This window comes from Hyla sarda, chromosome 9 (assembly GCF_029499605.1).
Source record: "Hyla sarda isolate aHylSar1 chromosome 9, aHylSar1.hap1, whole genome shotgun sequence".
In the NCBI taxonomy this organism is placed as follows: domain Eukaryota; kingdom Metazoa; phylum Chordata; class Amphibia; order Anura; family Hylidae; genus Hyla; species Hyla sarda.
The window spans coordinates 15,000,159-15,072,046 of NC_079197.1; the positions used below are offsets into that span (position 1 = coordinate 15,000,159).

Genomic DNA, 71,888 nt, shown 5'->3' on the forward strand with positions numbered 1-71,888 from the left:
ACTTCCTCTGTATGATACCAGAAGTGTAGGTAGGCAGAATGTATAGCAAGGCAGCAGAGGGGATGCACACAGCTGTACATAGATGGAATAGGAGACAGCTGTTGTAGCCCGTCCAGTTTCACAGGTCTCCTTCCAAGTAAAGATTGGTTGACTCAGTGTAACAAGAAGGTAAATCTGTCCCTTCCCCTACACAAGGGACCTGGAGCTCAAGAAGTGAAGATGAATAATATATCCCAATGACTGAGAAGTGTGCTGAATAACCGCCACGTACCTGATTTTTAGTCTCTTGCCAATGAAAAACATGGCAGTCGCCCCCACGTATTTGGCGAAGAAGCCTTCCACAGAGCCAAAGTTCCCTTCACGAACAATGTAGTCGAATGATGCCAGTGCCTCCCCGGGTGTGCGGTAAACATTAGGAGAGATGAGGTGGACCAGCCAGTCATCTGCCCACCGACGCCACTTCATTTCCTCCCTTTGGAGAAATTTAACAAAATATATAATTATTACTATTATCATTAATAATGCTATTATTTTTTATAAATTAAAAGGAGTAGTCTAGTGCGGACCACTACTGTTCCATCGTGCCCAGGCTGAAAAATAAACTAATAGTCACCTTCCTGCGGAGCCCCACTACAGCTGATCGGTCCTCCGTTCTATCTTCTTCCTTCTACGGTGCTTCAGCCTATCAGCGGCTGAGGCGGGACATCGCGCAGTGTGAAGATATATGTGCACGCGGAAGAAGACAGACCAGAGGACCGATCAGCTCTAGCGGCGCTCCGCAGGAAAGTGAGTCAGTTTATTTTTAATTTTTTTTCAGCCCAGGCGCAATGGAACAGGAGTAGTCTGCACTAGATTACTCCTTTACTAATAAAATGTTATTAATAGAGTTGAGCGAACTTACAGTAAATTGGTTCGAAAAGAACCTTGCGGCTTGGCTGTTGATTACTTTTTTTTTTTTTAAATTCGTTTTATTGAAAAGTAAATAACTGTAGACCACAGGCCCATTAAAGTGAACATGAAACATATCCACAGTACATAGAAAAGGGTCATGAGACCATACATCAATTTACAGAATGTAAGCGACAGGATACTCCAGGTTACATCACATGGTAAACGTCGAAGTCATAAAACACTACCCAACTGGGGTAGGGAGACTGAAAACAATATAAAACATGAAGGCGAACATTCGCCAAAATTAGCAATCGTATACCATCCCGCGAGGAGCACCAATACTATCACTAGTTAGCGGTACCATCAAATAACCCATGATAAATAATCCCGAAAGGCACCCACGCATCCAAAGAGGTAGAGAGAGAATCGACAAACGTACACAAAAAGAGAACCGAAGGTTAGTAGATACCACAGAGAGCAAGCATAGCATCAATGTATCTTACACTGTCCCAGAGGGAGTCACAGAATACGAGCATTGAGTCAAGGGAGAGGAACACCAACCACCCCACACTGAATAAAATTTACCCGGGCACTTCCTATTTTTGTACACTATGTGTGAGAAAGGCAATGTAGCATTTACCATAGCCTTCCATTGAGTCAGGGTAGGAGAGCCGGGGTCCATCCATTTAAGAGCAATAGCCTTCCTGGCCAAGAACAGAGTTTCCCGCAAAAACGTACGTACGTGATGTGTCCATATCTCTTCATCTAAGATACCAAAAAGGCAGATCAAAGGATCAAGAGATAGGGAAGGTTGGGCTAGAGTAGCTAAAAAAGTGAGCACTGCATGCCAGAAAGCTGCGATATATGGGCAGGCCCAAATCAAATGCCAAAAGTCTGCCCTGGCAGCGCTACAACGATGACAAGCATCGGAGTCTGAACGACCCATTCTATTGAGCCTTAAAGGAGTGATATAACTATAGTGTATAATGTTCAATTGGATCAATTTATTATTCGCCGCCGGGGACACTAACATGTGGGAGGAAAAAATGTCCTCCCATACATCCTTAGTCAAATTAGGGATATGGGATTCCCAATGCCGGACCGCCGGTACTGGAGTGCGGGAGTTCTTGGCCTGAATAAGGTGCGTGTACAGGATGGACACCAGCCCCCTGGGACCCTGTGACTTCAGAACCCCGATAAGGGGAAACGCCGATATCAATGGGCTCCCAATGGGGAACTGGGCATTCAGGGCGTGTCGGAGCTGGAGGTATTTAAAAAAACTGTTTCTGGGAAGAGCATGACTGGATTGCAACTGATCAAATGAACAGAGCACATTGTCACGATAAACATGCCCCAAGGTGAGCACCCCCGCGCTCTGCCAGAAGACTGGGTCCAGAGCATCGCTCACTTGAGGAAGTTGAGGATTATGCCATAGAGGGGTATCCTCAGCGATGTCAGTATATCCATATATCCCCTTAACAGCCCGCCACACCTTTATAGCCAGCTTATGAAGTTGGAGATAAGCTCTACCACCCAGGACAGGACTATCTAGCAGCATCCTAAGGGACATCGTCGGGACAGACCTAGCTAGGGACTGTTCGGAGTCCGGCACCACAACCCCAGAGATCCAGTGCCTGATATACCGAAGTTGACCGGCCAAATAATATAAATAAAAATCAGGGAGTGACATTCCCGCCGCCAACTTGGGGCGTTGTAACGTGGTTAGCCGAATTTTAGGTCTATTGGGGCCCCAAATAAATGGTGAAAGAAGGGAGTGAAGAGAATCAAAGAAGTGTCTAGGTACAGGCACTGAGGCATGCTCCAGCGCATAAAGGCACTTAGGTAAGATAATGAGTTTAATAAGATTGATTCGGCCAGCGACCGACAATGGGAGCGTGGTCCACACCCGGAACTTCGCTTTAACATAAGGAAGTAGAGTGAGTATGTTGGCGGACAGGTCAAGCAAAGGATCTCTGTGAATGTGCACCCCCAAATACTTAAATGAGGAAACCACCGGGAGGCCATTCATTACCGGGGGCCAATCCCTAGACAGAAGCGGCATCACTGCAGACTTAGTCCAGTTGATGAGTAGACCAGAGAAATACCCAAATCGGTCCATGAGTGTCATGACATAAGGTAGCATCAATGTAGGGTCAGAGAGGAATAACACCATATCATCGGCATAGAGGCCTATGCGCTCCTCCCGGCCCCCCGTAGACATACCTCGGAAGCCAGGATCCTGCCGAATGCGGAGGGCGAGGGGCTCCACTGCCACCGCAAACAGAAGCGGGGACAAGGGACACCCCTGACGTGTGCCCCGGCCGAGAGCAAATGGGGAGGAACACACACCATTCACCAGGATCTGGGCCTGCGGGCATCTGTACAGGAGGGACACCCATTTTCTAAAATTAGGACCAAAACCAAATTTAACAAGGGTAGCCTGCAAATAACCCCATTCCACGGAATCAAAGGCCTTGGCGGCGTCCAGCGACGCCAAAGCCCAATCTCCCCCCAGAGCGTTACCCACCTGGACAGCCGCCTGTACCCTACGGATGTTATCGGATGTGGATTTGCCAGGCATAAAGCCGGATTGATCTGGGTGAATTATGGATAGGATTACCTTGTTCAATCGGTTAGCTAAAACTTTCGTAAGCACCTTATAATCCAGATTCAGCAGTGAAATGGGTCTGTAAGAACCGCACTCCACAGGATTTTTATCAGGTTTTAGGAGGACAACTATGGTTGCCTCATACATAGAGGCTGGTAGAATACCATCCTCAAATGCCCGTTCAAACATTGCAAGCAGGGAAGGAAGGAGCATGTCGGAATACCGCAGGTAAATCTCCAGTGGAAGGCCATCAGGGCCCGGAGATTTACCCTTAGTCATGTCCCCCATAGCATCCTGTATCTCCAGTAAGGAGAGGGGGGCCTCCAACATCATCCGATCACTATCCGATAGTACCGGAAAGTCAATACCGTCCAGGTAGGTGTCCAGCTCCTCAGCACCATATTGCACCTGTGAAGAATAAAGATTAGAGTAATATGTGGCAAAGCAACGCGCAATGTCCGCAACCCCCAACAGCTCGGACCCATCCGAGGCCACTATCTTAAGAATCGCAGGGGCAGAAGAGTTCTGCCTGACTATATGTGCTAACAGCTTACTAGATTGATTGCCATGTTCAAAGAAGAATTGTTTTGTGAAAAACAGCTTTCTATTGGCCTTCTCTGAGAGGTGCAACATATATTGCCGCCCCGCACACAGCCATTCAACCTTATTAGCCTCGGATGAGTCCGCAACGTATCGGGCCTCCAACTCCGCACATCGTCCAGCCAGCTCCTCCTCCCGCCTAGACGCTGACTTTTTGAGAAAGGAGATAGTGGAGCGCAAACACCCCCTCAAATACGCTTTCAGTGTCTCCCATACCAGGGTGGGGGAACTCCCAGGGGAATTAGCCTCAAGAAAGACTCGAAGCTGGTCCGGAATACGGTCGCAGGGGCCTATCTGTTCCAGCCAGAAAGGGTGGATTTTCCACCTCCGCGGTGAACCAGGATCTACCATGGAGACATCAAGCATTAGGGGGGAATGGTCTGATATAGCCCGCGGTTCATAGGAAACCGCAGAAACTTGGGGAAGAAGGAGCGGGTTGCCACATGCAAGGTCAATCCTGGACAGCGCATTTCTGCCCAGAGTGTGACAAGAGTATTGCCTAGCCTGAGGGTACCTGGCCCTAAAAATGTCCACCCATCCAACCTCCTCCAGAAACAGCGATAAAGGGCCACCCCCAACTCCCGCCGGGATCCCCCTGGGGCTATGACGATCTAGGGACGGATTCGGCACCATGTTGAAGTCCCCCATACAGAGGACACGGGCAGAGGGATAACTAGCTGCGAATGTAACCGCCTTATGGAGTATATCCATAGAGGCGGGAGGGGGGTTGTATATGAATAAGAAGACAAAAGGCACATTATTTAAAAATGCGTATACAAAGATAAAACGACCCTGTGAATCCTTATGTACTGTAACCGGGTCCCACCTCACTCTCCGACTAACCAGTAGGGAAACCCCCCTTGAGAAGGACGTGTGATAGGAGTGTAAGGACCATTGGACCCAGGGTTTAGAAAACTGACCAGCTCTATCTGGAGTAAGATGTGTCTCCTGCAGTGCCACAATATGAGGCTGATACTTCCTAATATGGGAGAATATCATAGTGCGCTTGCGCGGGGTGCGTGCTCCTCTAACATTCCATGACATTATCTTAATATCAGCCATAAGAAGAGACAACACATAAAACAGCAGGGGGAGAGGTAAAGACATAGAAGACATACATGCCCCAGCCGGGGTGAGAAATACTGACAGGGATGCGCGGGACCATATATAGACCATAGTACTGAAGTGGCTAGACACAAAACCCTACTAATAGGCGACCTCGCGGGTAGGTATCTTAGAGGCAAAATGAAACCCCAAACTAAGTAGGGGAACAGTAAATAAATCAAACAGTAAACATATGTATACCAGTGTTGCATAAGCATCAGTGGAGCGACAGCTCCATCTAGTGGGGAGAACCTGCTCAAACATGCTAACAGTGGAGAACCCTGAGTATGTTCAACAATCAGTAGGAGAATAGTAGTCCAGCTGGGACCCGAGAGAAGAAGTGGAGGAGAATACAGGAAGAAAGAAAAGAAAAGAAAAAGAAAAAAACGAGGGGGGGGGGGGGGGAAAGGGGAAAAGGAGGAAGAGAAAGGGAAGGAGAGAGGAAGGAGAGAGGAAGGAGAGAGAGGGGGGGACGGGAGGGGGAAGAACAGGGGGTGGAGGGAGGGTCCTACGAAGGAGAGAGGGATAGGGGAAGCAGGAGAGAGAGAGAGGAAATAGAACAGGAAAAACTCATATAATCAACAGTAAATCCCATCCCCTCCTCAAGAGATTGTCCACCCGCCACCCCCACCCCCCCACAAATGGAAATATTAAAAATTAAAAAAAAACAAAAAAAAAATTTTAAATAACCCCAGTAAACAGGAGTCACACAGCAAGGGACAGTCCAGGTAGGCGAGGAACAAAAGGCCTAAGGCACAAAAATGGGGGGGGGGGGGGGGGGGCCGCCGGTTAGGAAGGGAGAATGGGAAGGGGGAGGGAAAAGATGGCACATCAGGGAGGGGGGAAGGAGACCTGATAAAGATCGCATACAGGTAGTCCTGCGGCCGACGTCCTCCAAGTCCGTGACTCAAAAAGTAAAAATAATAAAAAAAAAAAAAAATAAAAAAAAATAAAAAAAAAGGGGGGGGGGGGGGGGAAAAAAAATGAAAAAAAAATGGACCAACCCAGGAAAAAGGGACAGGGTGACGTGGAAGGTAGACTGGAGAGGGACAGAGTGAACCCCTTCAGGGGGTCAGGGCAGGGCCCTCATGCAGTCCCGGAGGATCAGTCCTGAATCAGGGCACACAGCAGTCCAAAGTAAGCAACAGGATGGGGGCGAGGGAAGGGAGAGGTAAGGCCTGGGATCTTCAGGGAGGCACTAGGTGCATGGGGAGAGTGGAGGGTCCGGGGAGACTAGGCTCCCGGGGAGGGGGGAAGAGGAAGCACAGTACCTTGAGCTCCGCAGAGGGGTCCAGGAGACCGGGGCCATACAGGGGGGTAGAGGTAAGGAGAGGGAGACGGCAGGAGGTCTTGTACCAGCATCTCCATCTCCCCACGTAATTCGGGGTCACCTACAGGATCCGGATCAACGTTGGCGCCGTAGCCAGTCATCCGCATCCTGCGGGGAAGTGAAGAAAATCGCCCGGTCACCATCCACGATTCTCAACCGGGCAGGGTATGCCATGGAATATGGTACCCCTCTCTCTCTCAGCCGCGCCTTGATAGAAGTAAACGAGGCCCTCTTGCGTTGAAGATCAGAGGAGAAGTCCGGGAAAATGGACACCTTTGCGTTCTGCACTATGATCTCCGGCAGCCGCCGGGCAGAGCGGAGGATTAAGTCCCGATCATTGCAGTTGAGAAACCTCGCCAATAGAGGACGAGGAGGAGCACCGGGGATCGGAGGCTTAGATGGTACTCGGTGTGCTCTCTCCACGGCGTAAGCAGCTGAGAATGGGGCATCCGGAAAAAGCTCTTTGATCCAGGACTCCACATAGGCCCCCGGGTTCTGACCCTCCGCCCGCTCAGGAAGACCGATCACTCTAATGTTATTCCGGCGCAGCCGGTTCTCGAGGTCATCATTCTTCTGACGGGCCAGATCCAGCTGCTCCCGGACCTCGCGGAGTGAAGAGGGTAGAGGCTGTACCGTGTCCTCCAAGGTGGAGATGCGCGTCTCAGTCTCCGTCACCCGCTCCCTCAGGGTCTGAAAGTCCTGCCGTAGGAGGCCCACGTCCACCCTGACCTCTTCAAGCTTTCCGGTGAGAGAAGTGCGGCATGTCTGGATCGCCATCAGGAGGGTATCGCTCACCTCTCGAAGGGTAAGGTCAGTAGAATCCGCTCCCTCTTCACGATGTGGAGCCTCTCCTTCCTCCTCAGCCGCTGGTAGAACACGCGCCCCGGCCTGAGCGGCGCCATCTTGCCTGACAGCGCGGGCATAGTCCCGGAGCTTTTCCACGGCCGGTCGATCCCTGTTTCTCGTCGGGTCTTGTTTAGAGGCCATAATGCGGGTCCTCAGCCGAGTCTGTGGGGTCAGGGACTCCAGGATTCACCTCAGGATAAGTTAAATGCAGGTTCTAAGCGGGAGCACTCACAGCGTGCGACCGCTCATCTCAACCGCCAAGCCACGCCCCTCGGCTGTTGATTACTTTAGTCTGCATAAGTTAAAAGGGGTACTCTGCTGGGAAACATTTTTTCTCAACCAACCGGGGCCAGAAAGTTCAAACAGATTTGTAAATTACTTCTATTTAAAAATCTTAATCCTTCCAGTACTTATCAGCTGCTATTTGCTCCACAGGAAGTTCTCTTCTTTTTGGATTTCCTTTCTGTCTGACCACAGTGCTCTCTGCTGACACCTCTGTCCATGTCAGGAACTGTCCAGAGCAGCATAGGTTTGCTATGGGGATTTGTTCCTGCTCTGGACAGTTCCTGACATGGACAGAGGTGTCAGCAGAGAGCACTGTGGTAGAGACAGAAAGGAAATCCAGAAAGAAAAGAGCTTTCTCGATAAGTACTGGAAGGATTAAGATTTTTAAATAGAAGTAATTTACAAATCTGTTTAACTTTCTGGCACCAGTTGATTTAAAAAAAAATATAACATGCTATTGTTATGTAGAAAATCTGTAATCTTGGCGAGATTTAAAAAGAGAAGGACACCTGTCTGGCGCTTGCTGCATCTGGAAACGAAGTTGTAAGGATGCCCGAATTCCAGGTAGTTTAGAAGAGGAGTGCAGATCCCCTCGAAACGCGTTGACAACGCATTTCGAGGGGATCTGCACCCCTCTTCCTCAGGTCTTCTTCTTCTAAACTACCTGGAATTCGGGCATCCTTACAACTTCGTTTCCAGATCCAGCAAGCGCCAGACAAGTGTCCTTTTCTTCCAAATCTCACCAAGATTACGGATTTTCAACACTCCTACACTGCCCCAGATCGCTGAGCATGGACAGACACAGGCTGCTGCTGATTCCTCCATGCTTAAATCGGATGACGGTGTTGCGCTCGAAGAGTAACACATCAAGGTGAGCAGTTATATTATAAGAAATGTATATATCTTCCACCACGATTTAAAGGCAGAGGGTGCACTAGTGCATGTCCCTATATTTTTCCTTTTGTATAAAGATGCTATTGTTATGGCCACTCAGACTACAAGGTGTGGCCAATATGGGAAGGGCTTGTATATCACTTAGGGAACATTTCCACAACACTCGTCCCCGACAGATCTAAAAGGTTTAGCATTGCCCACCACTCACTTCTGTGACTCTTTAGACTCGTAGAGCCGCTTCGTCTCCTGTTCGTCCAGCATCAGCCAGTATTTGTTCTGGTACTCCACCGACTCCTTCCCTTTGTCGTTCGTCACCGTTATAGCCGGATAGTACGATACAACCTCCTCCAGGTTTTTCTTTCTTTAATGATAAAAATTACTAACAAAGTAAAAAAACACCTTATGAGGAAATACAATATAAAAAGGGACACGATAAAGGCGGGAAATGTCCGTCTGCTCTCACCTGGACACGAGGAAAGTTTTCACGGCGCTGATGATCACAGAGGAGTCGTTCATTTGCTGATGGAAATACAGATATAAAAGCGTCATTTTTAGGGCTGTCAAAATTAACCTGTTCACTAAAATAAATTTTAAACAGGACAAATTTTTTTAAATACACAATAAATGAAGTACTGCAGGGAAAAGTAACGTATTTCCTTTTCCACAGGATAGGGGATAAGTGTCAGGTCACGAGGGGGTAAAACCGCTGGGACACTGGGGGCTCTCAAAAGGAGCGAATGCTCCATTCCTTCTCTATGCGAGTGCTGTACGGGCATCTCCAGCGCTCCCATAGAAATGAATGGAGCGCCTGCCGACCCCAGCATGGGCTACTCTCAGGGAGCAGGGCCTGTTCAGGAGATCGCAGGGGGTCCCAGGGGTTGGAGCCACCCGCGCGCTGTCTCTTATCTGTCACTTATTTTCGCTGCAGTACCCATTGTGTAATTTAGGCCTCCTCAGCAGTCTGAAATTGGGCGTCACAGTCCTGTGCCTCTGCCATGCCATGCCGTTTGTGAGCGCTGGGACCGCTGTGTGAGTGACATACAGGTCCTCGGCGGATGTCCCTCTCATATGCTTGATGTGTGCCCCGGCTTTACATCACCGGCGTGAATCCCCAGAGCAAGCCGGTGACTGGCTGGGTGGTATTTTCGTCAGAGTTAGAGAGCTCCATGCCCCTAGTACTGCACAGGTGCACTGGGATGCGGAAGTGAGCTCTTGCAGAGGTAATGAGCGCTTGCTCTGAGGATTCACGCCGGTGATGTAAAGCCGCGGCACACGTCAAGCATATCAGGGGGACATGCGCTGAGGACCTGTGTGTCACTCATAAAGCGGTCCCAGCGCTCACACACAGGGGATAGGCGTGGCAGAGACAGGGCATTGCGAACCCCTGGTCATGCCTATCCGACTGGCTGACCGCACGAAAAAATAATTTTCTGGCTAATAAAATATGGAAACGTGCAGTCAAAGGCATGACGGCATTGTAATGATTATCAACAATACTATGGTGGCTTAAGTCTGGGGGTACAAAATGGTGACAGTTGCGCTTTAAAGGAGATATCATGCCAAACCACGTATCCCCCATGGAGCTGGACGAGAGGACTATATCCTCATTTAGTTGAAAGGTGGACCACCTTAGTCAAAAAGGAAAGGTCCGGACGAAAAACAACTTTGTCCTGGTGCAAAACCAGGTAGGGGGAACGGCAGGTGAGAAACAACAGCTCCAAAACTCTCCTAATGGAAGTGAGCGCAATGAGGAAAGCCACCTTCCAGGAAAGGATACGAAGAGAAATGTCCTGGAGAGGTTCAAGGGGGAGTACCCTGCAAGGCACTGAGAACCAGATTCAGATCCTACGGGGAAGTAGGGGGAACTGTATGGCGGAGCCGCATGAGTAACACCCTGCAGAAAAGTGCGGATGTGAGGGTCAGACACAAGGGGACGCTGAAAGAGAATGGAGCGACACCTGACCTTTAAGGGAACTGAGAGCCAAGCGTTGTTCCAGTCCAGACTGTAAAATGGAAAGAAGGCGTGGAAGGGAGACCACAACTGGGGAGAAGGATTGAGAGTCATACCATCAAAAGTAGGACCACCAAGTACAGTTATAAAATCTTCACAAAGGAAGGCTTGCGCACCCTGATCATTGTGCAGATCACCTGGGGGGAGAACCCCCTGGCCCTCAAAACCGCGGTTTCAATGACTTGCCGTCAAATGCAGCAACAGAAAATTGGGGTGGCAAAGAGGACACAGAGAGCAGGTCGGGACGAACTGGGAGGCGCAGTGGTACATCGGCCACAAGGCGAACAACGTCAGCGTACCACGTGCGCCTGGACCAGTCCGGAGCCACGAGAATGGCGGGGATGCCCTCCGCTTTGAGATTCCTCAGGACCCTGGGAAGGAGAGGAAGAGGAGAGAAGAGATAGGGAAGGACAAAGTGCAACCAGGGGGATCACTAAGGCCAGAGGATCTCAGGACTTTGCAACGAAGCGGGGAACTTTTTGGTTGTGGCAGAATGCGAAGAGGTTTACGTCCAGCATGCCCCAGAGTTTGCAGATTTCCTCAAACACCTCTGGATAAAGAGACCACTTGCCGGGGTCGGTCGAGGAGCGACTGAGGAAGTCCGCCTCCCAATTTTCCACCCCCGGGATGTGAGATGGAGGGAACTCTGAGTTCCGTCCAGAGAAGAATCCTGGAGACCTCGGCCATCGATGTGAGTGCCGTCCTGGTGATTGACATATGCCACAGCCGTGGAGTTGTCCGACTGGACACTGACAGAACGGTCCTGGAGAAGGTGCTCCCAATGGAGGAGGCAAAAGGTAAATTGCCCGAAGTTCCAGGATGTTGATGGGGAGGAGAGCTTCCTGGGTCGACAAAAACTGGGTGAAGGGAATGGCTTCCATGGCCGCCACCATCCGACCAATGACTTCCATGCAGAACCGAATGGAAACTGGAACAGGACGACGGAGAAGACAAACTACTGATGACTGAGGAGCACGGCGCTTGTCCGGCGGGAGCCGACTCTTCCGATTCTGGGCCCTGGTTGGAGCCTTGACCAGGAGGTCGTCCAGGTTGAGGATCACGGACACACCCCAGGCTCACAGGATGGTGATCACCGCCACCAGGACCTTGGTGAAGACCCTTGGGGCCGTGGCCAGGCCAAAAGGAAGGGCCACAAACTGAAATTGGCCCTATGGAACTGCCAAGCGGAGATATCGCTGATGCGCCAGAAAAATGGGGATATGAAGGCAAGCGTCATGGATGCTACCACAGAACGAAGAGACTCCATACGGAAATGATGCAGGACTAGGAGACGGTCGAGGAGCCCCTTTCTTGGGGACAAGGAACAGGTTTGAATAGAACCCCGAAAAACGCTACTTGGGAGGAACTGGGACGATCACTCCGAGTGAGAATGGTCCGAAGTGCGACCAGAAAAGCCGCCGCCAAGGAAGGAGAGGGAGTAGGGCGGGATCGAAAAAAGCGTTCACTTGGAAGGGAAGCAAACGCGGGTCCGAGATGTAGTTTCCAATGGCTATCGGAACAGGAGTCCTGCACGTGGGCAGACCAAATGTCCTGGAACAGGGACAAATGACCTCCCATCTGAAAAGAATGTTCGGGTGGGGGCATCCCTTCAGGCGGACAGAGGCTTAAGGGTGCCCGACTTGGCCACAATACGGCTGGAACGATTATCCGACTTCCAGGAGAGGTGAGCCTTGAATGAAGGAGCCTTCCTATCCTGTGAGGGCGCCGGTCTGGCTGCCCGACCCGAGCAAAAAGACCGAAAGGGACGAAAGGAGGTTGACTTCCTGTGGGAATTGGTACGGCGAGACTTGTTCAGCGGCAATAAGGAGCTCTTACCTCCAGTGGCCTCAGAGAGAATCTCATCCAGGCGTTTCTCAAAGAGTCGGGTCCCAGAGTAAGGAAGCTCAGTGAGAGATTTCTTGGAAGCGGCATCGGCGTCCCAGGCCTTGAGCCACATGGAGCTACGAATCGTTGTGGCAAAAGCCATACAACGGGCAGACTGCAGAGAAGCAGAGCACAAATAGTCACCAGCAAAGGAGAGTTGAAGTGCAAGATCCATCAAATCTACCGAAGGGGCCCCGGACAAAATGCCCTGGCGGAGCTGGGTAGCCCAGACAGAAAGGGCTTTGGACACCCAAGCAGAAGCGAAAGCAGGAAGCAAAGATCAACCCTCCGCTTCAAAGGCAAATTTGGCCAGATTCTCAATCCTCTTGTCCGCCAGGTCCTTAAAGGATTTTGCATCCGTCACAGGTAGAGTAGTCGATTTTGACAGACAGGAAACCAGAGGATCCACAGCCGGCGGTGACGTCAATTTCGCAATAAGGTCCTGGGCAAAGGGAAACTGCGTCTGAACCTTCTTAGTCCCCTGAAAGTGTTTGTCAGGATGCTTCCATGCTGTTTTCAGTAGGGTGTCAAATTCAGCATGAGAGCTGAAAACCTTAGGAGAGGGACAGGCGCGATGATAGGAGACTTCTGGAGCTGGGTCCGAAGTTTCGGGGTCCTCTGGGTGAAAGGTGTCCCTGATGGCTGAGACCAAGTTGTGTACCATGTCGGACACGCTAGCTCAGTCCTCTGGATCAAAGGCAGAACCTGACGCCTCATTGTCCAGCTCCCCAGGAGAGTGGGAGCGGGTGGAGGCAGCCTAAGAGGAAGGCGAGACAGACCTGGCTTGCAGAACTGGAGACCTAGGATCAGGAGAGCGACCATTAGGGCAGGGGGCACTTCCAGGGGGCCAGGGAGGAGGAGCGAGACCTCCGGATTCTGGAGAGGAGCCTGGGGAGAACAACCGAGGGCGCTTGTGAGATCGATCAAAATAAGGATCAGTTGTGAGGAGGTGGAAGGTGAGCGAGCCTCTCTGTAGATCTGGCGTAAGGAAGACCTCTCCAATGCAGTCACCACGGAACAGGAAACCCCATGATAGGTCAGGGAGTCAGGATCTTTTCCTGGGCTCCCTGAGAAATGACAGTAGGTGGTTTTCTGACTGGACACTAGAGATGTTAATCATTGGTGAGAGGTGGGGTCTCAAACCTATCTGCAACTGGTTACATTAAAGGGGTACTCTGCCCCTGGACATCTTATCCCATATCCAAAGTGTGGCGCAGCAGAGGGGAAGGACCCCAGTGGAAGGACCCCCGCGATCAGACATCTTATCTTTGGATAGGGGGATAAGGAGGGACATTTATCAATCTTTGCTTATGTATTTTTTTTTTTTAGTAATTTTTTCCTTACTTTTTTTTTTGCTTATGTGCGACTTATTTATCAACTGGTTTCAGCCTGTTGATAATTTTCTTTCGCGTAAGCAATTTTTCCTTTTTTACTTTGGTAGTAGCTTTTTCTGCTCCATGTTTGAGCTGAAGTAAATTTAGTCAGTTTTTAACCCTGTTAACCCTTTTTTTTGCGCAGTTGCGACTGTCGCAGTTACTAAATACCTGACTACCCATTGTCCATTTTAAATTACTACGTAGTTAAATTTTTTTTAAATTGCTTTTCTCGCTTTCCAGTGAAAATGTTGCACGAAAAATCGCGTAGTCGCAGTTGCGACCATTTTGCGACAATTATAGTAAAGAAAACCTGACTAAACCCGTTGATAAATGTCCATAAAGATGTCTAGGGGCGAAGTACCCCCTTACAAAGCAGCTATTTAGGGCCATCATCAGGTCCCCGATTCGCTTTAAGGTCCCCGTAAACCTTAGTCACATGTTGGCCGAACCCACAAACTACAGCAGGAATGTCTCAGTAAATGGTGGTCTCCTTAATCTCCCCTGACAGATAATGCTGGAGGAGAGAAGGATCGGGCATGTTGGACTTCAACCACCTAAGCCTGTTGTTCTCAGATAGGCAAGTCATCAGGGATGTCTGTAAGCAGCTTACCCCTCCCTATCTCTATTAAGATCACATGATCATATAGAGGGGGGGATATAGCTGGTAAACACGCACTTGTTCAGCCAAACGCTTCTGAAGGTGTATGGGCTCCTTTAAAAAGAACACTTTCTTTATATGCCAAACGATCATCAGCTTTAGGCCTCATTCGCTCAGAAATTCTTGTGCAGCAGAGACCTATTGTTTTCAATGGGATTCTGCTGCACTCCGTACACAGACATTTTAATGGTGTAAATCCCGATTCCGGCCTCTGCAGAAAGAATTGACAAGTCAATTATTTTTGTGGAATCCGCTCGGAAAGGAATTGGCCTTTATAAAGATAGCACTTCCAAGCGGTCCCCGTTGTTTGCCGTGTGAACATGGCCTTACAGTCCGATAACATTTTTGCTGCACCTTTAAAATAAAATAATTCACGTGTGTGAACACAGCCCTAAAGTAAACTTACAAATCAACTTACCAAATGGGAATCGGCATTGGCTATAAGAATGGGGACTTTTCTGTAGCTGGAGAATTTAATTTCTTTCCGCAGGACCGGATTCACCTCCACGATCTGATAGGGCAGCTGGTGATAATCCAGGAAGGTGCGAACCTTACTGCAGAATGGGCAAGTCTTGTACTGGTAAAGGGTCAGCTGGAGACCTCCTTCTGAGACCTGATAGAAAGACGGAATAAGAACTCAGACTGTATACCACACCTGCAACACGGACAATATATCCTTAGGAATTCTGTAAGCTGCCGAACATGAGAAGCCTCTGTATATAACAGGGGGCACAGCGCACGGCCTCTGTATATAACAGGGGGTACAGCGCACGGCCTCTGTATATAACAGGGGGCACAGCGCACGGCCTCTGTATATAACAGGGGGCACAGCGCACGGCCTCTGTATATAACAGGGGGCACAGCGCACGGCCTCTGTATATAACAGGGGGCACAGCGCACGGCCTCTGTATATAACAGGGGGCACAGCGCACGGCCTCTGTATATAACAGGGGGCACAGCGCACGGCCTCTGTATATAACAGGGGGTACAGCGCACGGCCTCTGTATATAACAGGGGGCACAGCGCACGGCCTCTGTATATAACAGGGGGCACAGCGCACGGCCTCTGTATATAACAGGGGGCACAGCGCACGGCCTCTGTATATAACAGGGGGCACAGGGCACGGCCTCTGTATATAACAGGGGGCACAGCGCACGGCCTCTGTATATAACAGGGGGCACAGCGCACGGCCTCTGTATATAACAGGGGGCACAGCGCACGGCCTCTGTATATAACAGGGGGCACAGCGCACGGCCTCTGTATATAACAGGGGGCACAGCGCACGGCCTCTGTATATAACAGGGGGCACAGGGCACGGCCTCTGTATATAACAGGGGGCACAGGGCACGGCCTCTGTATATAACAGGGGGCACAGCGCACGGCCTCTGTATATAACAGGGGGCACAGCGCACGGCCTCTGTATATAACAGGGGGCACAGCGCACGGCCTCTGTATATAACAGGGGGCACAGCGCACGGCCTCTGTATATAACAGGGGGCACAGCGCACGGCCTCTGTATATAACAGGGGGCACAGCGCACGGCCTCTGTATATAACAGGGGGCACAGCGCACGGCCTCTGTATATAACAGGGGGCACAGCGCACGGCCTCTGTATATAACAGGGGGCACAGCGCACGGCCTCTGTATATAACAGGGGGCACAGCGCTAATATATATATATATATATATATATATATATATATATATATATATATATATACACACACACAAACACAGTACAGACCAAGTTTGGACACCTTCTCATTCAGAGTTTTCTTTATTTTCATGACTATGAATATTGTAGATTCACACTGAAGGCATCAAAACTATGAATTATCACATGTGGAATTATATACATAACAAAAAAGTGTGAAACAACTGAAAATCTGTCATATTCTAGGTTCTTCCTTTTGCTTTGATTACTGCTTTGCACACTCTTGGCATTCTCTTGTTGAGCTTCAAGAGGTAGTCACCTGAAATGGTTTTCACTTCACAGGTGTGCTGGTGTGGGGGAGGAGGTGTGATGGTGTGGGGGAGGAGGTGGTGTGATGGTGCTTTGCTGGTGACACTGTTGGGGATTTATTCAAAATTGAAGGTATACTGACCCAGTAGTATGACATTTTCACACTTTTTTGTTATGTCTATAATTCCACATGTGTTAATTCATAGTTTTGATGCCTTCAGTAAGAATCTACAATTTTCATAGTCATGAAAATAAAGATAACTCTGAATGAGAAGATGTGTCCAAACTTTTGGTCTGTACTGATTATATATATATATATATATATATATAAATAAACACATACATATAATAGGAGGCACTAGACGGTCCCATCAAACACTACACCTAGTCACCTTCCAGTATGGCAGTATCAGTTACATTTTACATTCCCTATAGGTTATGGATGTTGTGTATAGCCTTTGGCTGTCCGAGAATGCTGGGAGTTGTAGACTTAAAGGGGTAGTCCAGTGCTGAAAAAGTTATCCCTTATCATAAGTTTCAGATCTCCTGTACGGGGGCCAGGCTCTCCGGCCAGATAGCGGGTGTCGACCACATGAAGCGACGGCTGACACTCCCCCTCAATACATTGCTATGGCAGAGCCGGAGATTGCCGAGTTGTATTGAGGGGGCATGTCGGCCGTCGCTTTGTGCGGTGGTCAACATGCCCCCTTCCCACAGATGCCAGGGCACCATACAGGAGATCGCGGGGGGCCCCAACGGTCGGACCTTAGGATAGGGGATAAGTTTTTCAGCACAAAATATCTCCTTTAAAACTGGTTATGGAGTTGATTTAGGTTTACGTCAGAACCTAGGTCTTCAAACTGTGGACCTCCAGCTGTTGTAAAACTTCAACTCCAAGAATGCTGGGAGTTGTAGCTTTGCAACAGCTGGAGGCACCCTGGTTGGGAAACAGTGGCCTAAGGCTTCACAAAGTCTCGAGCCGTCTCTGCGGTCACATGACATTAATTCGGTATCGGTAATTGGTATCCACGAGTACTTGGAAAAAAATAAGTATAAGTACTCGTACTGGGGACATCTCTACTCCCTAACTCTTCTTCCGATTGTTGCCACGACAGCCGCCATCTTGAGCGCATCACCCAAAACAAATCTTGAAAGTTTTAGATTTGCTAACATTTGAAACATTCTGTACAAATCAAATCCCTTACGAATCGTCCGTCTCTACCTGTAACGTATCAGGAAACCTCTAAAAGGGACATAGGGGGAGATTTATTAAAACCTGTCCAGAGGAAATGTTGCCGAGTTGCCCATAGCAACCAATCAGATCGCTTCTTTCATTTTTGAACAGACTTCTGCAAAATGAAAGAAGCGATCTGATTGGTTTCTATGGGCAACTCAGCAACTTTTCCAATTTTTAATAAATCTCCCCCTCAGTTCCCTGCGAATCGGTGTTACCCTTTAAATTCTACCACAGCCGGTGAGGGTCATAAAACGCGATAAATGATAAAACGTAAGCGACGTCCGTACCTTCAACTCCTCCGCCTGCTGCTCCCCCAGGGAATACTTTAGGGTCTCATACACCCCATAAGCCCCACCAAAGGCGAACACCAGGCCCCACACCCTCCTGCCCCCGCTCCCTGCCTCCTGCCCCCTCCATCCACTCCTGTACCAGCTCTGCTGTGCAGCCAAGGGCACACTCCGCGCCTTCACTCGGCTCAGTGAGTGAGGAAGCCGGCTAAAACTGGCACTGAACGCTACGGAGCCTATAGGGGCCAACCCGGCGGCTATGGGCACCCGGAGCCCAGTCATGCCACCCCTCAGCTGCCCGGCCAGTCGCCATGTCCTAGCGCCCAGCTCGTGAGCCCTGCGAGCCGCCATCTTGCCCACAGCTTAGCCCCGCCCCCTTCCTCCCTAGTGAAGACGAGGCAGCCAACTAGAAAGCGCAGAGCGCCGTGACGTCACGGCTATTGGGAACTATATTATGAAACGGTCACATGACAGCCGGTCACATGACGAGGTGACCATGTCAGGACCGAATGGCGACCCGCAGGTTCATCTGGGCGAATCCTCGGGGGAGGAGGGTGAGTATGGCGGCTGTGATATCCCATAGGGGCCCTGTCCATCATTTCTTCCTTTATAGCTGTACAGAGATCTGGGGGAAGCTGCGCAGTAATGGCGGCCGTATAGATTGTCAGCTATTGTACCAGGGTCAGATAGAATTCATATCTTTACATTGTAGAAGGGATATTGGTATATAACAGTGCTCTCCAACCTGCAGAACTACAACTCCCAGCATGTTACCCTACACAACTGTTTACCAACCAGGGTGCCTCCAGCTGTTGCAAAACTACAACTCTCAGCATGTTACCCTACACCATTGTTTCCCAATCAGGGTGCCTCCAGCTGTTGCAAAACTACAACTCTCAGCATGTTACCCTACACCATTGTTTCCCAATCAGGGTGCCTCCAGCTGTTGCAAAACTACAACTCTCAGCATGTTACCCTACACCATTGTTTCCCAATCAGGGTGCCTCCAGCTGTTGCAAAACTACAACTCTCAGCATGTTACCCTACACCATTGTTTCCCAATCAGGGTGCCTCCAGCTGTTGCAAAACTACAACTCTCAGCATGTTACCCTACACCATTGTTTCCCAATCAGGGTGCCTCCAGCTATTGCAAAACTACAACTCTCAGCATGTTACCCTACACCATTGTTTCCCAATCAGGGTGCCTCCAGCTGTTGCAAAACTACAACTCTCAGCATGTTACCCTACACCATTGTTTCCCAACCAGGGTGCCTCCAGCTGTTGCAAAACTACAACTCTCAGCATGTTACCCTGGTGCATTGCACCCTGGTTGGGAAACACCACCCTACACAATCTATAGCAGTGCTCTCCAACTTGTGATCCTTAACTTCTGTAGAACTACAAATCCCATCATGCTACCATAAACCATCTATAGCCGTGTTCTCCAATCCTTTACTTGCAGTTGCTGCAAAACTAAATTCCCATCATGCCACCCTGCACCCTCTATAACCGTTTCCCACCCTGTGACCTTTAGCTGTTGCAGAACTACAACTCCCATCATGCTACACACCCTCTATAAGTGTTTTCTAACCCACGACTTTCAGCTCTTGTAAAACAACCCCCATCATCCTAACCTGCACGCTTTAGTGCTGTGCTCCCCAACATGTGACTCTCCAGCTTCTCAAAACTACAACCCCCATCATCCTACCCTGCACCCTTTAGAGCTGTGCTCCCCAACCTGTGACTCTCCAGCTTCTTGAAACTACAACCCCCATCATCCTACCCTGCACCCTTTAGAGCTGTGCTCCCCAACCTGTGACTCTCCAGCTTCTTGAAACTACAACCCCCATCATCCTAACCTGCATCCTCTTTAGCAGTGTTCTCCAACACTAAACTCTTCAGCTTCTGCTAAACTACAACCCCCATCATGCTACCCTGCACACTATGTAGCAGTGTTTTCCCCAACCTGTGACTCTTAGCTTCTGCAAAACTACAACTCCCATCATCTTACCATGCTCCTTCTATATTAGTGTTCTCCAAACCTCGACTCTCCAGATGTTGCAAAACTACCACTCCCGGCAGGCACGGACAGCACAGGGAGTGGTCATTTTGCAACAGCTGGAGGTTTACAGTTTGGAGACCACTGATCTATTGGTATATTACTCAAACTGTAACTTGCTTGCAGCTGTCAGGGCATGATGGGAGTTGTAGTTTTGGAGCTCTAATAATTCAGAGCTGTATTTCCGGCTGGGTCGGGTATTATTTTCCTATAAACATTTCCTTCCATAGTGATGCGGTTGTATGCAGAATGTTCTAGTTACGTGCGGCCATTGGCAAGTATTACTGTACAAGGACGTCTGGGCCCATATCACGTGTTACTCTACCTTCTAATGCAGTGTTCCTCAAACCAAGGTGCCTTCAGCTGTTGCAAAACTACAACTACCAGCATGACCAGACAGCCAAAAGCTGTCTGGGCATGTTGGGAGTTGTAGTTTTGCAACAGCTAGAGGCACGCAGGCTGGGGAAACTCTGTTCTAATGTCTATTTTTTTTTCCAGTCTGACCACAGTGCTCTCTGCTGCCACCTCTGTCCATGTCAGGAACTGTCCAGAGCAGGAACAAATCCCCATAGCAAACCTCTCCTGCTCTGGACAGTTCCTGACAAGGACAGAGGTGTTAGCAGAGAACACTGTGGTCAGACTGGAAAGAACTACACAACTTCCTATACAAAAAATTTTCCCAAATCAACTGGTGCCATAAAGTTTTATACAGATATGTAAATTACTTCTATATAAAAAATCTTAATCCTTCCAGTACATATCAGCTGCTGTATGCTCCAGAGGAAGTTGTGTAGTTCTTTCCAGTCTGACCACAGTGCTCTCTGCTGACACCTCTGTCCATGTCAGGAACTGTCCAGAGCAGGAGAGATTTGCTATGGGGATTTGTTTCTGCTCTGGACAGTTCCTGACACGGACAGAGATGTCAGCAGAGAGCACTGTGGTCAGACTGGAAAGAACTACACAACTTCCTCTGGAGCGTACAGTGCTATCTGCAAGGCCTAAGGAGGCGGAGCATGGCACCAAATAGTGTCATGCCAGCCCCCTTAGGCACTCTATATAACGGCAATGTTTCCCAACCAGGCTGCCTCCAGCTGTTGCAAAATTACAACTCCCAGCATGTCAACTTTCTAGCACCAGTTGATTAAAAAAGAAAAAAAAGTTTTCCACTGGAGTACCCCTTTAATGGTTTACGACTGTGTCTCCCAACCAGGGTGCCTCCAGCTGTTGCAAAACTACAACTTCCAGCATGCCCGGACAGCCAACGGCTGTCCGGGCATGCTGGTAGTTGTAGTTTTTCAACAGCTGGAGGCACCCTGGTTGGGAGACACAGTCGTAAACCCCTTAATAGAATGCAGCCTCACAATCTTTAGTGTAATATTGAATAATCTTCTCTATTAGTCATACCGGGCATGCTGGGAGTTGTAGCCTCGCAACAGCTGGAGACACACTGCTTGAGAAACTCTGTTTTACTGTATCACTTTTAGTATTTTATTCTTTTAACGCTTTCTATGATTCCCTCTTCAGATTACGCCGCCTTGGACTTCATGTTGGACCAGATCAATTTCTGCCTGGATCACTTAGAGGAGAAGAATGATCTTCTGCACGCTCAGCTTCAGGATCTCCTGGAATCCAACCGGCAGGCACGACGCGACTTCCAGGAGCAGCAGAACCAGAACGGGAGAAGTAACGCAACGCAGCAGGGAGATGGGCTGTAACCTCCATACTGTAGATCCACAACCCCCATCCAGTCTTCCTTGTATCCATATAGACTGAAGAACACAGAGACAACAAGAGCTGGAATGTAAACAATGTTAGTAAAGATAGAGCTGTGTTCCCAAACCTGTAGCATAACTACAACTCTCAGCATGCCCAAGTTGGGGACCGCAGCTCAGAATTCTGTAGGCTGGGTAGGGTAGGAGTCTTCTACGACGCGCAACCTCCTAATAACCATCACTTTCCACCACAGACCTGGTGTTTCTGGAGCTTGATTTTGTAATTTATAGTATTAAATGTTTTTATGTGTGAACGTCGGCCTTTGCTTTTTCTTATGAGCCATTTCAGAACCTATAGCTTGTTCTTAAAGGGGTACTCCACTGGAAAACTTTCTTTTAAATCAACTGGTGCCAGAAAGTTAAACAGATTTGTAAATTACTTCTATTTAAAAAATGTAATCCTTCCAGTACTTATAAGCTGCTGTATGATCCACAGGAAGTTCTTTTTGAATTTCCTTGCTGTCTGACCACAGTGCTCTCTGCTGACACCTCTGTCCATGTCAGAAACTGTCCAGAGCAGGAGAGGTTTGCTTTGGGGATTTTCTTCTACTCTGGATAGTTCCTGACACAGACAGAGGTGTCAGCAGAGAGCACTGTGGTCAAAGGAAATTCAGGGGAAAAAAGCGGCATATTTGCAGCTGTATCTCAATTTGCAAATATAAAAGGCCAAACCCCCCCCACGATTTTATAACTGTTTGTGGCATTTTTATGCTCAGTGGCAGCTTATCAGAATCACATCAAAATGTTTTCCGGTGGAGAACCCCTTTAAAGGGGTACTCCGGTGGAAAACAAATTTTTTCATATCAACTGGTGCCAGAAAGTTAAACAGGTTTATAAATTACTTCTATATGAAAATCTTAATCCTTTCAGTACTTATCAGCTGCTGTATGCTCCACAGGAAGTTTTTTTCTTTTTGAATTTCCTTTCTGTCTGACCACAGTGCTCTCTGCAGACACCTGCCCGTGTCAGCAACTGTCCAGAGTAGGAGCAAATTCTCATAGAAAACCTCTCCTGCTCTGGACAGTTCCTGACATGGACAGAGGTGTCAGCAGAGAGCACTGTGGTCAGACTGGAAAGAACTACACCACTTCCTCTGGGGCATACAGCAGCTGAGAAGTACTGAAAGTACTGGGCATATTGTAGCCCAAAATGCCATAGACTTGCATGGGACTCCTGGAAAATTTATATCCTGAATGCTTTGGGTGTAGTGGGCAAGTTTTAGGCTACGAAGTTGCGGGGGGATTTATACGGATATCCTGCTGCAGGGTTGTCAGCAGAGTTACGCTTTAAAGGGGTTGTCCAGCAAAAGAAACAACCGATGTATAGTGAGAGGAAAAATACCACACCCAGAGCATGCTGTGATTCTGATAAGCTGCCACTGAGCCTAAAAATCCCACAAATGGTTAAAAAATTGTGGAGGATTCAACCTTTTATATTTGCCAATTGAGCTGCAGTGTTTTGCGCACAAAACGTTTTCTCTCAAACATTTCCATCCTACATCAGGTTTATGGTGCCACCTTCTGTTCTCTCTCATGGGCACAACTGATGAGGGGCAGGAAAAAGTGATGAGCAGGCGGGAGGGGGGAGACATCAAAACCTGTACAAAGGAAAAGTTGCCCATAGCAACCAATCAGATCGCTTATTTTATTTTTATCAAGGCCTCTGCAAAACAAGCTATGATTGGTTGCTATGGGCAACTTTTCCTTTGCACAGGTTTGATAAATCTCCCCAAGGCATTTGTTTCTGTAATAGAGGACTTTGAGCCTGCCAACAATGAAGACTAAGTAAGAAGAGACCCCCACACCTGGCAACGACTGTCATGTAGCAGATCACACAAAGCACAAGTCCCAAATTTCAGGTCTTCAGCTCCAGCGTTGGGAGACGAGGCCATGCTGGGCGGAACAGTTGTCAGGGCAGCCGTGCCACGCTGAGTGAAGTTCTGTGCACTAGTCCCATTAATCAGAAAAGGGCTCGTGCACAAAACCTGTCTAAGGGTACGTTGACACGCACGGATTTTTTTTTTTTTTTAGCGGGTTTGAAAGTGGGCGGGCTCTTCTCGGCAGTCCGCATTAGATTTTCCGCGGCTGAATTTACGCTGCGGAAAATCCGCCACAGTGCCTACTGACTTCAATGGGGCTTGCGGCGGATTTTCCGCAGTGTACATTCCGCCGTGGAAAATCTGTTGCGGACAGCCGAGAAGAGCCCGCCCCCACTTTCAAATACGCAGCGGAAAACCCGCTAAAAAATCTGCGCGTGGAAACATACCCTAAGGCTGCATTCACACTGCGGTTGGAGTGTATGGCTGCCGGATCCGGCTGGGGGAGGGGAAAACACAGTGCGCTCCTGTACCCCAGCCGAAACGGTGGCAAACTCCATTGACTTTAATGAGCCGACCAAAGTCAAACAGTGACTCCGGTCGGCTCATTTCTGGCCCACATCTAGTTTTGTGACCGGACCTAAAACCATAGTTTACTGCAGTTATAAGTCCGGTAACAAAACCGGATATGGTCCAGAATGAGTCGACCAGAGTCACTGTTTGACTCCGGTCGGCTCATTAACCCCTTAAGGACCAGACCAATTTTATTTTTGCATTTTCGTTTTTTTCCTTCTCGCCTTCTAAAAATCATAACTCTTATATTTCCATCCACAGACCCATATGAGGGCTTTTTTTTTGCATCACCAATTGTACTTTGTAATTACATCACTTATTTTACCATAAAATGTACGGCACAACCAAACTATTTTTTATGTGGGAAAATTGAAAAGAAAACCGCAATTTAGCTAATTCTTGAAGGTTTTGTTTTCACGCTGAACACTCTGGTAAAAATTACATGTTCTATGCTTTTCTATAATTTTTACCGCTTAAAAAAAAAAAAAAAAAAAAATCAAACCATTTTAACAAAATTAGTATGTTTGAAATTGCCCTATTTTGACCACCTATAACTTTCTCATTTCTCCGTATATGGGGCGATATGAGGGCTCATTTTTTGTGCCATGATCTGTAGTTTTTATCAGTACCACTTTTGCTTAGGTTTAACTTTTTAGACATTTTTTATAGAAACATTTTGGAATAAAATGTGACAAAAAACAGCAAATTGATTATTTTTTTTTTTTTTACATTTACACCGTTCACCATACTGGGGTTAATGGCAGGATCGCGGATGTCCGCCATTACTGGCGGGTCCCTGGCTGCTGATAGCAGCCGGGACCTGCCATTCATGACATGAGCACCACTCCGGTGCTCGCGATCATGGTGGCACGTTAATGTACGTCATGGAGCGCTAAGTACCACATCACCATGACATACATTTACGTCCATTGTCGTTAAGGGGTTAAAGTCAATGTAGTTTGGCGCCGGTACGGATGGAGTACGGGAGCACACGGTTTTTGCCCTCCCCCAGCCGGATCCAGCAGCCGTACACTCCAACCGCAGTGTGAATGCAGCCTAAGCGTGGAACTGTGGCCTCGGCAACACTGGAGTGGAAGATCACTCAGGCCTAATCCTTGGTATTTGCAAGGGGTTATGCAGCAAAAACTAACTTTATCCCCTATTCACAGGATAAGGGGAGAAGTAGCTGACTGTGGGGGGGGGGGGGGGGGGGACACCTCGCGATCTCCTGCTGCACGAAGCAGGGGTCGGCAAGTGCCCTCCGTGTATCTCTATGGGAGAGCCAGAGATAAGAGTATAGCTTTCCTGTATCTCCGGCTCTCCCATAGACACATGGAGGGCGCTTGTCGACTTACACTGTGTGCATGGGGAGAGCTGTGCAGGAGATTGCTGTCAGACACCACCCCCCCCCCCCCCCCCCCCCCCCCCCACGATATGACACTTATCCCCTATTATTTGAATAGGCAATACATTTTTCTAGGCTAAGTTACAGTATTTCCCCTCAGTAATAAGTCAGGACAAAGCACCACAGACAGGAGTAGAAGTTACCATCACACTTTTAATCGATTGAAATCTAAGTCATAATAGAATAATTGTAACAAATCAGATGACGGTGGGACCGGAACGTCAAAACGTGCTTCCATCTCTGTGTCCTCGGTTTTATTTTCCTGGCTGCTCGGATAAGATAACCCTACTCTAGGATACAACTACACAGTCATGATGGAAGTAACAAAGCATCATATGGGACCATGGGGGGGTCTGTAGGGCACCGTAATGGCCGCTGTACAGTCCTAATGCTGCATTCTAGTATGTAGGTGTCCAGGCGTGATGCGGACGTGCTGGACATAAGTAGGTTGATAATATTTGTATCTATATTTGTACATTATTGTCTACCCCATTTCATAAGCTATTCTTACCTTCACATGCCCTAAACAGTGAACAATATTCTGCAGAAGGATTACGGGGGCAATAGAGGATTATTCTTCAATATGTCATTTTGGAAACAATCTATTGCTCTAAAGCAGTGGTCTCCAAACTGTGGCCCCTGAGATGTTGCAAAACTACACCTCCCAGCATGCCCAGACAGCCAATGGGCCTCCAGCGGTTGCAAAACTACCAGCATCCCCGGGATACCCCACAGACCTCCAGCTGTTCCAAAACTACACCTCCCAGCATGCCTAGACAACCAATGGGCCTCCAGCCGTTGCAAAACTACAACTCTGAGCATGCCCAGACAACCAATGGACCTCCAGGCTGTTGCAAAACTCCCAGCATCCCCGGGATACCCCACAGACCTCCAGCTGTTCCAAAACTACACCTCCCAGCATGCCTAGACAACCAATGGGCCTCCAGCCGTTGCAAAACTACAACTCTGAGCATGCCCAGACAACCAATGGACCTCCAGGCTGTTCCAAAACTACACTTCCCAGCATGCCCAGACAGCCAATGGGCCTCCAGCTGTTCCAAAACTACACCTTCCAGCATGCCCAGACAGCCAATGGGCCTCCAGCCGTTGCAAAACTACAACTCTGAGCATGCCCAGACAACCAATGGACCTCCAGGCTGTTCCAAAACTCCCAGCATGCCCGGGATACCCCACAGACCTCCAGCGGTTGCAAAACTACACCTCCCAGCATGCCCAGACAGCCAATGGGCCCCCAGCGGTTGCAAAACTACACCTCCCAGCATGCCCAGACAACCAATGAGCCTCCAGCTGTTGCAAAACTACACCTACCAGCATGCCCAGACAACCAATGGACCTCCAGGCTGTTGCAAAACTACAACTCCAAGCATGCCCGGACAGCCGTTGGCTGTCCGGGCATGCTGGGAGTTGTAGTTTTGCACCAGCTGGAGTTCTGCAGTTTAGAGACCACTGCTATTGACCCTTCTTTTCTACCCCGCTGCTAAGTAAATGCAGATCACTGCTTAAACATATAAAACCGGCCATCGATAGACAGTGCATCACTAAGCTAAAAATGGTATTGCTGCAATAACTGAGCTTTGTTCTACCTCGGCTGGCACACTATACTCGAGCTTCTCTATGTCCCCCACTAGGGCGGCGCCAAAGCCAACACTTAAGACACTCTTATCCTACGTTATGCTGCTCTGTACACACTAATGGGACTCACATGGCGGAGCGGCAACAATGAATGCCACAGCAAAGCGGAGGGGACGGTGACTGGCATGCAATGCTTCTTGTGCCAGTCCGGCCATAGACTGGGAGAAATGGGATGTGCCAATACTTTTTTTTTTTTTTCTTACCAAAGCTGTAGTGGAAAAAGAACAATACAGTGCATCCTATATAAAAAAAAAAAGTATTGTTTGGGTTCAGCTGTATTGTTTGGGAGCCTCCCAGTCTGGCCAAGAGAAAAAATGCCCTCGGGTGTGAACACGGCCCTATTACAGTTTCTGGATTATCAGACTTCGTGTGGCGAGGACGAAGCGGATGAGGTTTCGTCGGTGCAGGTTGCATCCTCCGTTTTCTCTTCCTTTTGGGTGAGAAGAGCTTCTTGATCCAGCAGGCAGCTGGAGTCTTCCTCGCTCGTACCGATGACAGAATCGCAGACTGTTCCTGCGAATTCTTCCATATCGGCGCTCTTGTTGGTTACGGAGACATCCCCTCCTTTGACGCCGTGTAGGTTTGCTGGTTTGATGCCACCATCCTGCAGAGCATCTGAGCCGCCATCTGCCGCCTTCTCCCGATTCCTGTTTTCATCCTCCTGGGCAGACAGATCGGTTTGTGAAGCCGCGCGGCTCCTTTTCTCTGCTTTTGATCTCTGGAAGCAAAGCGGTGAAGGAATTAGGGACAGTTAACATGGAGTGAATAGGCGGAGTCCAAATTTAAGGGACAGGAGTGGAGCAAAAAAAAAAAAAACTCTAAGCTCCCTAATAAATATTCTATATTTTCTACATAGGACCTTCCATAGTTGTTTGGGCAATTGCCTAAGCAGGTGGCAGTGCCAAAGCATCTGACTTCAGTGTGCCTGGCATGGTCAACAACCAGGTAAAAAAAAAAAACATTGCTGAATGTAGGAAAGATGGTTTATTAAATTGGCGCTGTCATGAAAAAAAAAAAAGGTTTCATCTGTCAAAGGCAGATTTAGACAGAACATGCTGGTGAGGTGAACAAAAAACTGTGACCCCGTAGCTCAGCGCTCTCAACCCTTCCTAGAGCTGATCGCTGTTAGGGGTTAGGATTAGGGGCTAAGGGATTAGGGGCTAAGGGATTAGGGGCTAAGGGGCTAAGGGATTAGGCATAAGGGGCTAAGGGATTAGGCATAAGGGGCTAAGGGATTAGGCATAAGGGGCTAAGGGATTAGGCATAAGGGGCTAAGGGATTAGGCATAAGGGGCTAAGGGATTAGGCATAAGGGGCTAAGGGATTAGGCATAAGGGGCTAAGGGATTAGGCATAAGGGGCTAAGGGATTAGGCATAAGGGGCTAAGGGATTAGGCATAAGGGGCTAAGGGATTAGGCATAAGGGGCTAAGGGATTTGGCATAAGGGGCTAAGGGATTTGGCATAAGGGGCTAAGGGATTTGGCATAAGGGGCTAAGGGATTTGGCATAAGGGGCTAAGGGATTAGGCATAAGGGGCTAAGGGATTAGGCATAAGGGGCTAAGGGATTAGGCATAAGGGGCTAAGGGATTAGGCATAAGGGGTCAGGATTAGGCATAAGGGGTCAGGATTAGGCATAAGGGGTCAGGATTAGGCATAAGGGGTCAGGATTAGGCATAAGGGGTCAGGATTAGGCATAAGGGGTCAGGATTAGGCATAAGGGGTCAGGATTAGGCATAAGGGGTCAGGATTAGGCATAAGGGGTCAGGATTAGGCATAAGGGGTCAGGATTAGGCATAAGGGGTCAGGATTAGGCATAAGGGGTCAGGATTAGGCATAAGGGGTCAGGATTAGTCATAAGGGGTCAGGATTAGGCATAAGGGGTCAGGATTAGGCATAAGGGGTCAGGATTAGGCATAAGGGGTCAGGATTAGGCATAAAGGGTTAGGATTAGGCATAAAGGGTTAGGATTAGGCATAAAGGGTTAGGATTAGGCATAAAGGGTTAGGATTAGGGATAAAGGGTTAGGATTAGGGATAAGGGGTTAGGATTAGGGATAAAGGGTTAGGATTAGGGATAAAGGGTTAGGATTAGGGATAAGGGGTTAGGATAAAGGGTTAGGATTAGGGATAAAGGGTTAGGATTAGGGATAGGGAGTGAAAGAGAGATGGCTGTAAAGAAGAAAAGGATGTCCACATGCGAAGGGTCACATTCTGCTACAAGGACACAGTTTTCTTCATTACAGCGGGTGAAATGCACACTTATGGTTTTCTGTGTCACATGACCTAGAAGGCTTCATAAATGTAAGTCTATGGGGCCAGCATCCAAATCTGACACAGAGCAGTCAGTCAGAGAAGCCCATGGCTGACCGCTTCTCTAAACTGCTTGTTCTCTTCATCAGGAACCAGAGTGTTACTTTAAATGGGCACTGTCACATTAAAAAAATAAAATAAAATAAAAACACATATTGTACAGGCATGTCAAAGGTTTTGAGGTCTAAGGGTCTAGTCACACGGCAGAATTTCCACCTCATATTAAAGCCCATAGACTCCTATGGGATTCCGCACTCCCATTCATACTTCTGAAATTCCGCTTGCGGAATTTCAGAAGCGTGAATGTGAGTGCGGAATCCCATAGAAGTCTATGGGCTTTAATATGAGGCGGAAATTCTGCCGTGTGACTAGACCCTTAGTGTTCACTAGAATGAGACACTAGATGTTGAGCTCTGTAAGGAGGGAGGGAAATAAGCAAGAGGAAGGATGATCAGAGAAGCCATGTGATGACGTACGACACAAAGTGATCTAGAACAACAAGCTAAAAAGGACACTTGATAGGGTGTTAAATGTGACAGCAGAAACAAGAGACAGCGGGCGTATCAAACAAAACAGGAGCCAGGCCATGCAACAGGAGAAGGGTCTAACCTGGACGTTCTGAAAATGCACCAGGGACTTGCAGTGTGTGAGCCGAGCAGCAGAGTCACTAGGATAGAATTTGTGACACAGCCTGCAGAGATAACCCGCGACGGGGACCATATAATCCAGGCCTGTGAAACGGGAGGGCAAATCACAGAATGGATGTCAAAAAAGGGGGAAAACACGAAAAATAAAGAACAGAGCAGAGAGCATGAGAAGGGAACCGGAGCGGGGATCTGACAGGATGGATGGATGTTTCACAGACAACAAATAAATGCACAGGACTGAGAGCGGACTCCTTCAGCCAGAGTGCTAGAGGATAGTTCCAGCAGGAGAAAGAAAAACAAAAGCAGACACCAGGGGGCGACGTTGTCTGAAAGCGAAGGGAAGGAAGCCATGTTGATAATGGAACGCTTCCCTGGATATAGCTCCATCTGATCCTCCGAATCTGGGATGCCAGCACTTGGGTTTACGTCTTGGTGGTGGCAGTACTTACCATAGTCCGTGTCCGCATTGTATTCTTCTTCATGATCGGCCATACTGTCCTCTGGCTTGGTCTGTGAACAAATAGGCTGCTGAATTATCTGCTGCTTTAAAAACATTACAAGCAATGAAGAAAAGCCATATTGGATTCGTCTACAGCAGTGTTTCTCAACCAGGGCACCTCCAGCTGCTGCAAAACTACAACTCCCAGCATGCCCGGTATGACTAAGACAGGAGAGAACATTATTCAATAATACAATAAAGACTGAGACTGCATTCTATTAATGGTTTAGGACGGCTTCTTCGAACCAGGGTGCCTCCAGCTGTTGCAAAACTACAACTCCCAGCATGGCCGGACAGCCGTTGGCTGTCCGGTCATGCTGGGAGTTGTAGTTTCGCAACAGCTGGAGGCACCCTGGTTGGGAAACATTGCGACATATGATCACTGATTATATATATATAAATAATCGAGTAATAATAGCTGAACTCCAAGGGAGCATCAAGATGAGGAGTTGGGACTAGTTCAAATTAGCATTAATGTGTTAATTTAAAGAGGTATTTCCATCTACCAAATTAGCCTCCCTGGCACCTTATGGTCTGTTTGCAGCCACTGGAGGTGGTAGGGAAAGCGAAAAGCAGCCAAAAGCGGAGAAGTTACACAATTTGCTTACTCTCTATGTAACTCTCAATAGCGAAACAGCAGGGCCCGGTATTACAGGGGATAAAGCCCAGCAATGTGCTACTCTCCCAGTGAGTATACTGGCTTGTATGGAGAACAGATCCTATTGTAAAGTTGAGTAATGCCAATCTGCATGAATATCTACAACAATGGTTTGGAAATGGTGTGTTTGCCACTGAAAAACTATAACTCTCAAGCAACTATAACAATCACTGGCTGCAGACCTGTGATCTACCAGGAAGAACTAAAGGCGTTATCCAGTTCAAAAACATGTCCCTTATCTGCAGAATAGGGGATAAGTGTCTGCTAGCGGGGGGGGGGGGGGGGGGTCCGACTGCTGGTACCACCTCATCTTCTCCTGGCACCCCGGCTCTTATCATGAATGCAGTATGTCAACCACTGCCATCACGAATCTCTATGGGAGAGCCGGTGATACCGCTTTGTTCTGTGGTTGGTACATGGCACTCATGAGTCGAGGCCCCGGCAGAGATCGTGGGGGGGGGGGGGGGGGGGGGATGGTGGTACCAGTGGCTCGATCCCCACAATTTGACACTTAAAGGGGTACTCCAGTGGAAAACATTTTTATTTAATTGTTATTATTTTAAATTACCTGGTGCCAGAAAGTGAAACAGATTTGTAAATTACTTCTATTAAAAAAATCTTTAACCTTCCAGTACTTTTTAGCAGCTGTATGCTACAGAGGAAATTCTTTTCATTTTGAATTTCTTTTTTGCCTTGTCCACAGTGCTCTCTGCTGACATCTGATGCCTGTATCAGGAACTGTCCAGAGCAGGAGAAAATCCTCATACCAAACCTATGCTGCTCTGGAAAGTTCCTGACACTGACAGAGGTGTCAGCAGAGAGCACTGTGGACAAGACAAAAAAGAAATTCAAAAAGAACAGATTTAATAGAAGTCATTTACAAATTTGTTTAACTTTCTGGCACCAGTTAATAATAAAAAAAAATAATAATAATAATGTTTTCCACTGGAGTACCCCTTTAAAAAGGAGAAATATGCAAAAGAAAAGGAAAAAAAAACCCGCATTAGTAGCTGATCACAGGGGCGTCCCCCCGTCCCCCCTCCTGCAATCACCGGAACGGGACTCGGCGCTAAGTGAGGAGTTTGTGCTGAAGCCGCCATGCGCTCCATTCATTCCTATGGCTCCTCAGTGACCCTCTGGACACCCAGCGCTCCGACTCCCTGGGTTTAGCTACTTATTCCTTATCCTGTGGATAGGGGATACACTTTTTGTTTTGCCAGAGTTCTCCTTTAAGATATGTTTTTTTCATACTGGACTACTCCATTAACACCTGGGGTTGGTAAGAATGGATGTGCTGGCCTCATAGCTTTCTGATGTAAAGATCATTTTATATAGATAACCAAGACAATATGGAGGTTTCTGGTGTTCGGTGAAATGCATTGGAATAAATAAGCCAGTCCATTATTTGTGCCGAAAACTTTCCCATAAGCATAAATAACTATAACCCATTGTTTGTGAGGCCACTTGCTGCTCTACACGTGGATATTTCTGGTCCCAAATAAAGACACTAAATATTACAATTACAAAGAATTATTGGGCAAATTCTTAATTTCGTTTTTTTATTACCAGGAGGCATTCTGTGTCCTCAGAAACGTCATCAGCACTGATACCCTCCTCCTCTTCATCATCGTCATCCTCATCATCCTCCTCCTCAAAACAGCCCACGGCGTCCACTGTGATGAGTTCCTCAGACTCCTCCGGACTCCATGTTTCCTTCTCAAGAAGCTTCACCTTTAAGAGATCATGAAACCAGAAATTATGAGACTGTATATACATATAATGCAGGAAAAAATACACATTAATTCTTCAGTCCAGGAGAATATAAATTTTTTAGCAGAGATACATGATTTCTACCCAGATGCTTTGCGTGCATTTCCAAGAGAAATAATTATAAGGGAACTCCGGTACTTTAAAGGGGTACTCCGGTGGAAAACATTTTTTTTTTTATAAATCAACTGGTGCCAGAAAGTTAAACAGATTTGTAAATGACTTATATTAAAAAATATTTACCCTTCCAGTACTTTTTTGCAGCTGTTTGCTACAGAGGAAATTCTTTTCTTTTTGAATTTATTTTCTGTGTGTCCACAGTGCTCTCTGCTGACACCTCTGTCCGTGTCAGGAACTGTCCAGAGCAGCATAGGTTTGGCAATGGGGATTTTCTCCTGCTCTGGACAGTTCCTGACACGGACAGAGGTGTCAGCAGAGAGCAGTGTGGTCAAGACAAAAAAGAAATTCAAAAAGAAAAAGAATTTCCTCTGTAGCATACAGCCGCTAAAAAGTACTGGAAGGGTAAACATTTTTTAATAGAAGTCATTTACAAATCTGTTTAACTTTCTGGCACCAGTCTATTTAAAATAAATAAATAAAAAATGTTTTCCACCAGAGTACCCTTTAACAACTTACCCCCTATACCAGTGGTTCCCAACCAGGGTGCCTCCAGCTGTTGCAAAACTACAACTCCCAGCATGCCCGGACAGCCGTTGGCTGTCCGGGCATGCTGGGAGTTGTAGCTTTGCAACAGCTGGAGGCACCCTGGTTGGGAACCACTGCCCTATCCACAGGATCTCAGACTCTCCCATAGAGATGCATGGAGGGGGTGTGTCGATCACAGCTCCACGTGGCCATTCCGTGGATGGGGAGAGCAGCATGGAGATCAGTCCTGCGGTCGGACCCTTCACGATCAGACACTTATTCCCCATCCAGTTGGTGCCAAAAAGTTAAACAGATTTGTAAATTACTTCTATTAAAAAATCTTAATCCTTCCAGTACTAATCAGCTGCTGCTATGATCCACAGGAAGTTCTTTTCATTTTGAATTTCCTTTCTATATGACCACAGTGTTCTCTGCTGACACCTCTGTCCGTGTCAGGAACTGCCCAGAGCAGGAGAGGTTTTCTATGGGGATTTGCTTCTGCTCTGGACAGTTCCTGACATGGACAGAGGTGTCAGCAGAGAGCACTGTGGTCAGACAGCAGCTGATAAGTACTGGACCGATTAAGATATTTTAATTGAAGTAATTTACAAATCTGTTTAACTTTCTGGCACCAGTTGATTAATTTAAAAAAAAAAATGTTTTCCAGTGGAGTATCCCTTTAAGGCTGGAGAAAGTAGAACTCTTCCTAGAAATACAAATCTTTATGCACTGAAGGACTTTAAAGGGGTACTCCACTACTATAAAACATATAAAACGTATCCACTATCTGCAGGATAGGGAATAAGGGTCTGGTTGCAGGGGGCCAGACCTCCGAGACTTCAGTGATCTTCAGAATAGGGGCCCCCAGCTCTTCCTGTGCACGGAGCGCGTTGACGGCACGTACAGTCTATGGGAGCGCCTGGAGATACCTTGAATACAGCAATCGTGTATCTTCAGTTCTACCATAGAGAATACATGGAGCATGTGCCGACACACCACTGCACTGTAACAGCCGGGGGTCTCATTCAGGAGATTGCGGGGGTCCCAGAGGTCAGTAAGCAAAAGGAAGGAGGATATCCGGCTCCCAAGACTGGATAAAAGTAAGACTTTATTGGAACATGTTAAAATCCAAAATAATGGTGAAAGTGAGCTAAAAGCACAAACGAAACGCACCGACGCGTCGGTGCGTTTCGTTTGTGCTTTTAGCTCACTTTCACCATTATTTTGGATTTTAACATGTTCCAATAAAGCCTTACTTTTATCCAGTCTTGGGAGCCGGATATCCTCCTTCCTCTTGCTTACTTGTTGCACCTGGGAACACGGCCCTTGTCTTTGCTCCGAAGCTTCCGCTGGAGGCTGAATACCATTACGTTCTGGGTCTGCATGCTGCAAACGGCGAGCTGAATCTTACTATTTCTATTTGGTCCCAGAGGTCAGACCCTTTTCGCTAAGAAGTGGAGTATCCCTTTAATATATAACACCATTTGCATTTGTTCCCTTTGTCCCCTTTACCTCTTGGGACTTCTGCTTGTGCTCAGGAGACTTCATGTGCTCCACAAACTTGCGAGGAGTCTTGAAGTGGCGGCTGCAGACTGTGCAAAAAGGTCTTAAGGAGCGTTTAGCCATCTGAAAACGGAAAAGCAAATTCCATATGGATAACTGTACAATACACAATGTATGACTGCTAAAGATGGTTGAATCAGGACTGAAGTCTTACACGGGGCAACCGGTATGCTAATGATGTACCAGGTTTCCATAGAGTTATGGTCCCAACATACAATGATCATCCTAGAACAGAATAATATAGTAACATAACGGAGCACTGTACTGGGACATGGAGGGAGGGGGGGGGGACCATTTATCATTGTCTTTAGAAAAGGAGTTTTGAATATTTTATTTATTTTTTTGCTTTGGTTTTGCTTATGTGTGACATATTTATCGTACTATCAAGGGGAAGGTTTATAAATTTGGCGCATGTAAGCAAAAATACAATAATTCATTTCAGAACACCATTTTGCCCTTCAAAGGCCAGGAAACCAAGATTTCAGGATAAAAAAAATGTAAAAAATAAAAATGTGCATATACATTTTTATTTTTTTTATTTATTTTTTTATCCTGAAATATTTATATATATATATATATATATATATATATATATATATATATATATATATATATATATATATATATATATATATATATATATATATATATATATATATATATATATATATATTGTAGGGAACACCTCACACGGTGGGGTCGGCAATGACCGTATTCACACAGGCAGCAGGTTTTAAATGTCCAAGAGGATGTTTAAACGATTTTGGGCACAAAGCACAGTGCAAACAAAACAAAACCTAAGCCTGTCCGGCTCTAACTAGACATCAGGATACCTCACTATCCTACTGTGGGCCTAATGTCTGTCCCCAAGCAAACTCACAAAATGTCCATAGAGGAAGGTTCACACCTGGTAGGTTTGAGCTGCAGTTCTGGCTGTGGCTGCTTCTCATCTCAGTCTCTCTAGCACTCAAACCCGAACAGCCCTTTACTATAGGGCTTCCTCACTAGTAATCAGCACAGGAAGCCTCACCTGAGAACACCTTGGAGTAGGGAAACCCGTAGTGGCCTAGGGGTGTGGACTGGAGCACTGACACCTCCAACCTGTCCTCCCGTCCAGGAAATCCAACTCATGTAACTTAAAACAAAAGAACCCCAGCAGACTATGCTCTGCAAAAGCAATATAAACCTTCTGGATTTCCTTTATCGTGCCTGAGGAAGCCAAGTGAGATATACACCCCCATCCACCACTTTCCTGTACACTTTACCACAATATTAATATATATATTTTTTTCATATCTCCTCCTAGAGGCAGCAGTATATACCTACGGTCTCCTGTGTCCCCAATGACACAAACAAGAAATGGAAAGTTAGAGAAATCACCACCAGTAAGTCTTAAAAACATGGTCATAAAAATAAAAAATAAATTCCCTTAATCTGAAATAAACTGATACTAGACAGATTACCTTGTGTTCCTGAGTCCTGCGATGTCGGATAAGATCACAGCTGAAGTGAACCTGGCAGACATTGCACCATCTCATCTGCTTCTTCTTACTGGACGGAAAACAGAATACAAAAGGATTTTACATTTCCATTATTTGAGCAAAAAGACAATGAGAGAACATGAGCAGATCACACTGCCAGTCTGGACAACTTTTCCAGAACAACTTTTTCCAATAGACAGATATGGCGCTGTGCTGACAAGAAAGCCGCCCTGTTTTTCTAATACTACATTTAAAGGGGTACACCATCCCTAGACATCTTATCCAAAGGACAGGAGATAAGATGTAGAACTGTAATGATAGGGGGGCTCCACAAATTATATACAAAAGCTGGGGTGCACACAGTGGGCGAAGTACGAATTTACAAAGCAAAGAAAATAGGCCACAACTGTAACTTATATGCACACCCAAAAAGAAATGATATATAGAATCATAAATAATGCAAACAAGTTTTATTAAATAGCCATCACATACAAAAAACAAGATAAAACCACACAAAAAGATGCCCTGTAGAAAGGACACCATGGCAGCCGTATGCTCCAACCGCAGTGTGAATGCAGCCTTAAAGGGGTACTCCACCCCTAGGGATAAGATGTGTGATCGCGGGGGGTCCCGCCGCTGGGGACCCCCACTATCTAGGCTGCGGCACCCCAGACATCCAGTGCACGGAGTGAAATTCGCTCTGTGCCGGACGACTGGAAATGCAGGGCGGAGGTGCAGCAGGAAGATCGCGGGGGTCTCCTGCATCAGGACCCCCAGCAATCAGACATCTTATCCCCTATCCTTTGGATGGGGATAAGATGTCTAGGGGTGGAGTACCCCTTTAAGGCTGCATTCACACTGCGGTTGGAGCATACGGCTGCCAGATCCGGCTGGGGAGGGGAAAACCATGCGCTCCCGTACCCCAGCCGGACCGGCGCTGAACTCCATTGACTTTAATGAGCCGACCGGAGTCAAACAGTGACTCCAGTCAGCTCATTATGGCCCTTATCCGGTTTTGTGACCGGACCTAAAACCGTAGTTTACTTTGGTTTAAGGTCCGGTCACAAAACTGGATATGGGCCAGAAATGAGTCAACCAGAGTCACTGTTTGACTCCGGCCGGCTCATTAAAGTCAATGGAGTTTGGCGCCGGTCCGGCTGGGGTACAGGATCGCAAGGTTTTCCCCTCCCCCAGCCAGATCCGGCAGCTGCACACTCCAACCAAAGTGTGAATGCAGCCTAATCCTTGTTGGAATTACATAACATTCACAAATCTGGTTTTAAGTTCATATTAAACAAGATATAAAAGAAATTCTCGCTATGGTCTCCTTCCATAATTCTGCATCACTTACCCATCTCGGCCACCCAGGACACCCTGACCATCCTTCGCAGTGGGAAGAAGAGTAACCAGACAGGCATTGCTGAGATGCTGGATGTTCTGGATCTTTTGGTGATGTTGAGCCGTCACCAGGTGAGACTGGAAATTCTGAAATAAGGATTGAAATTTGAGTAGGTTACAAAAAGGCCAAATACTTGACCCATGACAAAACCAGTATGGCCCACTATCAGGACCTAGATGTACCTGCAGGCTGTGGTAGCTGGTTTTGCAGATGTAGCAGCAAAACCTGGCGCCGCTTGGTGTGGAGCTGCCAGATGAAGGTCTCTTTTCGGAACATGCCGGCTGCAGGGCTGTCGTGCGACTCTCACTGCGAACCTGGATAGTGACTTTCAATGCGCGTCCACCACTTATACCCTAGTCAGGAGGAAATCACCGCCAATTAATATGGGGCATTTAAAGGGGTACTCCGCCCCGAGACATCTTATTTCCTCTTATCCCCTATCCAAAGAAGCGAAGTTCGCTCCGTGCACTGGATGTCGCAGCCAAGATCGGGACCCCCGCGATCTCGGCTGCGTCGTCCCAGACATCAGGTGCACAATGACTGGCAATACGGGGCAGAGGCTTGTGACGTCACGGTCATGCCCCCTCAATGCAAGTCTATGGGAGGGGGCGTGACGCCCCCTCCCATAGACTTGCATTGAGGGGGCATGGCCGTGATGCAACGAGCCTCCTGCGATGCACCCGATGCTCTAAACAAACGCCGGGTGCAGCAAGGAGATTGCGGTAGTCCCCAGCGGCGAGACCCCCGCGATCAAACATCTCATCCCCTCCTATCCTTTGGATAGGGGATATGATGTCTAGGGGCGGAGTACCCCTTTAAGGAGCATATGTGATACCTGTATAATTCTCCACGACACAAACCTCTGAAGACTGTGACTCCACGCTGCGCTCCTCAGCAACATCTTCTGCCCCTGTATGAAGGATATAAGACAAATGATCCACAGAATTGTTCTACTAAGGAAATACTTTGCTATGGAGCACACACAGATGCCTCAATATGGACCCCCATGGTCTAGGGGGGTTGTTCTACTGATAAATATTCATCCTCTGCAGTGATTCACGGCTGCTCGTGTGAGACTTCAGAGCGATTGTGAGTCACTGCGGAGGATGAATATTTATTGGTTTACGTTTTTACAGGAGTGGGTAGATCAGTGCAGCGGGGGTAACGTGACACCCCCAGTACACATAAAGCCCTCATATTTATAAGGCAGCTTAGTTCACAAAAACAGTTCACAGGATGGACATAAAGGTACCATGGTATTCAGGGTACCATGCCACATTACCCCATATCAGCAGGGTAGCACCGTCTAACCTAGTGACAATTTCCCTTAAAGTTGAACCTGGACTGGACTTTTCACCATGCCACGTGAAAGGGAATCTGTCCGCTGTATATGTGGTAAAAGCTGAAGACACCATTGGATAACTGTTAAGGTATAAGAGTGAATTGCAACTTTCCAGGAGCTGATGGTGGTTGTCAAACGTATAAAATATCCTTTTTATTTCTGAGCCAATTGTCAAGGTGGCGGAGGCCAATCTGCTCAAGTGCCACAGCCTGGCATGCCTGCTCACTCTCCGTCGATTGTACAATCAAGGAGGCGCGAGGATGGGTGCCAACAGCAGTCACACTCTGTGTGTCCGCTCGTAGTGGCAGACTTCCTGCTGTAGAAATATCCTGCTATGAGCAGACACACAGAGCTATCAGGCTGAGGCCAGGAGCTTGCTCTGCAGTCCTGCTTGTGACTGGCTTTAGTGCATCTGTGTGCCCCTTCCATAAAAATTCGTATTCAGGTTTCCGAAAGTTTTGTATATTACTGGGGCTGTAAGTTTTGTATATTACTCGGAGACTCCCCTGTGAAGGCTTCAGGTCCCCGGCTGAATGCTCCAGAAACTACTTCTGAGACCGACTCGTCTTATACAGTGATGGCCCGTGAAGTAGCATAGCAGCCCGGAAGTCAGTGGAGGACCGACCAAAAGACTTCACAGGGGGATCCCTGAGGGAGCAAGGTAGTTAAGGACATGTTTTTTTGTCACAGCGGCCACAGCACCATATTAAAACATTTTTGTAAAGCGGAATATGTCCTTTCAAATTAAACAGAGCTACCCAGCTGGCAAGAACTCTGTGTGTGTGTAGAGAGAGCCGAACAATAAAGAGTGTGTGTACATGGGCTTAGATTGCATCGGACAATTTACCTGACAAATGCGCTTTAAGAATACGTTCAGACGAGCGGATCCACAGCGTATTTTACGCTGCGGATCCGGCGCCGAAGGACCCTTACACGGTGTCTTTAGATGTGCCTGCTCGAAGAGGCACTACGCCGCTACGAGCAGACACACTGCTGCGATGTGCGAGTCGCCAAGCATGTTCGTGTACTCGCACACATCGCTGCTGCTCCCCCTGCTCCGTGAGCTAAGCCGAGAGCAGCCCCGATGTGAGTATACTGCGCATGCGCGCGGCGACTCGCACATCAGTGTGTCTGATCATAGCGGCAGATTGCCTCTCCGAGCAGGCACATCTAAAGGCACCCTGTAGCGGTCCTTCGGCGGTGGATCCGCTACGTAAAATACACTGTGGATCCGCTTGTCTGAACGTACCCTTAGGGTGCATTCAGCTTGGTAGATTTGCTGCAGATTTCCACACTGAAAATCTGCAGCACAGCTAAGATGGACATTAACTTGCAGATCTTGCACCCAAAATTGAATTAGACAGAGTGCAAGAATTGTAAAAATGCCAGACAAATACCCTGATGTGAAGGTAAACCCGTCCTAGAGAATAGATTGTGTATAGGAAGCATGTACCACCACGACATGGGGATCATGTGAAATGCCTTTAGTTACCTTCTGCAGTGAAGCCGGTCTCATCTGTACCAGTCTCTGAGCTGTAAAGAGAACAGATGCGCATTGATCACATTGAGCCATATCCTTTTACAGACAAAACCATTTATTGTATAAAAGCAGAATCACACTGCTGTATATGCGAGAGATTGTCATTCTTCTGTGGTATCAGCCCTAACACTTCACTTACATTCAACAGATGTAGTGACCTATGCCTCGTGCTTCGATACATACACTAGGGATCTAGCACTTGGAGGACTTGCTGAACTTTGGTCACATGTGGACTAGTGTATTATGGTTCAGTATAACCTCCAATGGTGAATGGGGGCCCTACTGTATCATGCAGAGAAATGCCTATGACTCTGTAGGGCAGTGTTTCCCAACCAGGGTGCCTCCAGCTGTTGCAAAACTACAACCCCCAGCATGCTCGGACAGCCGAAGGCTGCCTGAGCATGCTGGGACTTGTAGTTTTGCAACAGCAGGAGTCATTCTAAATGGAAAACACAGCCATAATAATACAGCATTATACCAGTGTCCCAACCAGTGTGCAGTGTTTTCCAATCAGGATGACTCCAGCTGTTGCAAAACTACAACTCAGAGCATGCTCGGACAGCCGAAGGCAACAGCTGGAGGCACCCTGGTTGGGAAACACTGTTCTAGAGAGTCATAGGCATTTCCCTGCATGACACTATATGAAATTGCAGACGTATGCAACACAGTGGGGCCCCATTTACCATTGGAGGTTATACTGAGCCATAATAATACAGCATTACACCAGTGTCCCAACCAGTGTGCACAGTATAACCTCCAACGGTGAATGGGGCCCTACTGTGTTGCATACGACTGCAAATTCATATAGCGTCATGCAGGGAAAATGCCTATGACTTTTTAGGGCAGTGTTTCCCAACCAGGGTGCCTCCAGCTGTTGCAAAACTACAACTCCCAGCATGCCCGGACAGCCTTTGGCTCTCCGGGCATGCTGGGAGTTGTAGTTTTGCAACAGCTGAAGGCACCCTGGTTGGGAAACATTGCTGTAGGGCCTCTCTGTGCCTTCCTACAACTTCACTGCACAAACACATAACCCATAGCTACTTCAGGTCGTGCAATGAAACATAACTTATCCCCTATCCAAAGGATAGGATATACGTTATAGATTGCAGGGGGTCCCAGCAGTCAGACCCCTGCAATCTCCTGAATGGGGCCCCGGCAGTCTGCTGGAAGTGGCCGTTCTGACCCCTGCAGGAAGCCGCAGCCGACATGCCCCTTTTGTGTATCTCTAAGGGATAGAAGGGGCCATGTCGGCCGCTCTGTGCAGGGTCGGCACGCCCCCATCCAGCAGACTGCCGGGACCCCATTCAGGTGATTGCGGGGGGTACCAGCGATTGGACCCCCGCGATCTATAACTTATCCCCTATGCTTTGGATAGGGGATAAGTTATGTTTCACTACAGAACCCCTTTAAGTCATTCGAACCCCAGGAACCCTGTTATGGATTGCAGTAATTCTTGCAGCTTGCATCATTTTACTCATAGGGGATCTATATGCATCACACAACACAAGTGATATTATCTAAGACAGACAATGTACAGGAGTCTATGAGACAGACAGCCGAGATGTAAGCTTGTTATAGAAGTGTTTCAGCGGAACATATACATATACACACACACACACACACACATATATATATGACATACAGGCGGTGGAATATGAGGGCAGTCATACGGAATAGATGGCTTAGCTGACCCTGGGGGCAGCCCAACTTAAAAGGAGTACTCCGGAGGAAAATAAAAGTTTTCAAATCAACTGGTGCCAGAAAGTTAAACAGATTTGTAAATTACTTCTATAAAAAAAATCATAACCCTTCCAGTACTTATCAGCTGCTGTATGCTCCACAGGAAGTTGTGTAGTTCCTTCCAGTCCGACCACAGTGCTCTCTGCTGCCATCTCTGTCCGTGTCAGGAACTGCCCAGATGGGAGCAAATCCCCATAGCAAACCTCTCCTACTCTGGACAGCTCCTGACACGGACAGCGGTGTCAGCAGAGAGCACTGTGGTCAGACTAGAAAGAACTACACAACCTCCCCTGGAGCATACAGCAGCTGATAAGTACTGGATGGATTAAGATTTATATAGAAAAGTAATTAAAAAATCTGTATAACTTTCTGGCACCAGGTGAGTTTAAATTTTTTTTTCCCCCCTCTGGAAAACATTTTTTTTTTTTTTATTTATTTATTTTTTTAAATCACCTGGTGCCAGAAAGTTAAACAGATTTGTAAATTACTTCTATTTAAAAATCTTAACCCTTCCAGTACTTATCAGCTGCTGTATACTACAGAGGAACATTTTAGGAACTGTCCAGAGTAGCAGCAAATCCCCATTGCAAACCTATCCTGCTCTGGACAGTTCCTAAAATGGACAGAGGTGTCAGCAGAGAGCACTGTGGTCAGACAGAAAGGAAATTCAAAAAGAAAAAAAAAAAAAAAGAACCTCCTCTGTAGTATACGGCAGCTGATAAGTACTGGAAGGGTTAAGATTTTTAAATAGAAGTTTAATTTAACTTTCTGGCACCAGTTGATTTAAAAAAAATGAAATAAAAAGTTTTCCAGGGGAGTACCCCTTTAAGGAAACAAGGATTGGCAAGTTTAAAGTTGCTTGATAAGCGGTGCCAGGCAATTGCTTATCCCTTTTAGGGTACATTCCCACACGGCGTATTTGCTGCGTATTTGCTGCTGCGTATTTTATTTTCTCTGTTGAAGTCAATGGGTAGGAAAATACGCAGCACCAAATACGCAGCAAATACGCAGCAAAATACGCCGTGTGGGAACGTACCCTTAGGGTCTAGGTGTCTAATCAGCGGCCCTCCAGCTGTTGCAAAACTACAACTCCCAGCATGCCCAGACAGCCGTTGGCTGTCCGGGCATGCTGGGAGTTGTAGTTTTGCAACAGCCTGAGGGAAGCAGGTTGGGCAATAAACATGCACGCTCTCCCAACCAAGGGTGATGTCTAAGGGACGAGACAGCCGATAGCTCAGGGTCAACAGCAATCTAAAGTGTATGATCCGCCATAGAGACCAGGGAACAGAACGGACATACATACATACAGAGACGGTAAACCAAACAGAGGAGCATGGGGCGGTGATGAGGAGGGAGGGGTGTTAGTGCAGCTTTGTCAGCGTCTTTAGCGTTACCTCCTTGCTCTCTTGGCTGAAGGTTCAAGGGGGTCGGTAATGCTGCATTCAGTTAGATTTTCGGTGTCTGCAATGACAAGGATGTGGAAGCAGACAGGGAACCGAAGGGAGAGAATTAGCCACCAATATGAGACAGCGGAAAGGAAATAATGTACACAGTCACGACATCTCAGCTTAAAGGACCAGTAACACCGCATACTGAGAATAAACTGGCGCTGTAAGGACTAGTCTGATATAAAGTGTACTTACTGTATAGCGTCCTGCAATAAGGATGCCCAACAGAGTACTATATGCATAACCCTAAAAATACCTAAATAAGTGCAGGACAGGACTTTACGTATAAAAACGTAACCCAACTTATCAAGTCATAGCATGTCACTAGGATAAGGCGACCCGTTCTGATCAGTATGGGGTCCAACCTCTGGGACCCGCACTGATTCCAAGTACGAGTCAGTGCTGTGGCCCCCCTCTAGCCTTCGCCTGCACAGCAGCACCCTGGCCGCTAAAAATTCCGCATGCAGTGCAGAAATCAATCAGTGCCAGGACCGCTGACCAGCAGTGCAGTCTACATGGAATTCCACCAATAGAATGAACATGTAAATTTTTTCCAGAATCCAGAATTTTTACAGCAGAAATTCTGTTTTGGAAATTCTGCAGAAGGGAACGGTGCAGCAGAATTCATATGAAAACAATGGGAGGCTTCTGCACCGGAATTTCCGAGTGAGATTCTGCAAGGAAATTTTGGCAGTGTGAATGGGTCCTGACTGCAGCCGACCCAATTCATTTGTGTGGGTCGCTGGTGTACGAGGAAAAGGTGCCTATAAACCTTTGTTCAGCAGTCTATTATCTTACCCAATCGTGAGCCGCTGCCAGGCACCCTAAAGGGTCAGGCAGATTAAATACAACATACCCGATCCTTCCCTCACCCGATATACTTAGGGGAGAGTTGATATACATTAGATTAGTCAGCCTGGTCCCAATGAAATCAGTGGGTTTGGCCACATTTTGACTAAGGACGACCTAAAGTCTATGATGGGGCTGCAGCGCTGATTTAGCATTGGGGCCCTTTCTTTTCAGAATCAGTGGGTGTCCCAACGATCAGACCGACCCCCCCACCACAGATTACAAAGCAAAGTAATAATATCCTAGTGACAATCTATGATTTTATATGATGGGATTACTGCCTTAGGGTAGGAGGGTCACACACACACACACACAAAACATCCGCAGTGTATTTGATGCTGCGGATGTGCAGTCGGCAGACACAGTGTGGCTGCAGAGTGAGCTCCTTGTTGTGGTAGGATCTCTGTGTGTCAGCTCGTGACTGCCGGCAGAAAATCTGCCACTAGGAACAGACAAAGAGCTACAGGGAGCAGGAAGCCATCAGCGCATCCGCAGAAACAAATACGCTACAGATGCGCTGTGTGTGACCCTACCCTTAAAGGGGTTCTCCACTGGAAAACATTCTTTTTTATTTATTTATTTTTAAATCAACTGATGCCAGAAAGTTACAACAGATTTGTAAATTACTTATATTTAAAAATATTAACTCTTCCAGTACTTATCAGCTGCTGTATAATCCACAGGAAGTTATTTTCTTTTTGAATGTCCTTTCTGTCTGACCACAGTGCTCTCTTCTGACACCTCTGTCCATGTCAGGAACTGTCCAGAGCAGGAGAGGTTTGCTATAGGGATTTGCTCCTACTCCGCACAGTTCCTAAAATGGAGAGAGGTGTCAGCAGAGAGCACTGTGGTCAGGCAGAAAGGAAATTCCAAAAGAAAATAACTTCCTGTGGAGCATACAGCAGCTGATGAGTACTGGAAGGATTGAGATTTTTAAAAATAGAAGTCATTTACAAATCTGTTTAACTTTCTGGCACCAGCTGATTTAAAAAAAATAATAATATTTATATATATATATATATATATATATATATATATATATATATATATATATATATGTATATGTATATATATATATGTATATATATATATATGTGTGTGTGTGTGTGTGTGTGTGTGTTTTCCAGTGGAGTACCCCTTTATTGTATGTTATGGATGAGTTGAACGATCATTGTTGTGGACACTATAGGTACGAACAATAAAAATTTTGATAGCTCTCCCTGATATGACAAGTTTTAGGTGTTACTTTTCCTTTAAGTTAAGACACTGGTACAAAATCAAAAATATGTCAAGGGTCTGAAATGGGTTAATACGACTTGCTTTACATGCAATATATAGAAATGTTTGCCATTTGACTCCACATGTGATAGATAAAAATAGCAAAACAAAAACATACGCAGTAGTTATTGGTCATTGAAATACATGATAGTAAATTGATGCCATGATTGGTATTGAGGATTACATAGCCCTGCTGTACGGATCAGTGATCAGTAATGGCTGACTGGTTACTGCTCGGTATATATGGTGTATACCAACACCAAAGACCCCAAGAAGGTAAAGCCATCTTAAGTTATCAGTGCTTTACACATATACCTCCAGTACTAGAAATCTTCTGACAGATCATAAAGAAGACGACAGGACATGGAGCAAAATCATCAGCTATTTACTTGTAAAGGCCCTGTTCAGATCCCTCTATGGATACAGATTGACATATAAGCTGGGAAAGGTTCCAAACATATATATCCAACAGTAGTCCAACCCCTGTGACCCCCCGCAATCTCACGAATGGAGCCCCATCTCTCCCCTCTGGCGGCTGCTTACCCCTGTTGAACACCTGCCCCCACCTTGCGAGACGACTCCTCGTGCTAAACAGTGACGACCCGCTCACCAGTGTCTAGAGCAGTGTTTTCCAACCAGGGTGCCTCCAGCTGTTGCAAAACTACAATTCCCAGCATGCCCGGACAGCCGAAGGCTGTCCGGGCAAGCTGGGAGTTGTAGTTTTGCAACAGCTGGAGGCACCCTGGTTGGGAAACACTGCTGTAGGGGCATGCTGGGAGTTGTAGTTTTGCAACACCTGCAGGCACCCTGGTTGGGAAATACTGGTCTACAGGTTACAGATGGGGCTCCATTTTGGAGATTACAGAGGTCAGACCCCCTGCGATTAGACACTTATCCCCTTTCCTGTGGATAAGGGGGGGGAGGAGATTTATCAAAATCTATCCTGACAAAAAAGTTGACCAGTTGCCCATAGCAACCAATCAGATCGCTTCTTTCATTTTTCAGAGGCCTTTTAAAAAATGAAAGAAGAGATCTGATTGGTTGCTATGGGCAACTCAGCAACCTTTCCTCTCCCTCGGGATACTTTTATCTAATGTGGAGTACCTCTTTAAAAGGGGTACTCCGGTGGGAAAAAAAAAAGGTTTTAAAACAACTGGTGCCAGAAAAGTTAAAACAGATTTTTAAATTGCTTCTATGAAAAAAAAAAATCTTAATCCTTCCAGTACTTATCAGCTGCTGTATGCTACAGAGGAAGTATTTTTTTTTCTTTTCTGTCTGACCACAGTGCTCTCTGCTGACACCTCTGTCCATGTCGGGAACTGTCCAGAGCAGGATAGGTTTGCTATGGGGATTTTCTCCTGCTCTGGACAGAGGTGGCAGCAGGGAGCACTGTGGTCAGACAGAAAGGAAATTCAAAGAGAAAACAACTTCCTGTGGATCATACAGAAGCTTATAAGTACTGGAGGGGTTAAGATGTTTAACTTATCAGCTTCTGGATGCCCTGGAGGAAGTCATGTGGTCTTTGCAGTCAGACCGTGTTCTCTACTGCCACTGTGTCAGGAACTGTCAGGAGCAGGAGCAAATCCCTATAGCAGACCTCTAGACAGTTCCTGACATGGACAGATGTGGCAGCAGAGAGCACTGTGTCTGATTGGTAAGACTAAGTGACTGATACATGACTGATAAGTACTGGAATATATACATCTGTAAATTTATTTCTGTCACCAGTTAACCTAAAAACAAATTTTTTCTCTGGAGTAACCCTTTAAAGGGGTACTCCCGTGGAAACCTTTTATTTTTAAATCAACTGGTGCCAGAAAGTTAAACATATTTGTAAATCACTTCTATTAAAAATTCTTAATCCTTCCAGTACTTTTTAGGGCCTGTATACTAAAGAGAAATCCAAAAAAGAAATGCATTTCCTGTGATGTCCTGACCACAGTGCTCTCTGCTGACCTCTGCTGTCTATTTTAGGAACTGTCCAGAACAGGAGAAAATCCCCATAGCAAACATATGCTGCTCTGGACAGTTCATGAAATGGACAGTAGAGGTCAGCAGAGAGCACTGTGGTCAGGACATCACAGGAAATGCAGTTATTTTTTGTATTTCTCTTTAGTATACAGCCCCTAAAAAGTACTGGAAGGATTAAGATTTTTTAATAGAAGTGATTTACAAATCTGTTTAACTTTCTGGCACCAGTTGATATGTGAACCCCGATTACACTCCTTACATGCTAATAACAATAGATCTGGACAAGTAACTGATTGAGAGCAGAAATAGGTCTTACATAAAATAATAGGTCAGCTTCTGAGACCAGGATTAGACACACCAGACGTTCCTCAGAGCCCGGATTCACTTACCTTCAGAGTTGAGACTTTCATCGGCTTCTGATGCAGTCGGTGGAGGTTCGGCGTTTCCTCTCTCTGAGCTCGCATCATTGGTGTCCTTCCCCGGCACAGAAGAGCCTGGAACGCCATTCTTCTTGACATCAGAACTCCTGTAGTAATCCTACAATAAGAAAAGGATGCTAGTTTTATAAGACAGACTAAAAGGACAGGATTTAGTTATTATAAACTAATTCTTTAGTCCCTAAAAATAGAGTAAGGACTGTACTTGGTCATACCCGCTACGGATTTCAAATGTGAAGAATTTAAACATTCTGGGAGAGATTTATCAAAACCTGTACAGGGGAAAAGTTGCCCAGTTGGCCATAGCAACCAATCAGATCGCTGCTTTAATTTTTAACAAGGCCTCTGTAGAAGAAGCGATCTGATTGGTTGCTATTGGCAACTGGGCAACTTTTCCTCTGGACGGGTTTTGATAAATCTCCCCCTCTGTGTCTATGAATGACATAGAATACCAGCTGAGTACCCTGTGCTGCCCGGTCTTCCTACCCAAGCCTAGTGGGATAGGAAAAAGCAAAAAAAAGACACTCCTGTCCTCTTCTCCTATCCACTGCACTAACTATTATCTGCCCCTGCCTGTTGGACAGTCGGCAGGATGTTAGAAAGTCCCGGACAATCTACGCAGCCCGAGAGGAACACAATCAGGAGGTGTAATGGAAGTCCCATAGACTTGCATGAGATTTAAGACAAACCCCCCCACCCTAGCATAAGGGGTTGATTTGACTCTAGTATATTTTTATTTGACATATAAACAAGTTTCATCAAAATTTCTCCAGCCATTTGGAAGTTCCGCTGGAACATACATAATTATATATATATATATATATATATATATATATATATATATATATATATATATATATATATATATATATATATATATATATACATATACATATACACACATTGAGTTATACATCTAAGACCCCAATTATTCACGAGAACAGAGGGTCCCCTTTCCCCAGTCAATCAGTTTGAATCAGTTAAGGTTAATTTGGAATGTAGATTGAGAACCCCAATGGGGGCAAGGACCAATATCTCATCACCTAAGTAGTGTTTTAGCTCTTTGGGACTCAATATAGTGGGGTTATAATTCCTAGAACATGGGCAAGGTCTTGGGTAAGAAACTTAAAAGGGGTACTCCGCCGCTCAGCGTTTGGAACAAAATGTTCCGAACGTTTAGAGCCGGCGTCGGGAGCTCGTGACGTCACGCCCCCTCCCATAGACTTGCACTGAGGGGGCGTGGTGTGATGTAATGAGGGGCGGGGCTATGACGTTGCGAGCTAAAGGCGTCAGCTCCAGCGTTCGGAACAGTTTGTTCCAAACGCTGAGCTGCGGAGTACCCCTTTAAATGCTAATGGTGTATATAGATTGATTATAATAAATATATATATAGAATATATATATATTTATATTATACACATATACATACACGCACTTGGGGATTCCCGACTCAAGGGCCCTTGCCTTAGTATTACCTATTTCTACTATATATATTTCCAACTTTCCAACTATTTCTTTTTGGGATTTTGTTTAATCATTTTTATGTGTTATATGTATTTTATGTCTAATTGTTTACAAGTCCTGATAAAGGTGATTACTTTTGGAGATTTTGTTTAGTCTACCTTTTTGCATAGGATTTGTAGTTGTAGGTTGATCATACCGGACTCTTTTTTGCGTTAGGTAGATGACTCCACTTTAGATCTAACATGTGCAAAGATACAAGTATTCTTACCTTGGTATACACACGGGGCTGCTGAAAAGGGATGGGTGGGAACGTCCTGCCTGGACCTTTCACCGATACACCCATTGGAGGAATACCCAGGATGGAATGTCTCGCAGCAGTAGCAAAGAATTGAGGCATTGGCGGCGGCGCCACCATGTTGAGGCCACGGAGGTTACCTGCAAAACAACCATTTACAGAGTAGAAGCAAATCCCCATAGCAAACCTCTTCTACTCTGTGCAGCTCCCTAGACAGGCAGAGGTGTCAGCAGAGAGCACTGTTCCCAGATACAAAAGAACAACTCAACTTCAGCAGCTGAATATTATTGGAAGGATTAAGATTTTTATAATAGAAGTAGAGATGAGCGAACTTACAGTAAATTCGATTCGTCACAAACTTCTCGGCTCGGCAGTTGATGACTTATCCTGCGTAAATTAGTTCAGCCTTCAGGTGCTCCCGTGGGCTGGAAAAGGTGGATACATTCCTAGGAAAGAGTCTCCTAGGACTGTATCCACCTTTTCCAGCCCATCGGAGCACCTGAAAGCTGAACTAATTTATGCAGGAAAAGTCATCAACTGCCGAGCCGAGAAGTTTGTGACGAATCGAATTTACTGTAAGTTCGCTCATCTCTAAATAGAAGTAATTTAAAAATCTGTTTTACTTTCCGGAGGCAGTTGATATATATATATATATATATATATATACACACACACACACACACACACACACACACACACACACACACATTTTTTTCCTGGAATACCCCTTTAAGTGCCAGAGCACCAGGACGTACATTTATGTCCACAGGGGTAACAATTCTACAATTAGACATTTCCCATGTACACTGTAGCCAAACTAACCGAGACATACACTGGTAAAGAATGCATGCACTTACCCTGCATCTGCTGCATCAGTAATGCCCGCTGTAGCATGGGGTGGCTATTAAGAAGCCTGGCAGGATTGGCTGCTCGCAGGTTCAACATCTGCTGCGGTTGCTGGTGCTGGACCGGGTTGGGCATGGGCCTGCATACAGACTGTATTAGTATGGAGAAGCATTAAAGGACAGACGGGTGACGGGACGCAGGCTCTTCTTACCTGGGTGCTGCATGCTGGGCAGGGAGCTGGTGCTGTGCCACCTGGGCATGGTGCGCTGGCTGCTGCACTGTATGCTGCTGCACTGTATGCTGCTGCACTGTATGCTGCTGCTGCAGAAGTTGCTGGAGATGAAGGAGCTGCTGGAACTGCTGCTGCTGTTGGTTAAACATCTTACCAAAGAACCTAAGACGACAGAGAAGCCATGTTACCCCAGTGGTCGGACCTCCTTAGAGAATCATGACGGTTGTGCCCGTACATGCCAACAAGTGCTCCCTATGGAACACTGTTTTCCAAACAGTGTGGTTCCAGCTGTTGCAAAACTACAACTCCCAGCATGCCCGGACAGCCTTCGGCTGTCCAGGCACGCTGGTAGTTGTAGTTTTGCAACAGCTGGAGGCACCCCGGTTGGGGAAAAGGCTGTTTTAAAGGGGTACTCCGCTAAAAAACTTTTTTTTTTTTTAAATCAACTGGTGCCAGAAAGTTAAACAGATTTGTAAATTACTTCTATTAAAAAATCTTAATCCTTCCTGTACTTATTAGCTGCTGAATACTACAGTGGAAATTATTTTCCGTTTGAAACACAGAGCTCTCTGCAGACATCATGAGCACAGTGCTCTCTGCTGACATCTCTGTCCATTTTTAGGAACTGTCCATGGTAAAAGGAAATCCCCATAGCAAACATATGCTGTTCTGGACAGTTCCTAAAATGGACAGATGTCAGCAGAGAGCACTGTGGTCATGATGTCAGCAGACAGTTCTGTGTTTCGAAAATAAAATAATTTCTGCTTTAGTATTCAGCAGCTAATAAGTACAGGAAGGATTAAGATTTTTTTTATAGAAGTAATTTACTAATCCGTTTAACTTTCTGGCACCAGTTGATTTAAAAAAAATACATAAATAAAGTTTTAAAGGGGTACTTCGGTGGAAAACATTTTTCTTTTTAAATAAACTGGTGCCAGAAAGTTAAACAGATTTGTAAATGACTTCTATTAAAAAAATCTTTATCCTTCCAGTACTTTTTAGCAGCTGTATACTACAGAGGAAATGCTTTTCTGTCTTGTCCACAGTGCTCTCTGCTGACAGCTCTGTCCGTGTTAGGAACTGTCCAGAGCAGCATAGATTTGCAATGGGGATTTTCTCCTGCTCTGGACAGTTCCTGATACCGGCATCAGGTGTCAGCAGAGAGCACTGTGGACAAGACAAAAAAGAAATTCAAAAAGAAAAGAATTTCCTCTGTAACATTCAGCTGCTAATAAGTACTGAAAGGTTTAAGATTTTTTAATAGAAGTAATTTACAAATCTGTTTAACTTTCTGGCACCAGTTGATAAAAAATAAAAATAAAATTTATAATAATGTTTTCCACCGGAGTACCCCTTTAAAGTTTAGTTCTTTCCAGTCTTCCCACAGTGCTCTCTGCTGCCACCTATGTCTGTGTCAGGAATTGTCCGTAACAGGAGCAAATCCCCACAGCAAAACCCCTCCTGCTCTGGACATGCTGGGAGCTGTAGTTTTGCAACAGCTGGAGGCACACCGTTTGGAAAACACTGCTATGGCAGGTTTGTGCAGGAGCGGAGGCAAATCCCTTAGCAATTATATATAATGAAAAACCTATAAATAAATAATTCGATGGGAATTAAGGCGGATGAGGTCATTTTCTTCAGGGTTTATTTTTGGGATTTTTTTTTTTCAGCTCCAAAGAAATAACCTGAGTGATCATCGTAATGACCCCAGATCGTCGTCATTGCAAAACTACAAATCACAGAATGCCCAGCAGCCTGTTTCACGTACGGCAGAACCATAAACACTCACCATTGCTTGTCCTACAGCACGGTTTTACTCTAGCACAGCTGCATCCATGCATTTCATTACTGTAACTGGGTCATGTGATCACCAGTCTGACCCACAGAAAATTACAGTGCTTACTGTGTCAAATGAAGTGGTCAGTCCTAGGTCAGTTAACTTCCTGTGAACTACAGGAGGACATCATCACCCATTAGATTGCTCCTGCTAGCTCCCAGACCCATCCCTTCTCCTCCAGCTCTATCTGTATACTGCTGCTATCTCTATGGGATCAGTATATATAGTAGTTATACACCTCCCCTTGAGTTCTATCTGTATACTGCTGCTGCTGCTGCTGCTGCTGCTGCTATCTCTATGGGATCAGGATATATAGTAGTTATACACCTCCCCTTGAGTTCTATCTGTATACTGCTGCTGCTATCTCTATGGGATCAGGATATATAGTAGTTATACACCTCCCCTCCTGATCCATCTGTATACTGCTGCTATCTCTGTGGGATCAGGATATATAGTAGTTATACACCTCCCCTGCTGCTATCTCTGTGGGATTAGGATTAGAGATGAGCGAATTTACAGTAAATTCGATTCGTCACGAACTTCTCGGCTCGGCAGTTGATGACTTATCCTGCATAAATTAGTTCAGCTTTCAGGTGCTCCGGTGGGCTGGAAAAGGTGGATACAGTCCTAGGAAAGAGTCTCCTAGAAATGTATCCACCTTTTCCAGCCCACGGGAGCACCTGAAAGCTGAACTAATTTATGCAGGATAAGTCATCAACTGCCGGGCCGAGAAGTTTGTGACGAATCGAATTTACTGTAAGTTCGCTCATCTCTAATTAGGATATATAGCAGTTATACCCCTTCCCTTCCAGCTCTGTATGTATACTGCTGCTGCTATTTCACAACAGCTGGAGGCACCCTGGTTGGGAAACACTGGTCTACACACATGTATGATTACATGCCATCTCCTTCCACCTACGGTATATAACAATACAGCCTGTATACAGCTTAGGGCATGCCGGTGCCACCATCAGGGCCCAAACATGGCTAGGGAAGACTATATTATCATGCCAGGACGTGCCATATTTAGGCAAGTGTTGATGTTTCGTATATAGAGGGCGGCACATATGCATGGTGTAATACAAAAGCTGGACAGACAGTATAGGGACCACTGCCACACAGAATGGATATGGATGGGCACCAGATATGATGTGATGACATGTTACACAGAATGGACACTGTGTGTCGCCAACTATCTTCCTGCATGTGCCACCCTCCATGCCCATCCCATGTAACATGTCATGAATAAGGCAATGGAGGTGGCACAAACATATTTCGGCACTTGGGGGTGGTGCAATGCACGAGATGGGCACTGAGGGGTGTCACATATATGTTACATGAGAGGGCAGTGGGGGTGATACATATGTAACATGACGTCATCTCTGGGGGTCGGCACATATGTAACATGACGTCGTCTCTGGGGGTCGGCACATACATATGTAACATGACGTCGTCTCTGGGGGTCGGCACATACATATGTAACATGACGTTGTCTCTGGGGGTTGGCACATACATATGTAACATGAAGTCGTCTCTGGGGGTTGGCGCATACATGTAACATGACGTCGTCTCTGGGGGTTGGCACATACATGTAACATGACATCGTCTCTGGGATTGGCACATACATGTAACATGACAGTCTCTGGGGTTGGCACATACATGTAACATGACGTCGTCTCTGGGGGTTGGCACATACATGTAACATGACGTCGTCTCTGGGGGTTGGCACATACATGTAACATGACGTCGTCTCTAGGGGTTGGCACATGTAACATTAGATGTGCTCTGGGGGTTGGCACATACATGTAACATTAGATGTGCTCTGGGGGTTGGCACATACATGTAACATGACATCGTCTCTGGGGTTGGCACATACATGTAACATGACATCGTCTCTGGGGTTGGCACATACATGTAACATGACGTCGTCTCTGGGGGTTGGCACATACATGTAACATGACGTCGTCTCTGGGGGTTGGCACATACATGTAACATGACGTCGTCTCTGGGGGTTGGCACATACATGTAACATGACATCGTCTCTGGGGTTGGCACATACATGTAACATGACATCGTCTCTGGGGGTTGGCACATACATGTAACATGACGTTGTCTCTGGGGTTGGCACATACATGTAACATGACGTCGTCTCTGGGGGTCGGCACATACATATGTAACATGACGTTGTCTCTGGGGGTTGGCACATACATATGTAACATGAAGTCGTCTCTGGGGGTTGGCGCATACATGTAACATGACGTCGTCTCTGGGGGTTGGCACATACATGTAACATGACATCGTCTCTGGGATTGGCACATACATGTAACATGACAGTCTCTGGGGTTGGCACATACATGTAACATGACGTCGTCTCTGGGGGTTGGCACATACATGTAACATGACGTCGTCTCTGGGGGTTGGCACATACATGTAACATGACGTCGTCTCTAGGGGTTGGCACATGTAACATTAGATGTGCTCTGGGGGTTGGCACATACATGTAACATTAGATGTGCTCTGGGGGTTGGCACATACATGTAACATGACATTGTCTCTGGGGGTTGGCACATACATGTAACATGACATCGTCTCTGGGGTTGGCACATACATGTAACATGACATCGTCTCTGGGGTTGGCACATACATGTAACATGACGTCGTCTCTGGGGGTTGGCACATACATGTAACATGACGTCGTCTCTGGGGGTTGGCACATACATGTAACATGACGTCGTCTCTGGGGGTTGGCACATACATGTAACATGACATCGTCTCTGGGGTTGGCACATACATGTAACATGACATCGTCTCTGGGGGTTGGCACATACATGTAACATGACATCGTCTCTGGGGGTTGGCACATACATGTAACATGACGTCTCTGGGGTTGGCACATACATGTAACATGACATCGTCTCTGGGGGTTGGCACATACATGTAACATGACGTTGTCTCTGGGGGCTGGCACATACATGTAACATGAAGTTGTCTCTGGGGGCTGGCACATACATGTAACATGACATCATCTCTGGGGGTTGGCACAAACATGTAACATGACATCGTCTCTGGGGGCTGGCACATACATGTAACATGACGTTGTCTCTGGGGTTGGCACATACATGTAACATGACATCGTCTCAGGGGTTGGCACATACATGTAACATGACGTCGTCTCTGGGGGTTGGCACATACATGTAACATGACGTCGTCTCTGGGGGTTGGCACATACATGTAACATGACATCGTCTCTGGGGTTGGCACATACATGTAACATGACATCGTCTCTGGGGGTTGGCACATACATGTAACATGACATCGTCTCTGGGGGTTGGCACATACATGTAACATGACGTCTCTGGGGGTTGGCACATACATGTAACATGACGTCTCTGGGGTTGGCACATACATGTAACATGACATCGTCTCTGGGGGTTGGCACATACATGTAACATGACGTTGTCTCTGGGGGCTGGCACATACATGTAACATGAAGTTGTCTCTGGGGGCTGGCACATACATGTAACATGACATCATCTCTGGGGGTTGGCACATACATGTAACATGACATCGTCTCTGGGGGCTGGCACATACATGTAACATGACGTTGTCTCTGGGGTTGGCACATACATGTAACATGACATCGTCTCTGGGGGTTGGCACATACATGTAACATGACGTCGTCTCTGGGGGTAGGCACATACATGTAACATGACGTCGTCTCTGGGGGCTGGCACATACATGTAACATGACGTCGTCTCTGGGGGCTGGCACATACATGTAACATGACGTTGTCTCTGGGGGTTGGCACATACATGTAACATGACGTCGTCTCTGGGGGCTGGCACATACATGTAACATGACGTCGTCTCTGGGGGCTGGCACATACATGTAACATGACGTCGTCTCTGGGGGCTGGCACATACATGTAACATGACGTCGTCTCTGGGGGCTGGCACATACATGTAACATGACGTCGTCTCTGGGGGCTGGCACATACATGTAACATGACGTCGTCTCTGGGGGCTGGCACATACATGTAACATGACGTTGTCTCTGGGGGTTGGCACATACATGTAACATGACCGTCTCTGGGGGTTGGCACATACATGTAACATGACGTTGTCTCTGGGGTTGGCACATACATGTAACATGACGTTGTCTCTGGGGTTGGCACATACATGTAACATGACATCGTCTCTGGGGTTGGCACATACATGTTCCACTAGATGTGCTCTGGGGGCGCATTAGACGAGGTGGTCGCCCCCATCATGTAGTAGCTATGTCCCCGCTCTCCACCCACACAGATACAAGCTGCCCGTGTTGATGGTATGGCAGCACCCGGCGGGCACACCTCTTCCGCCCGCAATCACCCCAGCCCCCCGCCGAATACAACATGACCCGGTTACACCCTCCTCTTACCGGCTCAGGCCGCGCTTTATTACCGGGAAATCGTTTCCTCCCGGGAGCCCCCTCTACGGCTGCCAGGCCTCCTCCTCTCCTGCACCACAGCAGACAATGGAGACAAGGCGGCACATGCGCACAGCGCGCCCCCTGCTGGCTGGAGGTCTTGTGTGGGCAGCAGCCTGTTACCGATGAGGGAAGATGGTTGTGTATATGGAGTGGAGCTCTCTGGGACCCCAGGATCTCTTTATAGGGTCCTGTACCCACATATACAGCACATTAGGGGAGATGTATCCAAACCTGTGTAATGGAAAAGTCGTGCAGTTACCTATAGCAACCAATTAGATCGCTGCTTTTATTTTTCAGATGGTCTTTTTAAAAATTGAAGAAGCGATCTGATTGGTTGCTATGAGCAACTGCAACACTTTCCATTGCACAGTTTTTTTTTTAATAAATCTCCCCCTTTATACACGTACAGCGTCACGGCCTACACATACATGGACATACACACAACTCTGCTGTATATACACACGCTCACAACTCTGCTGTATATACATGCGCACAACTCTGCTGTATATACACACAACTCTGCTGCGTATACACACGCTAACAACTCTGCTGTATATACATGCGCACAACTCTGCTGTATATACACACAACTCTGCTGCGTATACACACGCTCACAACTCTGCTGCGTATATACATGCGCACAACTCTGCTGTATATACACACGCTCACAACTCTGCTGCGTATATACATGCGCACAACTCTGCTGTATATACACACAACTCTGCTGTATATACACACGCTCACAACTCTGCTGTATATACACACCCGCTCACAACTCTGCTGCGTATATACATGCGCACAACTCTGCTGCGTATATACATGCGCACAACTCTGCTGTATATACACACAACTCTGCTGCGTATACACCCGCTCACAACTCTGCTGCGTATATACATGCGCACAACTCTGCTGCGTATACTCACGCTCACAACTCTGCTGCGTATACACCCGCTCACAACTCTGCTGTATATACACATGCTCATAACTCTACTGCGTATACACACCACTCTGCTGCATATACACGCTCACAACTCTGCTGCATATACACGCTCACAACTCTGCTGCGTATACACCCGCTCACAACTCTGCTGCGTATACACCCGCTCACAACTCTGCTGTATATACACATGCTCATAACTCTACTGCGTATACACACCACTCTGCTGCATATACACGCTCACAACTCTGCTGCATATACACGCAAACAACTCTGCTGCGTATACTCACGCTCACAACTCTGCTGCGTATACTCACGCTCACAACTCTGCTGTGTATACTCACACTCACAACTCTGCTGTATATACACATGCTTATAACTCTGCTGCGTATACACACGCTCACAACTCTGCTGCGTATACACACAACTCTGCTGCGTATACTCACGCTCACAACTCTGCTGCGTATACACACGCTCACAACTCTGCTGCTTATACACACGCTCACAACTCTGCTGCGTATACTCACACTCACAACTCTGCTGTATATACACATGCTCATAACTCTGCTGCGTATACACACAACTCTGCTGCATATACACGCTCACAACTCTGCTGCATATACACACGCTCACAACTCTGCTGCGTATACTCACGCTCACAACTCTGCTGTATATACACACAACTCTGCTGCGTATACTCACGCTCACAACACTGCTGTATATACACATGCTCATAACTCTGCTGCGTATACTCACGCTCACAACTCTGCTGTATATACACATGCTCATAACTCTCCTGTGTATACACACAAATCTGCTGCATACACACGCTCACAACTCTGCTGTGTATACACACGCTCACAACTTTGCTGCGTATACTCACGCTCACAACTCTGCTGTATATACACATGCTCATAACTCTCCTGTGTATACACACAAATCTGCTGCATACACACGCTCACAACTCTGCTGTGTATACACACGCTCACACCTCTGCTGCATATGCACACGCTCTCAGCTCTGCTGCATATACACACGCTCACAACTCTGCTGCGTATACACACGCTCTCAACTCTGCTGCATATACAGATGCTCACAACTCTGCTGTGTATACACGCAACTCTGCTGTATATACACACGCTCACAACTCTGCTGCATATACACGCTCACAACTCTGCTGCGTATACACACAACTCTGCTGCATATACACACGCTCACAACTCTGCTGCATATGCACCAAACTCTGCTGCATATACTCACACTCACAACTCTGCTGTGTATACACATGCTCACTACTCTTCTGCATATACACACGCTCACAACTCTGCTCTGAATACACACGCTCACAACTCTGCTGCATATACAGAATCTCACAACTCTGCTGCGTATACACACAACTCTGCTGCGTATACACACGCTCACAACTCTGCTGCGTATACACACAACTCTGCTGCGTATACAGATGCTCACAACTCTGCTGCGTATACACACGCTCTCAGCTCTGCTGCGTATACACACAACTCTGCAGCATATACACATGCTCACAACTGCTGCATATACACACGCTCACAACTCTGCTGCATATACACACAACTCTGCTGCGTATACACACGCTCACAACTCTGCTGTATATACACATGCTCACAACTCTGCTGCATATACACACACTCACAACTCTGCTGCGTATACACACAACTCTGCTGCATATACACATGCTCACAACTGCTGTGTATACACACGCTCACAACTCTGCTGCATATACACACACTCACAACTCTGCTGCATATACACACAACTCTGTTGTGTATACACACAACTCTGCTGCATATACACATGCTCACAACTGCTGTGTATACACATGCTCACAACTCTGCTGCGTATTCACACACTCACAACACTGCTGCATATACACACAACTCTGCTGCGTATACACACGCTCACAACTCTGCTGCGTATACACACAATTCTGCTGCATATACACACACCGTGTGTATATGCATGGGGGTGTTCAATGAGTCAAAATGGCAGAGGAATGTCCCTACACCTGCCTCTTACCCGGAAACTGTTCATCTAGGAATTCTCGAACCTGACACCCATAATGTGGTGGTCACCATCTTGCTGGAAAAACTCAGGGAACGTGCCATGTCCGAGCATTCCTAGATGAACAGTTTCCTGGAAAGTGAATTGGTCGTCGTGGGCCAGTTGAATGGCCCCCAAGGTCTCCCAATCTGACCCCCTTAGACTTTTATCTTTGGGGTCATCTGAAGGCAATTGTCTATGCTGTGAAGATACGAGATGTGCAGCACCTGAAACTACGGATACTGGAAGCCTGTGCTAGCATTTCTCCTGCGGTGTATATAGTAGTATATAGCAGTGTGTATGGATACTGGAAGCCTGTGCTAGCATTTCTCCTGCGGTGTATATAGTAGTATATAGCAGTGTGTATGGATACTGGAAGCCTGTGCTAGCATTTCTCCTGCGGTGTATATAGTAGTATATAGCAGGGTATACGGATACTGGAAGCCTGTGCTAGCATTTCTCCTGCGGTGTATATAGTAGTATATAGCAGTGTATAAGGATACTGGAAGCCTGTGCTAGCATTTCTCCTGCGGTGTATATAGTAGTATATAGCAGGGTATACGGATACTGGAAGCCTGTGCTAGCATTTCTCCTGCAGTGTATATAGTAGTATATAGCAGTGTATATGGATACTGGAAGCCTGTGCTAGCATTTCTCCTGCGGTGTATATAGTAGTATATAGCAGTGTATACGGATACTGGAACACTGTGCTAGCATTTCTCCTGCGGTGTATATAGTAGTATATAGCAGTGTATACGGATATTGGAACCCTGTGCTAGCATTTCTCCTGCGGTGTATATAGTAGTATATAGCAGTGTATACGGATACTGGAAGCCTGTGCTAGCATTTCTCCTGCGGTGTATATTGTAGTATATAGCAGTGTATACGGATACTGGAAGCCTGTGCTAGCATTTCTCCTGCGGTGTATATAGTAGTATATAGCAGTGTGTACGGATACTGGAAGCCTGTGCTAGCATTTCTCCTGCGGTGTATATAGTAGTATATAGCAGTATATGAGAAGAGGGTTGCATTGACAATCCTACACAATGGGCAGCACATTCAACAGATTTTATAAGTGGTCAGAAACTTGTAAATAACTCATGAAATAATACGTTAAAACCAAGCACATCATTGTTTTTCTTGTGAAATTCCCAATAAGTTTGATGTGTCACATGACCCTCTTCCTATTGAAAAAACAAAAGTTGGATTCAAAATGGCCGACTTCAAAATGGCCGCCATGGTCACCACCTATCTTGAAAAGTTTCCCCCCTCACATATACTAATGTGCCACAAACAGGAAGTGAATATCACCAACCATTCCCATTTTATTAAAGTGTATCCATATAAATGGCCCACCCTGTAGATAGCAGATAATACTGTGGTGTCCCAGTACGGGGTCCCGTATGGTTCTTCTGTCCCGTCAGATTGAGTCCCTGTCTGTCCCCAGGGCTCTCCTGCAGTATCTCCCCCTGTTTTCATATAATGAGTAAAGGACCTTTATTGTTAGTCACATGATTATGTTTATGTCACATGTTTAAGTCATATGATTGTAATCCAGTGACCAGGTGACCTCTCTAGTGACCTATGGGCTCCTTGCAGAGCCCCCCTATATAAGATGGGGAGAAGCTGCACTCTCTCTCCTCTCTTTTTCTCTTAGCTCATTGCTACTTCTGCTGAGGTCAAGTCCAGTCCAGTGTTCCAGTATCAGTGTCCAGAGCATTGGAGGCCTCAAGCCTGAAGTCTGCAGCCATCTATCAATTGCAAGTAAGCCAAAGTCATCTAATTGTCAGTCAAGTCAAGTCTACTGTCTCTTCAACGTGGCCTGCATTATAGTCTGTCAAGTCACTGCAAGTCCCACAAAGCCTACAAGGTCCCCCCCCCCCCCCCCCCCCCCGTGTTACTTGGACTCTTTATTGCCCCTGCCTGACCTAGGACTAGCGATACTACCTTCGGGTGGTTATATAGGAAAACTACGCCCTGGCGTCACGAACACAAAGAGGTTAATACCATCTACCCATTGGGCATTAACATCTGCCCCGCATCTACCTCACTACACCCGTGCTCACCACAATACTGATCAGTGCTATGTCTGAAGATAGCACTGAACAGTATTAGCAATCTAATGATTGCTGTAAATAGTCCCCTATGAAGACAAAAAAATGTAAAGAACAAAAGTAAAAAAAAAAAGTTTAAAGAAATATGTGAATAAGCCCCTCCTCCAATAAAAATTTGAATTGCCTCTTTTTCCCATTTTACAAAAACATATTTGGTATCATCAAGTGTGTAAATGTCTGTACTATTAAAATATAATGTTAAAGGTTACATACCATACAAAAAAAGTCCAAAATAGCTGGTTTTTGATCACATCCCCCCAAAAAATAATAAAAATCGATTAAAAAGTCACATATATGCAATAGGGGTACTGATAAAAAGTACAGATCATGGTCCAAAGAATGAGCCCTAAATCAGCCCTGCATACAGAAAAATGTTATGGGGGTCAGTATAGGGAAAATTTGAGTCTTTAAAAAAAAAAGAAAATGTACAATAATAGTAAAGCATGTGAGCATTGGTATCATTTTAATCATACTGACCCACAGAATAAAGAAAACAAAACCCTCCAAAAGTAGAAAAATTGTGGTTTTCTTTTCAATTTCCCTACACAAATAATGTTTTTTGGGTTTGCTGTACATTTTATGGTAAAATGAGTGATGTCATTACAAAGGACAATTGGTCCCGCAAAAAACAAACCCTCATTTGGGTCTGTGGATGGAAATATAAGAGAGTTATGGCTCGAAGGCCAAAAAATGAAAATGCAAACATGAAATTGCCCGTGTCCTTAAAGGGTGACTCCAAAGGATAGGGGATAAGATGTCTCACCTCGGGGGTCCCGCCGCTGGGAACCCCGCAATCTCGTATTCGCCGCCCACCTGTTTGAGCTGCATGCCACGCTGCCAGCTCACAAACAGCCGGGTGGCGACCACGGGGCCGGAGTATCGTGATGTCACCCCCACCCCCGCTATGCAAGTCTATGGGAGGGGGCGTGACGGCCGTCACGCCCCCTCCCATAGACTTGCATAGCGGGGGTGGGGGTGACGTCACACAGGGGCTGAGTTGTGACATCATGATACTCCGGCCCCGTGGTCGCTACCTGGCTGTTTGTGAGCTGGCACCGCGGCGTGCAGCTCAAACAGATGGGTGGCGAACCGGCCGTCGCTACAGGACAGGCAAACCAAGCAATTGCTTGGGGCCCCGAGCTGGCCCGGGGCCCCGAGCAGAGCCGATGCTTGTCCTGCCGGGCCGTCCTCCTGCCCCCATCCCGGTTCGGCAGCTCGCCCTGTTGTCTGGCCGGGCCAGCAGTGCGAGAGCCTGGAGCGGGACGGGAGGCAGAGACTAAAACCCCTCCTGTCCTGTAGCATGGTGGAGCAGGAGCTGTAAGCTGTCCCGCTCCACCATTCCCTCACCATTCTCTTACTCTGCTCTGTTTACACAGTGTGAGCCGCGGGGACGCCATCCACGGCAGGCCAGCACGTCCCCACGGCTCACACTGCAAGAATGGAGCAGCATGTGAGAAAGGTGAGAGCTGCTCGGGCGCTATGGTACAGGTGAATTATTAAAACGGGGGGGGGGGGGGAATTATATGTGAGGGGCACATGACAGCCCCCCCTGTCATGTGACCATATAATGCCCCCCTGACATGTGCCGCTCACTTATAATAACCCCTGTCCTGTGCCCCTCACATATAATGCCCCATGTCATGTGCCCCCCACTTATAATAACCCCTGTCCTGTGCCCCTCACATATAATGCCCCATGTCATGTGCCCCTCACATATAATGCCCCCTGAGGGGACAGGACAGGGGGCATTATATGTGAGGGGAACATGACATGGGGCATTATATGTGAGGGGCACATGACAGGGCCCCCCCCCTGTTATGTGCCCATATAACGTCCCCCTGTCATGTGCCCATATAATGCCCCCCTGTCATGTGCCCCTCACATATAATGCCCTCCTGTCATGTGCCCCTCATATATAATACCCCGTGTCCTGTGCCCCCCACATATAATGCCCCCTGACATGTGCCCCTCACTTATAATAACCCCTGTCATGTTCCCCTCACATATAATGCGCCCTGTCCTGCCCCCTCAGGGGGCATTATACGTGAGGGGCACATGACATGGGGCATTATATGTGAGGCGCACAGGACAGGGGTTATTATAAGTGAGGGGCACATGTCAGGGGGCATTATATGGGAGGGGCATATGACAGGGGGGCATTATATGGGCACATGACAGGGGGGAGTCGTGTCATGTGCCCCTCACATATAATGCCCCATGTCTGTTTTGCTTGGGGCCCCCAAATTCCTTCAAACGGCCCTGGTGGCGAATACAAGATTGCGGGGGTCCCCAGCGGCGGGGGGATAAGATGTCTCGGGGCCGGAGTACCCCTTTAAGGCCAAAAAGATCTGTGTCCTTAAAGGGGTACTTTGGTGGAAAAAAATATGTTTTCAAATCAACTGGTGGCAGAAATTTATACAGATTTTAATTACTTCTATATAAAAATCTTAATCCTTCCGGTACTTATCAGCTGCTGTACACTCCAGAGGAATTTGTGTAGTACTTTCCAGTCTGACCACACTGCTCTCTGCTGACACCTCTGTCCATGTCAGGAACTGTCCAGAGCAGGAGAGGTTTGCTATGTGGATTTTCTCCTGCTCAGTTCCTAAGGTGTGTTTTTTTATTTATTTTTTGTATACTTTTTAAGTCCCTCTTGGGCACTCGTATGATTAGGTTGCCTTGGAGACAGCATAGAGGTAATCAGGGGATGCCAGTTGGCATGGAAACTGATCAACCCTTGCACCCGGTCCTGTCATTGAGGCTTTTAAGTGTTGTGATTGCTATTGATCATGGCACTTAAATGGGCACTCTCAGAATCAGAACGTCCTGGAAAAAACATTAACCTTTCTAATATACTTTGTATAGAAGTCATGGCTCATAAAAAATAAAGAACACATAATCTTGTTCGGCTGCAGCATCATATTGGTCCCAGCTGAAGCACAGGCAGGAACAAAGTCCAGGAAGTGAGGGCGGGACTAACACTCCTCTGTGCTCACTCCTGTCCTATCAGACTGCAGCATGAAAACAGAGAGGAGGGGGTTACAGAGCAGCCTGCAGTGATTGGATGAAGAGACCCAGCACAGCAGACTCAGGGAGGAAGTAAATGCATGGTGAGTGAAGGCGGACTTAGTGCTTGCCTCGGACACTCCCCTTCCTGAGCAGTGGATGTCAGAATGAGTGAGCTGCATAACGGCAGGATTTGTGAACCAAATACAAAATCTAGACACATAAAAAAGACATGTAAAGCATCTGCATGACCGAGTGAGTAACATATATAGCATTTTTTTTCTGTGATATGACAGGTACGCTTTAAGGGGCTAACCATGAACGCTGATGTTCGGCATTGACTATGAAGTGAGCGCTGCTCCTGTTCTTGCTTCATAGGCTCACTTTCTGCAAAGCTACGTTGAGCAAACGTGTCTCAAAAAAATGTATAGCGCGTGATAAATGTGGCGCCATTTTCTTCTTGAAAAAAACGACACCCCATGTGCAATCGTTCTGTCTTTATTATAGCGTCTGAATGGAATTTGTACTTGCTTCGAAAGCACGTTTTTGTACCGTAATAAATGCTGTAATAATATATACCGCTATAGCGCGCAGTATATGAGACGTGGGTAATAATGGCTTCCAGGTCTCCATACAGAGGTCGCTATGTGATTACTGGAGCTGATGGCTGAATACAGTGCTGGTATGAGGTAAGTACAAAGCTCACCGGCCCTGACCCACTGCTACCATCTGCCGCTCCACGAATGACCAGATGGCCACTTAAACTGGTGCCAGAAAGTTAAACAGATTTGTAAATTACTTCTGTTAAAAAATCTTAATCCTTCCAGTACTTATTAGCTGCTGAATACTACAGAGGAAATCCTTTTCTTTCTGGAACACAGAGCTCTCTGCTGACATCATGACCACAGTGCTCTCTGCTGACATCTCTGTCCATTTTAAGAACTGTCCAGAGTAGGAGAAAATCCACATAGAAAATATATGTTGCTCTGGACAGTTCCTAAAATGGACAGAGATGTCAGCAGAGAGCACTGTGGTCATGATGTCAGCAGAGATCTCTGTGTTCCAAAAAGAAAATAATTTCCCCTGTAGTATTCAGCAGCTAATAAGTACTGGAAGGATTAAGATTTTTTTAATAGAAGTAATTTGCAAATCTCTTTAACTTTCTGGCACCAGTTGATTTAAAAAAAAAAAAAAAAAAAAAAGTTTTCCACCGGAGTACCCCTTTAAACTTTTTTATATATCAGTTGGCTCCAGAAAGTTAAACAGATTTCTAAATTACTTCTATTAAAAAATCTTAATCTTTTCAGTACTTATGAGCTTCTGAAGTTAAATGGGCACGGTCACCAACTTTATTTTTTGATATGTTGTAGTACTTATGTACTACAACATATCTCTAATATACTTTTATTATTTATTTTTTTTTCATTAAAAAGGTTTAATTTACATTTAAAAACCGGCTACTGAAAAAGGACTGATTTTGGAGTGGCAATCAGTCCCTTTTCAGTTAGGCTGCACTCGCTCCCTGCCTGTCAATCAGACAGACGGGAGCGAGCGCATTGGCTCCCCGGCCACTGGCTGGGAGGCCACTCCTCCCGCACATCGCCGCTGCCGCCTCGTTGCCGCCGCTGTCCCTGCACGCCCGCTGCCGGACTCTGCAGTAACTGCAAGTGTAATGAGGGAACGGGGTATGCGGGGGGGGCAAATCTACAACAAATCTACAGCAAATCTACAGCAAATCTACAACAAATCTACAGCAAATCTACAACAAATCTACAGCAAATCTACAACAAATCTACAGCAAATCTACAACAAATCTACAGCAAATCTGTGACAAATCTACAGCAAATCTACAACAAATCTACAGCAAATCTGCGACAAATCTACAGCAAATCTACAGCAAATCTACAACAAATCTACGACAAATCTGCAGCAAATCTATGACAAATCTGCAGCAAATTTGCAACAAATATGGAACAAATCTACAACAAATCTGCAGCAAATCTGCGACAAATCTACAGCAAATCTACAGCAAATCTACAGCAAATCTACAACAAATCTACGACAAATCTGCAGCAAATCTACAACAAATCTACAGCAAATCTGTGACAAATCTTCAGCAAATCTACAACAAATCTACAGCAAATCTACAGCAAATCTACAACAAATCTACAGCAAATCTACAACAAATCTACAGCAAATCTACAACAAATCTACAGCAAATCTGCGACAAATCTACAGCAAATCTACAGCAAATCTACAACAAATCTACAACAAATCTACAACAAATCTACGACAAATCTGCAGCAAATTTGCAACAAATATGGAACAAATCTGCAACATTTTAAGGCTTCTTTCACACTACCGTCATGTTCCTGCATTTTGACAGCCGTTTTTCTGCTGAAAGAAGTAATGAAAAAATAGACGAATTGACCGAACATAACGGATGCTAACGGAGGAGCAATGCCCATTATTTTATTGGTGATTCTGTCAAAATACCGACATGTTCCATCCGTTATCACCCATTATTTCATCCGTCATGCACCGTTATAGACAGCTGTCACGCCCCCTCCCATAGACTTGCATTGAGGGGGCGGGTGTGATGTCACACAGGGGCGGAGTCGTGACGTCATGATCTTCCGTTTCTGTGGTGGGGGATGGTATTAGCCTGAGGGCCTCCAGCGGTTCCAGAAGCCGTTACAGGTGGGTGCCGCATGGTAGAATGCGGGGGTCCCCAGCGGTGGGGCCCCCGCCATCAGACATCTTATACCCTATCCTTTGATAAGATGTCTAGGGGTGGAGTACCCCTTTAACCCCTTCTGGTTGTGATGCTGTACTGAGCATGCTCAGTAGCAATAACGGATCATAATGGATGGATAAAATAACGGATGTACTTTGTGAACATCGTTCAGCCAAAGACTTCAATGTTATAATTTTAATGTCCGTTATTCCACCGTTATTTTTGACGGGACAATCATTTATGCATTCACCGTTATTTGCACCATCAAAAATAACCGACGTCAAAAAATCCTATTGACCTAAAATGGGATTTTTTGACAGCTTTTTTATGGACTTTCTGATGGGAATTTTTACAAGAGCATACATGGGCCATATTCTGCATGAGACACACTGTCATGCAGGAGATAGATAGATATGAGATAGATAGAGAGATAGATAGATATGAGATAGATAGATAGATAGATATGAGATAGATAGATAGATAGATACATAGATAGATAGATAGATATGAGATAGATAGATATATATGAGATAGATATGAGATAGATAGAAAGATAGATAGATAGATAGATAGATAGATATGAGATATATATGAGATAAATAGATAGAAAGATATGACATAGATAGATATGAGATAGATAGATAGATATGAGATAGATAGATATGAGTTAGATAGATAGATAGATATGAGATAGATATGAGAGATAGTTAGATAGATAGATAACAGATGGATAGATAGATAGATAGATAGATCGATCGATATGAGATAGATAGATAGATAGATAGATGATAAATGATAGATAGATAGAATATAAATCCAGAATTCAGCAGCACAAAAATTTGGTGAATAAAAGTGGATATTTATTACATCACTGGTTTAAACAGAAGCAACGTTTCCACTGCCTCTCACCGCCATTCTCAAGTTTTTGTTTTTTTTAAAGATAGATATATATGAGATAGATAGATATATATGAGATAGATAGATATATATGAGATAGATAGATATGAGATAGATAGGAGATAGATAGATATGAGATAGATATGAGATAGATAGATATGAGATAGATAGATAAAAGACACGGGGTGGGCTGCACCTCAAAAATATAAAAAGATAGGTGCACGCAGCAGAAGGTCCCAGGTCCACAATGCTAGAAGAACAGATTTGCTGCAGCACACAAAAGTAGTGGCAAGTGGTTTATTTCATTCCAATCGCTACGTTTCAGCCGTCCGTGCGGCCTTTTTGAAGCTTGAAAAAGGCCGCACGGACGGCTGAAACGTAGCGATTGGAATGAAATAAACCACTTGCCACTACTTTTGTGTGCTGCAGCAAATCTGTTCTTCTAGATAGATAGATAGATAGATAGATAGATATGAGATAGATAGATATGAGATAGATAGATAGATAGATAGATATAAGATAGATAGATAGATATGAGATAGATAGATATGAGATAGATTTGAGATTGATAGATAGATAGATATGAGATAGATAGATATGAGATAGATAGATATGAGATAGATAGATATGAGATAGATAGATATGAGATAGATAGATATGAGATAGATTTGAGATTGATAGATAGATAGATATGAGATAGATAGATATGAGATAGATAGATATGAGATAGATAGATATAAGATAGATAGATAGATATGAGATAGATATGAGATGAGATAGATAGATATGAGATAGATAGATAGCTAAATAAATAGATAGATATGAGAGATAGATAGATATGAGATGGATAGATAAATAGAAAGAAAGAACTAAATAATGAATAAATGATCGGTTGATAGATAAATAGAAAAATACAGGCTTTTGGCTGTCCGGGCATTCTGGGAGTTGTAGTTTTGCAACAGCTAGAGGCACGCTATTAGGAAACACTGCTGCAGGAAATAGATATGAGCCTTCTGCTGTCCGGGCATGCTGGGAGTTGTAGTTCTGCATGAGCAGGAGACACACTGGGAAAACACTGATATAAAGAAATAGTTATAGTTCACAATGCATTGTCATCACGAGCGAGCAGCGCCATCTAGGGGCGGAAGACGGTCACGTCGGTTTAAATTCCCCCTCCCAGGCGTCTTCTCGCTGCAATCATTGTCATCATCATCACGCCCCCTGGCGGCTGAAGGCTGTAAACTCCTATTTTTTTTAAAACCCCCCTCCTCCTCCTCCTCCTCCCCAATAAGATCCTGCCTTTGCTGGATGCGCCTGAGCTGGCAGTCTGGAGAAGGGAGCCGAGGAGGAGAAGCAGGACTGTGCAGATCAGAGGGGTCCTGCACATCCCCCCCCCCTCCTCCTCCTCCCAATAGTCATAGGGGACAAGGTGTGAGGGGCTTATAGATATATACAGTGACACAGCCTGGGAGAGGGGAGCAGCCGGCAAAAATGGGCAACCGAGGGATGGAAGAGCTGATCCCGCTGGTCAACAAGCTCCAAGATGCCTTCTCTGCCATCGGACAGAATGCCAACCTGGACCTGCCCCAGATCGCTGTAGTCGGGGGTCAGAGTGCTGGCAAGAGCTCGGTCCTGGAGAATTTCGTGGGCAGGTAAGGAGGATGCCCCATTCATTGCAGCAGTGTTTCCCTACCAGGGTGCCTCCAGCTGTTGCAAAACTACAACTCCCAGCATGCCCGGACAGCCGAAGGCTGTCCGGGCATGCTGGGAGTTGTCGTTTTGCAACAGCTGGAGGCACCCTGGTTGGGAAACACTGCATTGCAGGCTGCAGGATTAGAGCAGATTTACATGGCTGTGTCCATCAGGACTGCAATGAATAGTGGTGCAGAACAGGAGCAGTCACCTTCAGCCATACATTGGGTCAAGCCCCATCCTCCATCCGCATAGAGATGGCGGTATAGTGCTTTATAGCATTCTGATTGATGGATTATAAAATAGGATTGATGTAAGGGGTTAATATGCAGCGATGGTTTTGGTGGTGGTGGGGGGGGGGGGGGATATAGAGGAAAAATGGAGGAGGTGCTGAGGAATACAGTACAGTATGTCACCGCAATGGAGGAAAAAGGGAGGGGGCCGACCGAACCAATGTC

The 71,888-nt window shown here is 46.5% G+C and overlaps 4 protein-coding genes across 22 annotated transcripts in view; 2 read left to right on the top strand and 2 right to left on the bottom strand.

Moving 5' to 3' along the window:
* PTGES2 (prostaglandin E synthase 2) overlaps nt 1–18,446 on the bottom strand; it is a 20,314-nt gene extending 1,868 nt beyond the window's left edge. The window contains exons 1-5 of one of the 2 annotated variants that reach the window (XM_056538727.1): nt 17,974–18,446; nt 14,906–15,100; nt 9,022–9,077; nt 8,767–8,919; nt 272–472 (exon numbers count right to left, since the gene is read on the bottom strand). In XM_056538727.1, the coding sequence (XP_056394702.1) occupies nt 272–472; nt 8,767–8,919; nt 9,022–9,077; nt 14,906–15,100; nt 17,974–18,324 (956 nt within the window). In that variant the 5' untranslated portion in view covers nt 18,325–18,446. The remainder of the gene's footprint in view (nt 1–271; nt 473–8,766; nt 8,920–9,021; nt 9,078–14,905; nt 15,101–17,973) is intronic. The other variant, XM_056538728.1, reaches the window with a different exon arrangement.
* On the top strand, nt 18,395–22,058 carry BBLN (bublin coiled coil protein). The gene is made up of 2 exons (XM_056538729.1): nt 18,395–18,527; nt 21,557–22,058. The coding sequence occupies exons 1-2, from the start codon at nt 18,428–18,430 to the stop codon at nt 21,745–21,747; spliced, it is 291 nt and encodes a 96-aa protein (XP_056394704.1). The 5' UTR covers nt 18,395–18,427; the 3' UTR covers nt 21,748–22,058.
* A 3,673-nt stretch (nt 22,059–25,731) lies between these two features.
* On the bottom strand, nt 25,732–58,141 carry CIZ1 (CDKN1A interacting zinc finger protein 1). The gene is made up of 16 exons (XM_056538726.1): nt 57,941–58,141; nt 51,641–51,823; nt 51,441–51,568; nt 50,557–50,723; nt 48,777–48,924; nt 44,236–44,302; nt 41,054–41,094; nt 39,080–39,129; nt 38,402–38,572; nt 38,172–38,305; nt 36,803–36,890; nt 35,289–35,402; nt 32,931–33,095; nt 30,657–30,717; nt 30,170–30,291; nt 25,732–27,969 (listed from the first exon to the last, which is right to left on the bottom strand). Exons 2-16 carry the CDS (start codon nt 51,808–51,810, stop codon nt 27,610–27,612), a joined length of 1,986 nt encoding a protein of 661 aa, XP_056394701.1. The 5' UTR covers nt 51,811–51,823; nt 57,941–58,141; the 3' UTR covers nt 25,732–27,609.
* Nucleotides 58,142–71,052: 12,911 nt separating this feature from the next.
* DNM1 (dynamin 1) overlaps nt 71,053–71,888 on the top strand; it is a 121,820-nt gene continuing 120,984 nt past the window's right edge. For 10 of the 18 annotated variants that reach the window (XM_056538716.1, XM_056538724.1, XM_056538723.1 and 7 more), the window contains exon 1: nt 71,057–71,390. In XM_056538716.1, coding sequence (XP_056394691.1) covers nt 71,230–71,390 — 161 coding nt within the window. In that variant the 5' untranslated portion in view covers nt 71,057–71,229. Of the gene's footprint in view, nt 71,391–71,888 lie in introns of all 18 variants that reach the window. The other 8 variants (XM_056538708.1, XM_056538710.1, XM_056538713.1 and 5 more) reach the window with 4 other exon arrangements.

Coding starts and splice junctions, on each gene's coding strand:
- BBLN (XM_056538729.1), top strand. CDS start 18,428: ATGAAACGGTCACATGACAGCCGGTCACATGACGAGGTGACCATGTCA. Junction 18,528..21,556: donor CGAATCCTCGGGGGAGGAGG/GTGAGTATGGCG, acceptor TTCCCTCTTCAG/ATTACGCCGCCTTGGACTTC.
- CIZ1 (XM_056538726.1), bottom strand. CDS start 51,810: ATGTTTAACCAACAGCAGCAGCAGTTCCAGCAGCTCCTTCATCTCCAG. Junction 51,569..51,640: donor GCCCAGCATGCAGCACCCAG/GTAAGAAGAGCC, acceptor GTCTGTATGCAG/GCCCATGCCCAACCCGGTCC. Junction 27,970..30,169: donor TGCATTTTCAGAACGTCCAG/GTTAGACCCTTC, acceptor CTTTGCTTCCAG/AGATCAAAAGCAGAGAAAAG.